Source organism: Rutidosis leptorrhynchoides, chromosome 1 (assembly GCF_046630445.1).
Source record: "Rutidosis leptorrhynchoides isolate AG116_Rl617_1_P2 chromosome 1, CSIRO_AGI_Rlap_v1, whole genome shotgun sequence".
Taxonomy (NCBI): Eukaryota; Viridiplantae; Streptophyta; class Magnoliopsida; order Asterales; family Asteraceae; genus Rutidosis; species Rutidosis leptorrhynchoides.
In genome coordinates this window covers 500,731,064-500,803,152 of record NC_092333.1, presented here as the reverse complement: position 1 = coordinate 500,803,152, position 72,089 = coordinate 500,731,064, and the positions used below count along the sequence as shown (strand labels likewise).

At 34.2% G+C, this 72,089-nt stretch overlaps 2 protein-coding genes across 2 annotated transcripts; one reads left to right on the top strand and one right to left on the bottom strand.

The window, feature by feature from the left end:
- The first annotated feature begins 42,132 nt into the window (after positions 1-42,132).
- On the top strand, positions 42,133-47,075 carry LOC139875852 (RNA demethylase ALKBH10B-like). Its single transcript, XM_071863145.1, has 7 exons — positions 42,133-42,655; positions 45,067-45,200; positions 45,289-45,406; positions 45,596-45,712; positions 45,801-45,916; positions 46,204-46,355; positions 46,438-47,075. The coding sequence occupies exons 1-7, from the start codon at positions 42,250-42,252 to the stop codon at positions 46,883-46,885; spliced, it is 1,491 nt and encodes a 496-aa protein (XP_071719246.1). The 5' UTR covers positions 42,133-42,249; the 3' UTR covers positions 46,886-47,075.
- A 992-nt stretch (positions 47,076-48,067) lies between these two features.
- LOC139875846 (methyl-CpG-binding domain-containing protein 4) lies at positions 48,068-51,256 on the bottom strand. The gene is made up of 2 exons (XM_071863142.1): positions 51,122-51,256; positions 48,068-48,765 (listed from the first exon to the last, which is right to left on the bottom strand). Exons 1-2 carry the CDS (start codon positions 51,179-51,181, stop codon positions 48,268-48,270), a joined length of 558 nt encoding a protein of 185 aa, XP_071719243.1. The 5' UTR covers positions 51,182-51,256; the 3' UTR covers positions 48,068-48,267.
- Positions 51,257-72,089: the final 20,833 nt, after the last annotated feature.

Below are 72,089 nucleotides of genomic sequence, written 5' to 3'. Positions count from 1 at the left end.
AGACACAAACGACAAGTTAGCACCGCTATCAAATAATATCTTTGCCGGATTAGAGTTAACCATGAAAGTACCTGAGACAACTTCGTTCGATAGCTTGGCTTCGTCATTGGTCATCAAATAATTTCGACCCCTAGCCGTACCCGCCGCCTTCTCTAGCCGCTTAACATTATCATTGCGCAACTCGGGACACTCGGGCCTCTTGTGCCCTTCTTTACCACAATTGTAACATGTAACCTTGTTTGGCGCATTTGGACAATCACGAGCCATGTGTCCTTTTTGCCCACAAGTATAACAAGTGACCACATGACCACCGGAAACACCCTTCTTTACGCTATTAACACTTTCGGAGCCCTTCTTGTTCTTTTTGTTGGAAAAATTCGATTGACTCGAATTCTCGAACTTCCTCTTACCGAAAGTAAAGCCACCCTTTCTTAACACGAGCGCCTCAAAACCTTTGGCCATATTGAACAACTCGTCAAAGCTCTTCACCACATTCACGCTAATCTTCTCTTGATAATTATCATTCAAGATTCGATAGAAATTTTCCTTCAACATCTTATCATTCCCGACATACTCCGGGCAAAATTGGGTCTTGGACAAAAACACGGATTTGAGAGTGTTCAAATCCATCGACCCTTGCCTCAAGGAACGTAACTCGTCCTTAAGCCTAGTAAATCGGCCGGAGTTCGGTATGCATCGAAAAACTCTTTCTTGAATTCATCCCAAGTGAATTCCATGCATTGTTCTTCGCCATAAAGTTGGATCTTCGCATCCCACCACAATTTAGCATCGCCCCTCAACATACTACACCCGTACCTTGTCTTCTTATCGAGAGGACATTCACAAGTACGGAAAGCCCCCTCCATATCGGAGATCTATCGGGCACTCTTAAAGGGGTCCCTTTCACCCACAAAGGTGGGAGGTTGAGAATCCTTGAAGTTCTTATAGAAAAAGTCTCGTCTTCCCACATTATCTTCGTGAAGAACGGCCTTAACTTGATCCTTTACTACATTGACTAGTTGCTCGTCGATCGTATCAAGAAACATTTTCTTAACGTCTTCGAGGAATTCTGCTTTTTGACGTTTAAAGATGGCCTCAACTTTGGCCGTGAACTCGGGGTCCTCGCTCGTTCCCCCATTATCGGTGTCGTGTCCATTTCTCATCTTCATTCTATAAAACGAAAGAGGTTAAACAACGAATGAAAAGACATGACACGCATATATACACATATACACCTTACCGCCCCATCTTACTCAACAATCGTCGTACATCGCTCGTTTGACACGATTTGCGCCCGTAACAATGGTAGCTAGTCATTGCTACGCGAGCACGTCGCATTAACTCGCTAGTACAACGTCTATCTCGCTCGATGATTACAACTACAACACAAAACAATTTGTGCAAGGTTAAATCACTTAAACCTAAGCATTAACAATTCCCGATCCGACCCGAAGTCCTACAAGTCCCGCATAAAGCGCACACACAATAATGTCTAAGTCTAGGCACCTATCTCAAGTCGCCTAAATCCCTTAGACCATGCTCTGATACCACTTGAAACAACCCAACCCGTATTCCATAAGATAAATTTTTTTTTAAAATAATACACATTTACGCGCCAACTAAATATGTAAACCATTCCACAAGTTCCATGTAACGACCCGGATTTTTCCGATCATTTTATACTTATAAGATTAATATTTACATAAAATAAACCTTACCAACATGATAAGCAATCTAAATTGTTGAGACTTATGTTTTTGAAAAGAGTTTTACACAACGTTTGACCGTCCAATTTGACCGATGATATCACGAACTATATAACATACGATAATTATACGCTTGTGTATATATATGTATTTATATATATTTAACATGATCTAAGTATGGTTTAACATCTCATTGTGTACTAATAATAATGAGTTATAAGTATACTTTGAAACTACTAACTTAAATTTTTAAAACGATAACTATACGTAACGTTCTTTGACATAAATACTTATAACTTATAATGCTTATACATGTATCGTATAAATATGTATTTAATCACTTTTAAAGGACTTATATACATAAAACAATATAAGTATATTTACAAAAGATAGCTATATTTGAATCCTCGTTCCGTTTCTTCAAGATTTTACAAAGTATATCTAGAGTATATGTACCCGTATCATACCCAGCTTCTATACGTATTTACTATTCGTATATACCAAAAATAAACTCCAATGATCAGCCACTAGACATGATGTTACATGTGGGAACCAACTATTTAACCTCATGTATGACTTATGTGCAAGAAAACAAACTAAATCTCCTATATATCCATCCCATAATCACATCATTTTGCACACACACACATACAATTACATTTCCAATTTTCTTTCAAGTTAATTCACTCCCTAATCTCTCTTCATATACCTACTCAAGAACGTATGAATATAGTCATCCGATTTCAAGGAGATTACTTCCAATCTTTCAATCCCACTCCACCACTCTTTTGATTCCAAGATTTTTCTTATCTTTTCCAGTAGCTTTATCCAAGTAACCCGAGGTAGTAACCTTATTCATAATCTTATTTGATTCATATTTATATAGCTATCTTATTTTGAGTTATAAATTATAACAACAAGAACATAGTTTGAATGATTTCAAACTTGTTCGCAAACTAAATAGATCCTTCTAACTTGACTTTTAAAATACTTCAAGACCTGTAATATATCATAATGATATGCTAACTTAACAAGATACAACTTGTTTTTACAAAGAACACCTTAAAACAAAATCGGGTATCCGAAGCTAGTTTAGCTACGAAATTAATTGGAGTAAAACTAAACTAATCATATTTTTGCTAATTAATATGATATTTTATACATATTTACTTATGATTTGATTTTATATATTTCAGGACCACCCGTAAATAACACGAGAAGATTAATCTTAAGACCTCATGATTGTACGCAACACGTCATTTGACAACACGGTACTTTATGTACGCAACACGTCATTTGACAACATGGTACCATGGGTCAAGGTTAATTCTGATCAATACGAATACGATGGGGTCTTTATTTATTTTATTGAGCAACTAATTGTGGACCATTAACAACAGACTACTAACTACGGACTAAGAAAATATTAAAAGTATTATAAGTATATATATATATATATATATATATATATATATATATATATATATATATATATATATATATATATATATATATATATATATATATATATATAACGATTACTTGAAAAGAAAATATGTTGATATATTATATATATGGTTAGGTTCGTGATATCTATCGGAGACCAAGTCGTGTTAAATACCTTCAAGGCAAAAGTGAGTATATAGTCCCACTTTTAAACTCTAAATATTTCGGGATGAGAATACATGCATTTTATGATTTACGTTATGGACACAAGTGATTAAAAATATATATTCTACGTTGAATTGTACCACTGGCATACTTCCCTGTAACTTGGTAACTACTATTTACATGAGGTATTGTAAACGCGAATCCTGTTGATAGATCTATCGGGCCTGACAACCCCAACCGGACTGGACGACCAGTATTCAACGGTTGCACAGTACTTCGTTTCGGTGACTACACTTGGTACGGTGTAGTAAGATTTCATAATAAAGGGAATATGCGACGTTGATTAAATGTTAAGTATGGTTATCAAGTGCTCAACAACTTAGAATATTTTTATTAAAACGTTTATATATGAAATCTTGTGGTCTATATTTATAACGCTGCCGGCATTAAACCTATATCTCACCAACTTTATGTTGACATTTTAAGCATGTTTATTCTCAGGTGATAACTAAAAGCTTCCGCTGCAACATGTTGAATTTAAGCAAGATCTTGAGTATGCATATTTGTGTCAAAAATAAAACTGCATATCGGAGAAGTTGTAATGTAAAATACGTTGGAAATCGTGTTGTTATCATCACATGTAAAGTTTGTAAGGCTAAGATTATCGCTAATAGATAATCATTATTATGTTGTTTAAACTTTGTATTTTTAATAAAAGTTATGGTTTGTATTGTAAAAACGAATGCAGTTTTCTTTGAAAAATGTCGCATATAGAGGTCAATACCTCGCGATGAAATCATATGTTATTATATTTGTCCTTATGGTTTAGGACGGGTTATGACATGTGGTATCAGAGCGTTGGTCTTAATGAACCAGAAAATTTGCATTAGTGTGTCTTATCGAGTTTGTTAGGATGCATTAGTAAGTCTGGACTTTGACCGTGTTTGATTTAGAAAACTATTGCTTATCCTTGTTGGTTAAAAATTAATATGTAAATATTATGTGGTACTAATGTGCTAGTTGTTATGTGATAGATGTCTGGCTTAGAACTTGTTATCACATTCAGCGACTCCGAACCAGAATCTTCAGATGGTGTTCCAGTCATTAACCTATCCGATGATGAAAACGACACCTTTGGGGAAGACTCACAATTTTCGGATGAATCAATTGAAGAGGAACTGGAAAGTGATCCTGAGAAGGAAGAAATACAAGAAATTACGAAAGACAAGTTCGAAAGGGGAAAGAAACGAAAGGCTACTGAATTGGAAAATCCAAATCCCGAGTTTAGGGAGGATGTTGTGGCACCAACTCCACCAGACACTTCCACCCCTATTCCCACTATTCCTATTAGTTCTATCCCGGCATCCAGTTCTTCAGCCCCTCAGCCAAAACGCAGGGAGACAGTCAAGATAACCTTTAAGCGATTTCTTTGAACACAAATGTTTGGGGTTAAATGATGCGCTGTTGTTTTAAACCATGGGATCATATAACGTTTTGTATAATATTACTAGTATGGTTTGCTTAATGTTTGATGTAAGATAGGCATATGTAAAATAGTAAAGTGTGAAATGCAATAATTTTCCATGGTTGAGTATTATTTGGATGGTAGTAATTAATTTCTGTACTAAGCTATTAAGTATGAACTTTAACGGGTAGGTACTACCCTAAACATAGTTATAAAACGCTAATAAGAAGAAAAGGCTTTTATAATAATAACTGGTTCATATTATTAATAAGCTACGAAGTACTGTAAATACACACTACATCTATAATATTCCATGTGAATAATTATTTTTTTTCATTCTTATTGAAGATTATGGCGCGATTGAACCGAATGACGGAACAAGAAATCGAGGAACTCATCAATCAGCGAGTGAACGACAGAATGTTATGGGTCGAGGCTACGAGAGGTGCTGCAGTTAACCCAAATCCTCGTGTGGGATGCACCTACAAAACTTTTCAAGGTTGCAAGCCCTCATCATTCAGTGGAACAGAAGGACCGGTCGGTTTAACCCGGTGGATCGAAAAGATTGAGTCTGTGTTTAAAATCAGTGGTTGTATTGAGAAGGACATGACCAAGTATGCATCGTGCACCTTACAAGATAGTGCACTCACGTGGTGGAAAAACTATGTGAAGGCCGTAGGAGGAGATGTAGCTTATGATACTCCCTGGGAAGAATTCAAAACAATGCTAATCAACGAGTATTGTCCAAGGAACGAGGTTAGGAAGTTGGAAGCTGAATTACGAAGCCTGAAAGTTGTTGGTACTGAATTCACCAACTACAATCAGCGATTCATGGAATTAGCTTTGCTATGTCCCGAATTGGTACCAACCGAAGAACGGAAGATAGAACTGTACAAAAATGGTTTGCCTAAAAATGTCAAAGCAAATGTTACAGCATCGAAACCCAAGACTATTCACGAAGCCATCACCATAGCAAATGATTTGATGGACCAGATTATTCTGGATAAGAACACCGATGTCAAGACATCAGAAAACAAAAGAAAGTGGGAAGGTAATCAACAATCCAACAAGAAACAAGAAACCACGCAAGGTGTGGGTAGTGGTTCAAGCTCAGGTTACAAAGGACGAAATCCTTTATGTAACAGATGCCACAAACATCACTCTGGTTATTGTAATGTGGTGTGCGATAATTGTAATCGAAGGGGTCATCTTGCTGAAGATTGTAGGATTCTTGTTACAAATACCAATGGCACCAAGACTCCTGCCACCAATGCAAATAGAACTGCCTTGGCCACTGTTACTTGTTATGGGTGTGGGAAACAGGGTCATTATAAGAGCCAGTGCCTGAATCCCGAGAAGAATAACGGATCTGCACGTGGAAGAGCATTTATTATTAATGCTAGAGAGGCGTGTGAAGACCTGGAGCTTGTTACGGGTACGTTTATCATTAATAACTTATCAGCATCTATTATATTTGATACTGGTGCCGATAGAAGTTACGTGTGTAGAGACTTTTACGCTAAATTGAATTGTTTATCATTACCTCTAGATGCTAAGTACATGATTGAGTTAGCTAATGGTAAACTAATTAAAGCCGATAAAACTTGCCGTGATTGTAAAATAAATTTAGTCGGAGAAATATTTAAGATTGATTTGATACCCATAGAATTAGGAAGTTTTGACGTAATTATCGGCATGGACTGGATGTCCAAAGTAGGAGTCGAAGTGGTGTGTGTGCTGAAAAGGCAATTCGTATTCATCGAAAGGATAAATCAATGATAATGATTTACGGAGATAAAGGTAACCCAAACCTAAATCTCATTAGCTGTTTGAAAGCTCGGAAGTGCTTAGAAAAAGGATGTTATGCCATCCTAGCACATGTAAAGAAAGCTGAAGAAAAGGAAAAGAATATCAACGATGTAAATGTAGTAAAAGCCTTTCCCGATGTTTTTCTGGAAGAATTACCGGGACTACCTCCTTTCAGGTCTGTAGAATTTCAAATAGATCTTGTACCAGGAGCTGCACCGGTTGCTCGTGCTCCATATAGACTTGCACCGTCCGAGTTAAAAGAACTTCAGAGTCAGTTAAAAGAATTACTGGACCGATGATTCATACGACCAAGTACTTCACCGTGGGGAGCTTCAATTTTATTTGTTAAAAAGAAAGATGGATCTTTTAGGATGTGTATAGATTATCGTGAATTAAATAAGTTAACTATCAAGAATTGGTATTCACTACCGAGAATTGACGACTTATTTGATCAACTGCAAGGATCATGTGTGTACTCGAAAATCGACTTAAGATCAGGCTATCGTCAACTACGTGTCAAAGAAGAAGATATTCCGAAAACTGCTTTCCGGACATGCTACGGTCATTACGAATTTTTGGTCATGCCGTTTGGATTAACGAATGCACCAGTTGTATTCATGGACCTCATGAATCGAGTTTGTAGTCCGTATCTAGATAAGTTTGTTATCGTTTTTATTGACGATATTCTTATCTATTCCAAAAATGAGCAAGAGCATGAACAGCATTTAAGGTTGGTATTAGAATTGTTAAGAAAAGAACAGTTATACGCCAAATTTTCTAAGTGTGCGTTTTGGTTGAAAGAAGTGCAATTTCTTGGCCACGTTGTTAGTAGCAAAGGAATCCAGGTTGACCCAGCTAAAATTGAGGCCATTGAAAAATGAGAGACTCCTAAGACACCAACGCAGATACGCCAATTTTTGGGTTTAGCCGGTTATTATAGAAGGTTTATTCAAGATTTTTCCCGAATAGCTAAACCATTAACAGCGTTAACGCAAAAAGGGAAGAAGTACGAATGGACTTCTGAGCAGGAGAGTGCATTTCAATTACTGAAGAAGAAGTTGACTACAGCACCTATTTTATCGGTACCTGAAGGGAACGATGATTTTGAGATATATTGTGACGCTTCGTGACAAGGTTTTGGTTACGTCCTTATGCAACGGAAGAAAGTTATAGCATACGCATCCCGAAAATTGAAGATTCACGAGCGGAATTATACGACGCATGATTTAGAATTGGGAGCAGTAGTTTACATTGAATATATGGAGACACTATTTATATGGGGTTAAATGCACTGTGTTTACTGATCATAAAAGCCTTCAACATATTTTTGATCAGAAACAGCTGAACATGAGGCAACGTAGGTGGGTCGAGCTGATAAATGACTATGATTGTGAAATTCGCTATCATCCCGGGAAAGCGAACGTGGTGGCTGACGCTCTAAGAAGAAAGGAACGGGAACCAATTCGAGTACGAGCAATGAACATAAAAATTCGCATGAATCTCAACTCACAAATCAAAGAGGCTCAACGAGAAGCTCTTACTAAAGAGAACATAGGAAATGAAATAATGAAGAAGTATGAGAAGCAACTCGTTATACTGGAAAGACGGAATTCGATATCTAGCAAACCGTATTTGGGTACCGAAGTTGGGTGGATTAAGGAAGTTGATATTGAATGAGGCTCATAAAACACGATACTTGATACATCCTGGAATTGGAAAGATGTACCAAGATCTTAAGACGCATTATTGGTGGCCTAATTTAAAGACAGACGTTGCAACATATATTGGGGAATGTTTAACTTGTTCCAAAGTTAAAGCAGAACACCAGAAGCCGTCAGGGTTACTTAAACAACCAGAAATCCCAGAATGGAAATAGGATGGTATTACCATGGATTTCATCACGAAGTTACCTAAGACTGTCGGGGGTTATGACACCATTTGGGTAATAGTTGATCGTCTTACCAAATCTGCACATTTCTTGCCTATAAATGAAACGAATAGAATGGAGAAACTATTACGATTATACATAAAGGAAATTATTTCAAGGCATGGAATACCTATTTCCATTATATCTGATCGTGATAGTAGATTTACATCAAAGTTCTGGCAATCACTACAGGAAGCCCTGGGAACTCGTTTGGATATGAGCACCACATATCATCCACAAACTGACGGGCAGAGTGAAAGAACAATTTAGACTCTTGAAGACATGCTCAGGGCATGTGTGATCAATTTTGAAAACGGATGGGATAAATATCTACCATTAGCAGAATTCTCGTATAATAATAGTTATCATGCAAGTATTAAGGCTGCACCATTTGAAGCACTGTATGGAAGGAAGTGTAAATCCCCTATCTGTTGGAATGAAGTAGGAGATCGACAATTAACTGGTCCCGAGATCATACAGGAAACTACTGAGAAGATAGTACAAATCAAGGAGAGATTGAAAACAGCCCATAGTCACCAAAAGAGCTACGCCGATGTCCGAAGGAAACCATTAGAGTTTCAGATCGGTGACATGGTTATGCTAAAGGTGTCACCTTGGAAAGGTGTAATACGTTTCGGTAAAAGGGGTAAACTGAACCCAAGGTATGTAGGCCCGTTAAAGATCATTGAACGCATTGGACCGGTAGCTTATCGACTCGAGTTACCACAATAACTCGCCGGAGTACATAATACATTTCACGTTTCAAACCTTAAGAAGTGTCTTGCAAAGGAAGACCTCACCATTCCACTTGAAGAAATCCAAGTTGACGAGAAACTACAATTCATAGAAGAACCAGTTGAAATCATGGACCGTGAAGTTAAACGGCTCAAGCAGAGCAACATACCAATCGTTAAGGTTCGTTGGAATGCTCGAAGGGGTCCTGAGTTTACTTGGGAACGAGAGGATCAGATGAAACAAAAGTACCCACATTTGTTTCCCGAGAACGCAAAATAGGTACAATTTTAAAATTTCGGGAAGAAATTTATTTAACGGGTAGGTACTGTAACGACCCGGATTTTTCCGATCGTTTTATACTTATAAGATTAATATTTACATAAAATAAACCTTACCAACATGATAAGCAATCTAAATTGTTGAGACTTATGTTTTTGAAAAGAGTTTTACACAACGTTTGACCGTCCAATTTGACCGATGATATCACGAACTATATAACATACGATAATTATACGTTTGTGTATATATATGTATTTATATATATTTAACATGATCTAAGGATGGTTTAACATCTCATTGTGTACTAATAACAATGAGTTATAAGTATACTTTGAAACTACTAACTTAAATTTTCAAAACGATAACTATACGTAACGTTCTTTGACATAAATACTTATAACTTATAATGCTTATATATGTATCGTATAAATATGTATTTAATCACTTTTAAAGGACTTATATACATAAAACAATATAAGTATATTTACAAAAGATAGCTATATTTGAATCCTCGTTCCGTTTCTTCAAGATTTTACAAAGTATATCTAGAGTATATGTGTAGTGACCCGAACTTTTCCATGTTTATATATATTAATTGAGATTGATATTTACATGATTAAATGTTTCCAACATGTTAAGCAATTAAACTTGTTAAGACTTGATTAATTGAAATATGTTTCATATAGACAATTGACCACCCAAGTTGACCGGTGATTCACGAACGTTAAAACATGTAAAAACTATACGATGACATATATATGGTTATATATATAGTTAACATGATTTTATTATAAGTATGTATCTCATTAGGTATTTTAACAATGAGTTATATACATAAAAATGAGACTATTAATTTAAGAAACTCGAAAACGATATATATAACGATTATCGTTATAACAACGTCTTACTAGGTACATATGAATCATATTAAGATATTGATACACTTGTTTAATTATGTTAAATGATAAGTAAATATATTATTAAGTGTATTAACAATGAATTACATATGTAAAAATAAGACTACTAACTTAATGATTTCGAAACGAGACATATATGTAACGATTATCGTTGTAACGACATTTAACAGTATATACATCATACTAAGATATATTATATATCATAATATCATGATAATATAACAATTTAACATCTCATTTGTTATAATAAACAATGGGTTAACAACATTCAACAAGATCGTTAACCTAAAGGTTTCAAAACAACATTTACATGTAACGACTAACGATGAGTTAACGACTCGGTTAAAATATATATACATGTAGTGTTTTAATATGTATTTATACAATTTTGAAAGACTTCAATACACTTATCAAAATACTTCTACTTAACAAAAATGCTTACAATTACATCCTCATTCAGTTTCATCAACAATTCTACTCGTATGCACCCGTATTCGTACTCGTACAATACACAGCTTTTAGATGTATGTACTATTGGTATATACACTCCAATGATCAGCTCTTAGCAGCCCATGTGAGTCACCTAACACATGTGGGAACCATCATTTGGCAACTAGCATGAAATATCTCATAAAATTACAAAAATATGAGTAATCATTCATGACTTATTTACATGAAAACAAAATAACATATCCTTTATATCTAATCCATACACCAATGACCAAAAACACCTACAAACACTTTCATTCTTCAATTTTCTTCATCTAATTGATCTCTCTCAAGTTCTATCTTCAAGTTCTAAGTGTTCTTCATAAATTCCAAAAGTTCTAGTTTCATAAAATCAAGAATACTTTCAAGTTTGCTAGCTCACTTCCAATCTTGTAAGGTGATCATCCAACCTCAAGAAATCTTTGTTTCTTACAGTAGGTTATCATTCTAATACAAGGTAATAATCATATTCAAACTTTGGTTCAATTTCTATAACTATAACAATCTTATTTCAAGTGATGATCTTACTTGAACTTGTTTTTGTGTCATGATTCTGCTTCAAGAACTTCGAGCCATCTAAGGATCCGTTGAAGCTAGATCCATTTTTCTCTTTTCCAGTAGGTTTATCCAAGGAACTTAAGGTAGTAATGATGTTCATAACATCATTCGATTCATACATATAAAGCTATCTTATTCGAAGGTTTAAACTTGTAATCACTAGAACATAGTTTAGTTAATTCTAAACTTGTTCGCAAATAAAAGTTAATCCTTCTAACTTGACTTTTAAAATCAACTAAACACATGTTCTATATCTATATGATATGCTAACTTAATGATTTAAAACCTGGAAACACGAAAAACACCGTAAAACCGGATTTACGCCGTCGTAGTAACACCGCGGGCTGTTTTGGGTTAGTTAATTAAAAACTATGATAAACTTTGATTTAAAAGTTGTTATTCTGAGAAAATGATTTTTATTATGAACATGAAACTATATCCAAAAATTATGGTTAAACTCAAAGTGGAAGTATGTTTTCTAAAATGGTCATCTAGACGTCGTTCTTTCGACTGAAATGACTACCTTTACAAAAACGACTTGTAACTTATTTTTCCGACTATAAACCTATACTTTTTCTGTTTAGATTCATAAAATAGAGTTCAATATGAAACCATAGCAATTTGATTCACGCAAAACGGATTTAAAATGAAGAAGTTATGGGTAAAACAAGATTGGATAATTTTTCTCATTTTAGCTACGTGAAAATTGGTAACAAATCTATTCCAACCATAACTTAATCAACTTGTATTGTATATTATGTAATCTTGAGATACCATAGACACGTATACAATGTTTCGACCTATCATGTCGACACATCTATATATATTTCGGAACAACCATAGACACTCTATATGTGAATGTTGGAGTTAGCTATACAGGGTTGAGGTTGATTCCAAAATATATATAGTTTGAGTTGTGATCAATACTGAGATACGTATACACTGGGTCGTGGATTGATTCAAGATAATATTTATCGATTTATTTCTATACATCTAACTGTGGACAACTAGTTGTAGGTTACTAACGAGGACAGCTGACTTAATAAACTTAAAACATCAAAATATATTAAAAGTGTTGTAAATATATTTTGAACATACTTTGATATATATGTATATATTGTTATAGGTTCGTGAATCAACCAGTGGCCAAGTCTTACTTCCCGACGAAGTAAAAAAATCTGTGAAAGTGAGTTATAGTCCCACTTTTAAAATCTAATATTTTTGGGATGAGAATACATGCAGGTTTTATAAATGATTTACAAAATAGACACAAGTAAGTGAAACTACATTCTATGGTTGAATTATCGAAATCGAATATGCCCCTTTTTATTAAGTCTGGTAATCTAAGAATTAGGGAACAGACACCCTAATTGACGCGAATCCTAAAGATAGATCTATTGGGCTTAACAAACCCCATCCAAAGTACCGGATGCTTTAGTACTTCGAAATTTATATCATATCCGAAGGGTGTCCCGGAATGATGGGGATATTCTTATATATGCATCTTGTTAATGTCGGTTACCAGGTGTTCACCATATGAATGATTTTTATCTCTATGTATGGGATGTGTATTGAAATATGAAATCTTGTGGTCTATTATTATGATTTGATATATATAGGTTAAACCTATAACTCACCAACATTTTTGTTGACGTTTTAAGCATGTTTATTCTCAGGTGATTATTAAGAGCTTCCGCTGTCGCATACTTAAATAAGGACGAGATTTGGAGTCCATGCTTGTATGATATTGTGTAAAAACTGCATTCAAGAAACTTATTTTGTTGTAACATATTTGTATTGTAAACCATTATGTAATGGTCGTGTGTAAACAGGATATTTTAGATTATCATTATTTGATAATCTACGTAAAGCTTTTTAAACCTTTATTGATGAAATAAAGGTTATGGTTTGTTTTAAAATGAATGCAATCTTTGAAAAACGTCTCATATAGAGGTCAAAACCTCGCAACGAAATCAATTAATATGGAACGTTTTTAATCAATAAGAACGGGACATTTCAGTTGGTATCCGAGCGTTGGTCTTAGAGAACCAGAATTTTGCATTAGTGTGTCTTATCGAGTTTGTTAGGATGCATTAGTGAGTCTGGACTTCGACCGTGTTTACTTGAAAAATGATTGCTTAACAAATTTTGTTGGAAACTATATATTTTTAACATGTGAATATTATGTGATATATTAATCTCTTAACGCGTTTGATATTATGTGATAGATGTCTACCTCTAGAACAAGTCCCATTGACTCACCTAATAATAATGAAGAGTCAAATGTAAATTGGAATGATTCGTGGACTGATTCACAAGTTCCCGAAGAGGAACCGGAAGAAGAGTCGGAACCGGAAGAAGAATCGGAACCGGAAGAAGAATCGGAACCGGATGAAGAAATAGAACCGGTGGGGGAAATAATAAAACGGTTAAGTAAAAGAAAATCCTCAACCAACCGACCAAGGTTAATTATGGTCAATGGTGTTTCCGCCAAGGAAGCAAAATATTGGGAGGATTACCAATTCTCCGATGAATCGGATTCCGACGAGAATTCCGATGATGTTATAGAAATTACCCCAACTGAATTTAAAAAGGCAAAAGAAAATAATAAGGGAAAGGGCATAAAAATAGAGAAATATAATTCCAACCCCGATGAACTTTATATGTATCGTCAACCCCCGAAGTCCTTAAGTTGTAACAATGACCCGGGAACCTCTAAACCACCAGGTTTTTCTAAACCAATGTGGATCACGACGGCTCGTATTAGGGGAACATCATATATCCCTAGAAACTTGGCAAAACGAACCAAAACCGAAGAAGAAGAAACAAGCGAGTCGAAATAAGATAGTTGTATTCGTGTGGTGTAATATATGTAATATAGTGTGCTTATGCTTTATGATATATGTAAAAATTGCTTGTATTAATAAGTATTTTTTTTATGAATCTAACTCTTGTCTATTTTACAGTATAAAAACACAAAATGGATAGACAACCCAATATTTTAAGAGACCTACCCGGAGACATGATTGATGAAATCTTGTCTAGAGTCGGTCAGAATTCTTCGGCACAACTATTTAAGGCGAGATCAGTTTGTAAGACATTCGAAGAACGTTTCAAGAATGCCTTGGTTTATAAAAGGCTTTCGTTCGAAAGATGGGGGATATCACATTGGGAAATCCATAAGTTACGATGTGTTTACTTTGACGCATATATTGCGGGGAACCCAAATGCTATTTTACGCAATGGGTTAAGAAATTATTTTGACTCAATATATCCGAATATTGGACTTCGTGATTTAGAAAAAGCGGCTAACATGCAACATAAAGAAGCATGTTATGCTTACGGATTAGTAATGTTCGCTTCTCACCAAAGTGAGAACAAGAACATCGGCCTACAAATATTAAACAAAACGTTCCCACAAGTGACGGAGTCGGTAATTGGGGTAAGAAATGAGGTTTTTAGATTGTTACAGGACTGTTGGACATTACGTAACCCTCGTCCCTTTAACGACGTTGCAACACGCTGTCTTATCAACGGCCATAACGGTTATGTTCCACAAGACCAAGGATGGGAAGTAGTCCTAGTAAAACCAGAATGCATGACTTGTTTCTGGACGTATGAATTACGTGTCTTTATTACCTTTGCTGAACGACTTGTGTACTAGCTAGAATTATCTTCACAACTATCTTGTATCAAAGTTATTGTGTGCTATATTTCATGCTTTATGTAAAATAAGCGGTATTGTAAGTTTGTAAAATATTGTATAAAAGTTTGAACGCGAAATATTATTATAATCAGTTTTTCATATAGAATTGTAGTAGTTGAATTGTATATTAGCTACTAAGTATGAACTTAACGGGTAGGTACTACCCGAATTTAAACTTATAAAATGCTAATATGAAGAAAAAGCTTTTATAAATGAGTTCATATTATGCTACGAAATACTATTAACTACTCTTAATATTCTGTATGATTAACTTGTTCCATTTGACTATTTTGAAGGAAATGGCACCGACTACTCGACACACCGTGAATATGAATGAAGAGGAATTCCGTACTTTTCTAGCTTCAAACATAGCCGCAGTACAGGCTGCGCTACATACCAACAATAACATTGGATCTAGCAGTACAGGAAATCGTGTAGGATGCACCTACAAAGAATTCACTGCCTGCAAACCTTTGGAATTTGATGGAACCGAAGGACCGATCGGATTGAAACGGTGGACCGAGAAGGTCGAATCGGTGTTTGCCATAAGTAAGTGTACTGAAGAGGACAAAGTGAAGTACGCTACGCATACCTTCACAGGTTCTGCATTAACATGGTGGAATACCTATCTAGAGCAAGTGGGACAAGACGATGCGTACGCACTACCGTGGTCAGCATTCAAGCACTTGATGAACGAGAAGTACCGTCCCAGAACCGAGGTCAATAAGCTCAAGACAGAACTTAGAGGGTTACGAACCCAAGGATTTGATATTACCACGTACGAAAGACGATTCACAGAATTGTGCCTATTGTGTCCGGGAGTATTCGAAGATGAGGAAGAGAAGATCGACGCGTTTGTGAAAGGATTACCGGAAAGAATCCAAGAAGATATAAGTTCACACGAGCCCGCCTCCATACAACAGGCATGTAGAATGGCTCACAAACTAGTGAACCAGATTGAAGAAAGAATTAAAGAACAGACTGCTGAAGAGGCCAATGTGAAGCAAGTCAAAAGAAAGTGGGAGGAAAACGGTGATAAGAATCACCAATACAACAACAACAATAATCGCAACAATTATCCCAACAATCGCAACATCAATCGCAACTACAACAAACGGCCCAACAACAACAACAACAACAATAACAATAGCAACTACAACAATCATCCAAACAACAATAATAACCGCAACAACAACAACAATCAGAAGCAGCTATGCCAAAGGTGTGAAAAGTATCACTCGGGGTTCTGCACCAAATTTTGCAACAAGTGTAAAAGAAATGGTCATAGCGCGGCGAAGTGTGAGGTCTACGGACCAGGGGTTAATAGAACGAAAGGAACAAATGGTGTCGGAACGAGTAATGGCGGAGCAAGTAGTGTCGGAGCAAGTTATGCCAATGTAGTTTGTTATAAATGTGGAAAACCGGGCCACATTATTAGAAATTGCCCGAACCAGGAGAACACGAATGGACAAGGCCGCGGAAGAGTTTTCAATATTAATGCGGCAGAGGCACAAGAAGACCCGGAGCTTGTTACGGGTACGTTTCTTATTGACAATAAATCTGCTTACGTTTTATTTGATTCGGGTGCGGATAGAAGCTATATGAGTAGAGATTTTTGTGCTAAATTAAGTTGTCCATTGACGCCTTTGGATAGTAAATTTTTACTCGAATTAGCAAATGGTAAATTAATTTCAGCAGATAATATATGTCGGAATCGAGAAATTAAACTGGTTAGCGAAACATTTAAGATTGATTTGATACCAGTAGAGTTAGGGAGTTTTGATGTGATAATCGGTATGGACTGGTTGAAAGAAGTGAAAGCAGAGATCGTTTGTTACAAAAATGCAATTCGCATTATACGAGAAAAAGAAAAACCCTTAATGGTGTACGGAGAAAAGGGCAACACGAAGCTACATCTTATTAGTAATTTGAAGGCACAAAAACTAATAAGAAAAGGTTGCTATGCTGTTCTAGCACACGTCGAGAAAGTACAAACTGAAGAAAAGAGCATCAATGATGTTCCCGTCGCAAAAGAATTTCCCGATGTATTTCCGAAAGAATTACCGGGATTACCCCCACATCGATCCGTTGAATTTCAAATAGATCTTGTACCAGGAGCTGCACCAATAGCTCGTGCTCCTTACAGACTCGCACCCAGCGAGATGAAAGAACTGCAAAGCCAATTACAAGAACTTTTAGAGCGTGGTTTCATTCGACCAAGCACATCACCGTGGGGAGCACCTGTTTTGTTTGTCAAGAAGAAAGATGGTACATTCAGGTTGTGTATCGACTACCGAGAGTTGAACAAACTTACCATCAAGAACCGCTACCCACTACCGAGAATCGACGACTTATTTGATCAACTACAAGGCTCGTCTGTTTATTCAAAGATTGACTTACGTTCCGGGTATCATCAAATGCGGGTGAAAGAAGATGATATTCCAAAGACTGCTTTCAGAACACGTTACTGTCATTACGAGTTTATGGTCATGCCATTTGGTTTAACTAATGCACCAGCTGTGTTCATGGACCTTATGAACCGAGTGTGTGGACCATACCTTGACAAGTTTGTCATTGTTTTCATTGATGACATACTTATTTACTCAAAGAATGACCAAGAACACGGTGAACATTTGAGAAAGGTGTTAGAAGTATTGAGGAAGGAAGAATTGTACGCTAAGTTTTCAAAGTGTGCATTTTGGTTAGAAGAAGTTCAATTCCTCGGTCACATAGTGAACAAAGAAGGTATTAAGGTGGATCCGGCAAAGATAGAAACTGTTGAAAAGTGGGAAACCCCGAAAACTCCTAAACACATACGCCAGTTTTTAGGACTAGCTGGTTACTACAGAAGGTTCATCCAAGACTTTTCCAGAATAGCAAAACCCTTGACTGCATTAACGCATAAAGGGAAGAAATTTGAATGGAAGGATGAACAAGAGAAAGCGTTTCAGTTATTGAAGAAAAAGCTAACTACGGCACCTATATTGTCATTGCCTGAAGGGAATGATGATTTTGTGATTTATTGTGACGCATCAAAGCAAGGTCTCGGTTGTGTATTAATGCAACGAACGAAGGTGATTGCTTATGCGTCTAGACAATTGAAGATTCACGAGCAAAATTATACGACGCATGATTTGGAATTAGGCGCGGTTGTTTTTGCATTAAAGACTTGGAGGCACTACTTATATGGGGTCAAAAGTATTATATATACCGACCACAAAAGTCTTCAACACATATTTAATCAGAAACAACTGAATATGAGGCAGCGTAGGTGGATTGAATTGTTGAATGATTACGACTTTGAGATTCGTTACCACCCGGGGAAGGCAAATGTGGTAGCCGATGCCTTGAGCAGGAAGGACAGAGAACCCATTCGAGTAAAATCTATGAATATAATGATTCATAATAACCTTACTACTCAAATAAAGGAGGCGCAACAAGGAGTTTTAAAAGAGGGAAATTTAAAGGATGAAATACCCAAAGGATCGGAGAAGCATCTTAATATTCGGGAAGACGGAACCCGGTATAGGGCTGAAAGGATTTGGGTACCAAAATTTGGAGATATGAGAGAAATGGTACTTAGAGAAGCTCATAAAACCAGATACTCAATACATCCTGGAACGGGAAAGATGTACAAGGATCTCAAGAAACATTTTTGGTGGCCGGGTATGAAAGCCGATGTTGTTAAATACGTAGGAGAATGTTTGACATGTTCTAAGGTCAAAGCTGAGCATCAGAAACCATCAGGTCTACTTCAACAACCCGAAATCCCAGAATGGAAATGGGAAAACATTACCATGGATTTCATCACTAAATTGCCAAGGACTGCAAGTGGTTTTGATACTATTTGGGTAATAGTTGATCGTCTCACCAAATCAGCACACTTCCTGCCAATAAGAGAAGATGACAAGATGGAGAAGTTAGCACGACTGTATTTGAAGGAAGTCGTCTCCAGACATGGAATACCAATCTCTATTATCTCTGATAGGGATGGCAGATTTATTTCAAGATTCTGGCAGACATTACAGCAAGCATTAGGAACTCGTCTAGACATGAGTACTGCCTATCATCCACAAACTGATGGGCAGAGCGAAAGGACGATACAAACGCTTGAAGACATGCTACGAGCATGTGTTATTGATTTCGGAAACAGTTGGGATCGACATCTACCGTTAGCAGAATTTTCCTACAACAACAGCTACCATTCAAGCATTGAGATGGCGCCGTTTGAAGCACTTTATGGTAGAAAGTGCAGGTCTCCGATTTGTTGGAGTGAAGTGGGGGATAGACAGATTACGGGTCCGGAGATTATACAAGAAACTACCGAGAAGATCATCCAAATTCAACAACGGTTAAAAACCGGCCAAAGTCGACAAAAGAGCTACGCTGACATTAAAAGAAAAGATATAGAATTTGAAATTGGAGAGATGGTCATGCTTAAAGTTGCACCTTGGAAAGGCGTTGTTCGATTTGGTAAACGAGGGAAATTAAATCCAAGGTATATTGGACCATTCAAGATTATTGATCGTGTCGGACCAGTAGCTTACCGACTAGAGTTACCTCAACAACTCGCGGCTGTACATAACACTTTCCACGTCTCGAATTTGAAGAAATGTTTTGCTAAAGAAGATCTCACTATTCCGTTAGATGAAATCCAAATCAACGAAAAACTTCAATTCATCGAAGAACCCGTCGAAATAATGGATCGTGAGGTTAAAAGACTTAAGCAAAACAAGATACCAATTGTTAAGGTTCGATGGAATGCTCGTAGAGGACCCGAGTTCACCTGAGAGCGTGAAGATCAGATGAAGAAGAAATACCCGCATCTATTTCCAGAAGATTCGTCAACACCTTCAACAGCTTAAAATTTCGGGACGAAATTTATTTAACGGGTAGGTACTGTAGTGACCCGAACTTTTCCATGTTTATATATATTAATTGAGATTGATATTTACATGATTAAATGTTTCCAACATGTTAAGCAATTAAACTTGTTAAGACTTGATTAATTGAAATATGTTTCATATAGACAATTGACCACCCAAGTTGACCGGTGATTCACGAACGTTAAAACATGTAAAAACTATACGATGACATATATATGGTTATATATATATTTAACATGATTTTATTATAAGTATGTATCTCATTAGGTATTTTAACAATGAGTTATATACATAAAAATGTGACTATTAATTTAAGAAACTCGAAAACGATATATATAACGATTATCGTTATAACAACGTCTTACTAGGTACATATGAATCATATTAAGATATTGATACACTTGGTTAATTATGTTAAATGATAAGTAAATATATTATTAAGTGTATTAACAATGAATTACATATGTAAAAATAAGACTACTAACTTAATGATTTCGAAACGAGACATATATGTAACGATTATCGTTGTAACGACATTTAACAGTATATACATCATACTAAGATATATTATATATCATAATATCATGATAATATAACAATTTAACATCTCATTTGTTATAATAAACAATGGGTTAACAACATTCAACAAGATCGTTAACCTAAAGGTTTCAAAACAACATTTACATGTAACGACTAACGATGAGTTAACGACTCAGTTAAAATATATATACATGTAGTGTTTTAATATGTATTTATACAATTTTGAAAGACTTCAATACACTTATCAAAATACTTCTACTTAACAAAAATGCTTACAATTACATCCTCGTTCAGTTTCATCAACAATTCTACTCGTATGCACCCGTATTCGTACTCGTACAATACACAGCTTTTAGATGTATGTACTATTGGTATATACACTCCAATGATCAGCTCTTAGCAGCCCATGTGAGTCACCTAACACATGTGGGAACCATCATTTGGCAACTAGCATGAAATATCTCATAAAATTACAAAAATATGAGTAATCATTCATGACTTATTTACATGAAAACAAAATAACATATCCTTTATATCTAATCCATACACCAACGACCAAAAACACCTACAAACACTTTCATTCTTCAATTTTCTTCATCTAATTGATCTCTCTCAAGTTCTATCTTCAAGTTCTAAGTGTTCTTCATAAATTCCAAAAGTTCTAGTTTCATAAAATCAAGAATACTTTCAAGTTTGCTAGCTCACTTCCAATCTTGTAAGGTGATCATCCAACCTCAAGAAATCTTTGTTTCTTACAGTAGGTTATCATTCTAATACAAGGTAATAATCATATTCAAACTTTGGTTCAATTTCTATAACTATAACAATCTTATTTCAAGTGATGATCTTACTTGAACTTGTTTTTGTGTCATGATTCTGCTTCAAGAACTTCGAGCCATCTAAGGATCCGTTGAAGCTAGATCCATTTTTCTCTTTTCCAGTAGGTTTATCCAAGGAACTTAAGGTAGTAATGATGTTCATAACATCATTCGATTCATACATATAAAGCTATCTTATTCGAAGGTTTAAACTTGTAATCACTAGAACATAGTTTAGTTAATTCTAAACTTGTTCGCAAATAAAAGTTAATCCTTCTAACTTGACTTTTAAAATCAACTAAACACATGTTCTATATCTATATGATATGCTAACTTAATGATTTAAAACCTGGAAACACGAAAAACACCGTAAAACCGGATTTACGTCGTCGTAGTAACACCGCGGGCTGTTTTGGGTTAGTTAATTAAAAACTATGATAAACTTTGATTTAAAAGTTGTTATTCTGAGAAAATGATTTTTATTATGAACATGAAACTATATCCAAAAATTATGGTTAAACTCAAAGTGGAAGTATGTTTTCTAAAATGGTCATCTAGACGTCGTTCTTTCGACTGAAATGACTACCTTTACAAAAACGACTTGTAACTTATTTTTCCGACTATAAACCTATACTTTTTCTGTTTAGATTCATAAAATAGAGTTCAATATGAAACCATAGCAATTTGATTCACTCAAAACGGATTTAAAATGAAGAAGTTATGGGTAAAACAAGATTGGATAATTTTTCTCATTTTAGCTACGTGAAAATTGGTAACAAATCTATTCCAACCATAACTTAATCAACTTGTATTGTATATTATGTAATCTTGAGATACCATAGACACGTATACAATGTTTCGACCTATCATGTCGACACATCTATATATATTTCGGAACAACCATAGACACTCTATATGTGAATGTTGGAGTTAGCTATACAGGGTTGAGGTTGATTCCAAAATATATATAGTTTGAGTTGTGATCAATACTGAGATACGTATACACTGGGTCGTGGATTGATTCAAGATAATATTTATTGATTTATTTCTATACATCTAACTGTGGACAACTAGTTGTAGGTTACTAACGAGGACAGCTGACTTAATAAACTTAAAACATCAAAATATATTAAAAGTGTTGTAAATATATTTTGAACATACTTTGATATATATGTATATATTGTTATAGGTTCGTGAATCAACCAGTGGCCAAGTCTTACTTCCCGACGAAGTAAAAAAATCTGTGAAAGTGAGTTATAGTCCCACTTTTAAAATCTAATATTTTTGGGATGAGAATACATGCAGGTTTTATAAATGATTTACAAAATAGACACAAGTAAGTGAAACTACATTCTATGGTTGAATTATCAAAATCGAATATGCCCCTTTTTATTAAGTCTGGTAATCTAAGAATTAGGGAACAGACACCCTAATTGACGCGAATCCTAAAGATAGATCTATTGGGCTTAACAAACCCCATCCAAAGTACCGGATGCTTTAGTACTTCGAAATTTATATCATATCCGAAGGGTGTCCCGGAATGATGGGGATATTCTTATATATGCATCTTGTTAATGTCGGTTACCAGGTGTTCACCATATGAATGATTTTTATCTCTATGTATGGGATGTGTATTGAAATATGAAATCTTGTGGTCTATTATTATGATTTGATATATATAGGTTAAACCTATAACTCACCAACATTTTTGTTGACGTTTTAAGCATGTTTATTCTCAGGTGATTATTAAGAGCTTCCGCTGTCGCATACTTAAATAAGGACGAGATTTGGAGTCCATGCTTGTATGATATTGTGTAAAAACTGCATTCAAGAAACTTATTTTGTTGTAACATATTTGTATTGTAAACCATTATGTAATGGTCGTGTGTAAACAGGATATTTTAGATTATCATTATTTGATAATCTACGTAAAGCTTTTTAAACCTTTATTGATGAAATAAAGGTTATGGTTTGTTTTAAAATGAATGCAGTCTTTGAAAAACGTCTCATATAGAGGTCAAAACCTCGCAACGAAATCAATTAATATGGAACGTTTTTAATCAATAAGAACGGGACATTTCAATATGTACCCATATCATACCCAGCTTCTATACGTATTTACTATTAGTATATACCAACAATAAACTCCAATGATCAGCCACTAGACATGATGTTACATGTGGGAACCAACCATTTAACCTCATGTATGACTTATATGCAAGAAAACAAACTAAATCTCCTATATATCCATCCCATAATCACATCATTTTGCACACACACACATACAATTTCATTTCCAATTTTCTTTCAAGTTAATTCACTCCCTAATCTCTCTTCATGTACCTACTCAAGAACGTATCAATATAGTCATCCGATTTCAAGGAGATTACTTCCAATCTTTCAATCCCACTCCACTACTCTTTTGATTCCAAGATTTTTCTTATCTTTTCCAGTAGCTTTATCCAAGTAACCCGAGGTAGTAACCTTATTCATAATCTTATTCAATTCATATTTATATAGCTATCTTATTTTGAGTTATAAATTATAACAACAAGAACATAGTTTGAATGATTTCAAACTTGTTCGCAAACTAAATAGATCCTTCTAACTTGACTTTTAAAATACTTCAAGACCTGTAATATATCATAATGATATGCTAACTTAACAAGATACAACTTGTTTTTACAAAGAACACCTTAAAACAAAATCGGGTATCCGAAGCTAGTTTAGCTACGAAATTAATTGGAGTAAAACTAAACTAATCATATTTTTGCTAATTAATATGATATTTTATATATATTTACTTATGATTTGATTTTATATATTTCAGGACCACCCGTAAACAACACGAGAAGATTAATCATAAGACCTCATGATTGTACGCAACACGTCATTTGACAACACGGTACTTTATGTACGCAACACGTCATTTGACAACATGGTACCATGGGTCGAGATTAATTCTGATCAATACGAATACGATGGGGTCTTTATTTATTTTATTGAGCAACTAATTGTGGACCATTAACAATAGACTGCTAACTACGGACTAAGAAAATATTAAAAGTATTATAAGTATATATATATATATATATGTAACGATTACTTGAAAAGAAAATATGTTGATATATTATATATATGGTTAGGTTCGTGATATCTATCGGAGACCAAGTCGTGTTAAATACCTTCAAGCCAAAAGTGAGTATATAGTCCCACTTTTAAACTCTAAATATTTCGGGATGAGAATACATGCATTTTATGATTTACGTTATGGACACAAGTGATTAAAAATATATATTCTACGTTGAGTTGTACCACTGGCATACTTCCCTATAACTTGGTAACTACTATCTACATGAGGTATTGTAAACGCGAATCCTGTTGATAGATCTATCGGGCCTAACAACCCCAACCGGACTGGATGACCAGTATTCAACGGTTGCACAGTACTTCGTTTCGGTGACTACACTTGGTACGGTGTAGTAAGATTTCATAATAAAGGGAATATGCGACGTTGATTAAATGTTAAGTATGGTTATCAAGTGCTCAGCAACTTAGAATATTTTTATTAAAACTTTATATATGAAATCTTGTAGTCTATATTTATAACGCTGCCGGCATTAACCCTATATCTCACCAACTTTATGTTGACGTTTTAAGCATGTTTATTCTCAGGTGATAACTAAAAGCTTCCGCTGCAACATGTTGAATTTAAGCAAGATCTTGAGTATGCATATTTGTGTCAAAAATAAAACTGCATATCGGAGAAGTTGTAATGTAAAATACGTTGGAAATCGTGTTGTTATCATCACATGTAAAGTTTGTAAGGCTAAGATTATCGCTAAACGATAATCATTATTATGTTGTTTAAACTTTGTATTTTTAATAAAAGTTATGGTTTGTATTGCAAAAACGAATGCAGTTTTCTTTGAAAAATGTCGCATATAGAGGTCAATACCTCGCGATGAAATCATATGTTATTATATTTGTCCTTATGGTTTAGGACGGGTTATGACATTAAATTTAAAACGTACAACAATTTAAATATTTACAAAAGGCACGAAGGCCATTAATTAAGTTTAATACAAGTTCGACCCACTACAAATGATAGTTTATAATCCAAACGACACTTCGAGCATGGTTTGGGACTAAACTACCCAAAATATTAGGCCAACTTCAAAGTTCCAACAAAACATCATCAAAGGACACCTAATGCCCGATAACCCCTTTGCCCTTATCCATACATGCATCTAAAAAGATAAACAACGAGAGGGGTAAGCTAATGCTTAGTGAATGCAATAATTATACATGTACATATATAACCTACTTATTTGCAACCACTTACGCAACACCGCATACAAGCTAGCAATACGACAACCATGCAAACATCATGCATAAACTACTATCCACAATTTACAAGAAGCTAGCAACACCAATAGCATATAGTTCAATATTAATTATGCTAATACCAAACTCACACAACCATGGTTAACCAATAGTAAAAGGAATGGTACTCGAATTTCCCATCGGTGTTCATAACAACCGTTAGTGTACAACACATATATCACCAACCCTTGGACAACACATATCCGTTCATAAGATCGTTAGTGTACAACACATATATCACCAACTTGGACAACACATATCCGTTCATAAATCGTTAGCGTACAACACATATATCACTAACTAGGACAACACATATCCTTACGTACAAATAAACACATCATATACGTACAAGTATACTTATTCCACTCACCTTGACACAAGGATGATGATTATGCACGTCCGAACTTCAAGGCAATGTACCTAATTCATCAAGTACACATTCAATCACACAACTAGTGGAATTAACCACAATACTTACACTTGAGCATTTAATGATCCAATTTGTATTAAATGACTCAACTACACCACAACCGCCCATAAATGGCCAAGACTCATATTAAATCACTAAGGCTAGTGATATAAAGTCTACTAACATCAATTAACATAACTTAGGGTAATTCATACCCATTTTACCCAATTAGGTCAACTAGTACTCGTTTGACCCATTTTAAATACTTAGGCTCGCAATCGAGTCAAACTCACCCATTAACAATTCTTTCATTAATCTAAAAGTGCATTAGTGACTAACAACACCATTTGACCCTTACAAACTCAAATCACAAGGCTAAAACCCTAGATTGTGGCTATTAGGGTTTTATTACAACAACATAACCCAAATTCACCCATTTTACCACCAAATGGGTCTTACAAATCTCTAGTAACCAAAACCCTAGCCATTACCCAATTAAAACTTAAAACATAAAGTTAGAACTTACCAAGACTATGTAGCTAACAACAAGGAGAACAACTTTAATTCTTGCTCCTAGGTTTGATTCACAAACCTTCACCTTCAAATCCCAAGATTAATCTAAGCGGGTTTTGTGTTTTGGGAGAGAAATTGGAAAGAAAAGAGAAAAGGAAATGAAATAAATGGATAAGTGGCTGTGATTTAATGCTCCAATCTGATCTACACGCAAAAAGACTAAATTACCCCTAAAACCCTTTTAAATTGAGTAGAAATCGGAGTCAGAACAGCAGAGATGCCGCGGCGCGGCCCGTTTGTTGCGGCGCGACGTATCGAAGGAAAAACGACCCCTTTTAACCCACTTTCTGATCTGGAATTGCTTTATATGCCGCGGCGCGGACCCCTTTGTCGCGGTGCGGCTTAAGGCTGCATCTGAACAGCTCGATCACCTTAAACAATTTTCGATGTTATTTAATTTGTACATTCCAAACCCGCTTCCTATATTCACCTAGCCTTCAACAATAGTCTCGCAAGACTTAATGCTAACAAAACCCATGTATAACTTGTATAAGCACACATTATCAAGTATATATCTATATAAAACTACACATATATCTATACATTTACGCAAAAGCTAACGAGTTACAAACGTAGCAATGATTAAGTGTATACCTTTAGACGTGTACGGAAAAACGGGATGTTACAGTTTCCGAGAAAAAAAGGTCTCGCACGCGCGTCATTTAACCCGAAAAGTTCACCCTGAAAACTGCCCAGATTCGAAAAAATAATATCTCAAGATCCAACGGTCAGATCGGCCTTAAATATATACCACCTGTAGATAAGTATGTCTTCTATTATCTTCCAAACAATTAAGTCGATCCAACGGTTAACGAACTGGCTATGATTTTTATTCAACAGCTGCGCATGAACATCGAAATTTAGCTCAATTGTTCCTCCGCACGGGATAGCGAGGAAGTAGAACTCAGATCCGTCACCTGGATTTCCTGAAAATCTCTCCACAACGCAACCATCGACCCGATCACTGACTCCGCAACCCTTCACGAAAAAAGAACCACCATCATCATACAAACGACGCGTATGATTGCATGATAACTTTTAGAAACGTTACCCGATTTTCAATGTGATCAACTCTTCCGGATACATAGACATACTCATGAGTTCATCGCGTCCAACCGAGTCATTTGGTCTCGATACATGTTGCAAGACAAATCTCTAGCTCGTCGTTTAAAACAACTGAAAAATTCTGGAAGGAGCACATATCGCAATCGCGACCAAAGGTCTGGCGATCGCGAGCCCACCACCTTCAACAATATCTTTTTTCTTGCTTTCAATTCGCCATTGTGCCCGATCTTCAAACCTTGAAGCTCTGATACCACTTGTTAGGAATTTAGTAGGCCCAACAAGATAAGTGATTTAAACTAATCACTCACCCACGAACGATAAACGAATAATAAAGTATAAAGCGGTAAATAAAGATAAACGACGCGGGATTTAACGTGATTATATCTCAACTTCAAAACGCGGAGAAGAGTTTACTCGACGGGCGCAAACCATAGACTTTTTTTATAATTTTCGTGCACACAGTTATGACTTACATAGAGTTGTATGTATAGAACAAAACAATAAAAGGAAACAACTTGTTGGCCAAGCTGAACGTCGCGACTGGGAAGCTTCCCTTGCGACTGCCAGATCTTCACAACGAGTTTTGGAACTTTCCTTTTCACGTCTTAATCTTGTCGCCCAAGTTTAGATTTGCCTTTAAGTAGACAACTTTCCATATCTTCAAATACTTGCTCTACAAGTTAAACTTGATTTCTAAAATATTCGATTTTTTTCTTATTTAAATTTTTCATATCTCAACTGTTGTAGCATTAATGGTTAGTTTCCTATATATATTCTAATATTGTTGCTACAACGAATTCGATTTCACAATATGTAGATTGTGCATAGCACGAGGTTGATAATGAGAACCACCGTCGTCCATGTAATTAGTGAAAAGTGAAAACTACGATGACAATCTACTACGCCAAAAAAGTGTTTAAGGCCATGGTCATTCATGTAATCTATTATATACCACAAATACCTTCCACGTAATTTTTGTTTTACATAAATATTGTAAGCGATTAAAATATAAACAGCAAGTGTACGAGTCTACATATTTATCGTGATTATGAATACTTTTTTGGTTAACCTATATATACACTTGGCATTCTTAAATATAAATGTGGGGTTGTGGCTGCATGATCCAAATATTCCCCAAATTCGTTAGCAGCCGTGTCCTATCACCTATGGACCCTCCTACATTTAATTTAATGAGTTTACAAAAGCAGTTCTTTTCAGTCAAGATTGGAGTCGTAAAAGTGATTTTGTACGCGAAGTTCCCTCAACATATATGCCCAAAACTCTACTTGGATTATGAAAAGAGAAAATTGGATAAATGGTCCCTGTGGTTTACATGAAAAGCGGTAAATGGTCCATGAAGTTTATTTTCGTCGTTCGTGATCCTTGTGGTTTACACTGCCGGTATAAATGGTCCCCAATACTGACGGACGTTTATTTCAACCGTCAAGTGTAATCACGTGCCAAACACGTGATGGGCAAAATCGTCCGTTTAATTTATTTGATTCATTTATTACCTCACTCCCTCCCACTATTTAGGGTTTTTTATATCCCCAAATCGTTTTTCACTTTCTTTTTCTCCCTTTTTATTTTGTGTCGATACCTGTAGCTGAATAAGGTCACAAACCCTAAATTACGATGGTGAATTGCTGGTGTGGTCGTCTTGCAACAATAGTTTGTGCATGGACTGATAGTAACCCAGGTCGTAGGTTTTACGGGTGTTCACAACAGGTAAATCTAAAACCCCTTTTGTTTTTGAAATCGATTCAATTGTATGCTAACTTTAAATTCGAACGCAATTGGTTGATCTACTGAACTAATTTTTGTTTTTTCTTTAAATAGAGGTCAAAGTGCAGGTTTATTGGTTGGTTTGATCCTCCAATGTGTGCTCTGACTGTAGAAATTATTCCAGGATTGTTGAGAAAGATCAATTTATTGGAAGCAAAATTCAAAGCTGCAGAAGCAAAAGCCAAAGCTGCAGAAAAAGAAGCTTGGAATTTGAAAGTTTTACTTTTTTTTAGTTGGTTAGGATTTGGCATTGTATTGTATGCATTAGTAAAGTAATTTAGATGGAATTTGGCTAAGTTAGATGGATTTTGGCAATGTTAGATGGTAGTAGTTTAATTTGGTCATGTTACCTTTTGTAATGCACTTTGTGTTCCAATCTTTTGGTGATAAATGAATATGTTTAGTTGATGTTCAATGAACCTGTTCCAGCCATTTTTTGCTTGTTTAGTTGATGTCATTGGTTCTCTTGGTTTATTGAACAAACTGAAAGAAAGTTAATTTGTTCAACCATGTAGTGCAATAAACTTAACAAGTGCAACAAAGTGAATAAAACTAGATCAATAAAGAAATGCAATAAACTGGAACTTGAGTAAACATTCCAAAATAACAACTTAATTATAGTTCTAAGTGCAAAACAAGTGCACAATCAACTAGTGATCCATACATACATAACCATAAACTAAAGTAAACATGACAGTACCAAGACATGTGCAAAACAAGTGCACCAAAAGTACCAAAAGACATTAAAGTACCAAAAGTCATTAAAGTTCCTTAAAAACATTACATCATATTACTAAAAAAAAACACAAAAAACCCACCAAAAGTCATTCTCACCAGCCTTTACTTCTTGTTTTCACCCTTCTTGGTTCCACTTGGTTTAACAGTTTGACTTGTCTTTCCATCAACCTTAGTCTTTTTCTTTATGCCACTTCCACTTGCATTACCTGTCTCACCACCAGTCTCACCAGCCTTCCTTTTGCTTGTTTGACTACTTGTCACAGTTGTACTACTATTTATGCATCCTCTTTTGTTATGTCCTAAGGTTCCACAATTGCCACATTTTACAGTTTTTCCTGACCTTGAAAGCTTACCACCTGAATTCATCTCATCAATGCCTTTCCTTCTATTCTTTTTTGGCCTTCGTGCTTGAGCAACTTTCAATGGAGGTAAAAGAGTTGTTGGTAAATGAGATTTAACCCAGAGTGGTTTACCATTCAATGCATTCACAGGAAACATATATGTCTTCTTCCAATTGTCAACACTGTAAACTTCACTCACCATCTTTCAGGATCTCTAACCTTTTCATCATTAATTCCCATTATATTGATTGCTGCCACTGCATGTTTACATGGCATCCCTGTGATTTCCCATCTTCTACATGCACAAACCTTTAATTCCATGTCAACAACACATTGGTCTTGGTGTGGTCCACTAACTTGGTATTGATGAGCACCATTCCATAAAACTGTGTACTTACTAGCTTCATGTTTAATTTTGTCTAACATTTTGGTGCCATATGGACTTAAAGGGCCTTCACATTTGCTTATCATTTTGTTCACATTTACAATCCTTTTCATTAAGTATTCCCTTATATACTCTAGAGCAGTTATTATAGGTTTATCCCTTGCATCAACCAACCATCTATTAAATATCTCACACATGTTATTTAGCAACATATATGACCCTGCCCTTCCTGCATATGTTACATATAACAATCTCACTAATTTTAACAGAATTAAACAACTTATATAACACTTAAGATTTTCAACATACCTGAGAAATGACTCCTAGACCAATGGTGAGCAGGAATTTTTGACAGCTATGTGTAACAATCTCCATTAAACTCTTTTAGCTCAAGCATTGCTGCTTCAAATTCTGGCACAGTTGTTGAAGTAGCACATTTCCATAAATGGTTCTTGAAAGCAACTCCATTCCTTGACTTTTTCATATTTTTATGGATGTGCCTCAAGCAGAATATATGCTCAGCACAAGGAAACATATCTTCAACAGCTTTTTGTAAACCCTATCACATAATAACACAAATTAATTAACAGCTAATTGCATTCACAAATACTATATGCTTAACTTAAAACAACTTAAGTAATGGTTACCTTTTGTCTGTCACTGATAAATGTAAAATTTGAATTGGATCCTAGCTTAAAATCATCACCCAAATTATTTAGAAACCAAGTCCATGAACTATATGTCTCTTGTTCCACAATAGCATAAGCAACAGGGTAAATACCATTATTAGCATCCAAACTAACTGCTGTTAACAGTTGACCATGAGCATTACCTTTCATAAATGCACCATCTAACCCTAGCATTTCCCTGCCCAGATTCCAGAATCCCCTCTTCAATGGGCCTAGACAGATGTAGATCCTCTTAAATGCTCTAAACTCTGAGTTGGGATTAATTGGAGGTTCTACATGTATTTTAACAGTTGTTTCTGGATTGCATCTAACCAATTCAGCACAATAATCCTTTAACTCTTTGTATTGATTCTTAAAATTACCTTGCAGCTTATCAGTAGCAGCTTTCAAAGCTCTATATGCCTTATCATCTGTAATATGAACTTCTAACTCCTTCTCATATTTAGCTTTGACCGCTTTGGATGGCATCTTTGGATTAGAGGCAAGGTCATCTAACAATCTCTTTGAAATAAAATCAAAGGTAGCAGCTTTGATATACCTAGATGTTAGACACTTGTGATATGGTTTGTATGTTTTTACTTGCCAAGTGTGTCTATCAACCGGTTTTGAAACATGTAACTTCCAATCACAAACTATATTCAACTCTCTTTTTTTCCATGACTTTTTGGGGCTTGTGCTCTTGTCTTTATTGGATACCAAACCACCTTTACTCTTGCCTTTTTTCCCACCTACCCCCAATTCAAGATTCCCTCCATGTGAACTTTGACCATCTTCACCTTTGTCATTATTCCCATTATTTCCTTTACCAATTTTAAAATTAGCACATACACCCTGGCATCTAACTCTTAATCGTTCCTTATCATTTTTCACAATTACAAGTTTTCTTCTTTCTTCAACAGCATGTAACTTTACCAGTTGTTTAATCTCTTCATTTGTACCAAATTCATGACCCACATAAAAGAAAGTCTTACCCACATTTGCATTTGTTTCTTCTTGTTTCTGTAACTCCCTTATTTTTCTCTTCCTCTCAGCTTCTAAACCATCTTCATTTTCATCACCACTATGAAAAGCTTCAGTATCTATCATATCGGTCTCTTGTTCTTCATCAGTACCACCATCATCATCTAGGTCTTTAATTGCACTGCCCATGAACTCACAATCCTTATCAATATTGTTCAAATACTCATTCATGTCCACCTGTACATCGTTTACATAAGTATCCTCATCTACTATATAATCATCATCCAGAGGGTCATCTTCATCATCCAAATAGTCATATTGCTCATTAGTTGGTTGTCTATCAATTTCCTGAGTCACACACTCAATACCATCAACTTCTGGTGTCAAATCAAGTTTTCCTTTAATTATCTTTTTTCTGCTCCATTTTGGACTTTTAAGTTGATGTTCATCAAGTACTATTTTGTTTGGACTTTTGACTGTGTTCAACTGTGTCTCATCATGCTTAACATAAACATGTATTTGCCTATGAATATCTAGAGTTTCTACCTGACGTTTTAGATTTATCACATCTAACCCATTACCTAAAGCTTCTAAACCAACATCTAACAAAGTATCTGCTCTTAGATACTAAAATCACATCCTTTTTGCAACATCGTATCCTAAATCTTGTAAAATATTAAGCATAACATTAAGTGAAAACTTATCCTTGTTTACACAATCAATAAACGATACCTTCCCTCCCAAATACTGCCTATATGGAATGTCAGTGAAACATCCTCCATGATGCAACTTGATTGTGAAATATTCCTTATATTCTTCTGCAATTTTTAAAATTTTCAATTAATCCCCAAATTTCATAAATTTAGGTTAAAATTAGAAATTAAATAACAACACATACCGTAAATTAGCTGCACATCGAAGTCGTTAAGCTTTTTTCGAATCACGTATAACTCTGAATCATTTGTATCCATGGTTCCGATTGTTATTACATGCAATTGATGAAAGCTCGAACGATTTTAGAGAGATTAAAGCACGAACGAGGTTGGTTTTTGAAACCAAAATAGAAAAGTGAGGTAATAAATGAATCAAATAAATTAAACGGACGATTTTGCCCATCACGTGTTTGGCACGTGATTACACTTGACGGTTGAAATAAACGTCCGTCAGTATTGGGGACCATTTACACCGGCAATGTAAACCACAAGGATCACGAACGACGAAAATGAACTTCAGGGACCATTTACCCCCTTTCATGTAAACCACAGGGACCATTTATCCAATTTTCTCGAAAGAAAAATGCTAAAACTATAAATACTTTCTCATAAAGCGAACTTGTTATAATATGAGTACAAAAAGTCATATGGATGATAAATTTTAGTCAACTTTGTATAGCTTGCATAGTAATATTTTACACTATAAATAGGCATGTATGGTAGCCATTTAATGGTGTACCATTTCTCTTGAAATATCAATATACTCTCTCCCTCTCTTTTATCTTCTAATAATTATCAATAGCCTATAGTGATCACTAAAGGTAGTTATAAGCCTACTGAATTATAACACGTTATCAGCACGAAGAGCTTAGTATAATCAAAGGATATCTCAAACGATCACGAGTCACTAATCAAGGTATGAAATTATTAATAATTTTCAGACTCGAATATATCAAATTTTGGACTACTAACATTTTGAACTACTAATTTTTATTAAGTTCTTAGTGCATTTGTATTATTCTTATTATATGGTTGGCTCTGCCACCTAAATTATATATGGTCGACACTGTCGCCTAACTATCATTTATGTAATCTAACTTTTATTAACTTCACTAACATTTATATTTATGTTATTTAAGTTATATATGGTCGGTTATACCGCCTGAATTATATTTATGTAATCTAACTTTTATTAACTTCACTAACATTTATATTTATGTTATTTAAGTTATATATGGTCGGTTATACCGCCTGAATTATATTTATGTAATCTAAATTTTATTAACTTCACTAACATTTATATTTATGTTATTTAAGTTATATATGGTCGGTTATACCGCCTGAATTATATTTAAGTAATCTAACTTTTATTAACTTGTAGCAAAATATACTGTAATACCACTAGATAGAAATATTAGGGAACATTGACAAACTTTGTAACATATAAAAAAAAAATTCATACTCATCAGAAAGTTAATTTGGCACTTCAACTTGGTCTGCCGACACTATGCTCATGCTTTGTAGACTTGTATGCCATGCTCTGCTGTTTGTACCTCTCGCTGGGTTTTCTTTGTAGCTTTAAAAGTCTTATATTTTTACTAGAGCTGTAAACGAGCCGAGCCGAGCCGAGCCCGAGCTTTATAGTGTTCGAGCTCGGCTCGTGATAAGCTCGATATCAATCCGAATATTTTTTGCTCGGCTATATCCCCATGTAGTCCACTTTGGTCGGCCAACATGTAAAGAATCATGCCACAATATTATTTAGTTGTTAACGAATTTGCATGCTATAAATACAAGGTTATAACATCTGCGTGTTTTAGAATTTGACTTCATCATCATATTTATTTTCGTGCACCAAGATGGGCTTCAGTTTTTGGGTTTAATCGAAACAAGGAACTAAAGAAGAAAAGTTTAGTTTATGGTTTAATGTAGTTCGAGTTTTTTTTTTTTTTTTTTTTTTTCAAAGTAAATAAGAGGTATCGGACAACATTGTCTCGGTATACTATCCACTTGCGCGATATTTTTTTTATTCAAGTAAGTAATAATCGGGATTCATGGCCGACAACTTGTGTTTTTTTTTAAAAAAAAATAAAAAATAAAAAGTAAAAAAATGTGGCGTTCATTTATATTTTATTTATTTAATTTTTTTTTTTTGTTAAAGCATTATGGAGAGTGATGGTGACAGTATGAGAATCCCATGTTCAATTTGACAATTTTTATCAAGTATCAAAATTCTTTTTATGAACTGTCAACTACCCAATTGATATTGATTGGCCACATGCACTCCACTAATTCAATTTTTATTAAAAAAAAATGGACTTCATAATGGGACGTGTAATTATATATATTTTTTTTTAAAGTATGATGAATTATGAAAAAAAAAATTAAAAACGCAGATGATAAAAAGCGCATATGATAAAAGGCGCATATGATGAAAAGCGCAGCGCATATGATAAAAGGCGCATATGATGAAAAAACGCATATGATAAAAAGCGCATATGATAAAAATGCGTATATGATAAAAAGCGCAGCGCATATGATAAAAGGCGCATATGATGAAAAGCGCATATGATTAAAAGCGCAACGCATATGGTGAAAATGATATATGATGAAAAGCGCATATGGTGATTAATGAAAAACACATATGTTGATTAATGAAAAGCACATATAGTGATTAATGAAAAGAATATTGAGAAAAATCACCAATGTTTCTTGAAAGAATTCAAGGTTATATATATGAACCAATTCATTCATCATGTGAACTATTTTGATATTTCATGGTTCTAATAGACGCACCTAGCGGATGGTCTCATGTTTGTGTGTTATCAAGCCGTAATATGGTATTTGCAAAGTTTCTTGCACAAATTATTAAATTGAGAACACATTATTCTGATTACACCATTAAAAATGATGAGACTTGATAATGCTGGTGAGTTAACATCTCAAGCATTTAATGATTATTATATGTCTACAGGGATTGTTGTTGAACATCCAGTTGCTCATGTGCATACACAAAATTGGTTTAGCTGAATCAATAGATAAACGCTTGCAGCTAATAACTAGACAAATTGGAAATGAGTACAAAACTCTCAATATTTATATGGGGACATGTAAATTTACATGATGCGACATTAATTCGCATTAAACAAAGTGCACGTCATAAATATTCTCCATTACCAACTTAATTTTGGTCGAGAACCAAATATTTTACATCTTAGAACATTTAGTTGTGCAGTGTATTTTTAATTGCACCACCACAACAACAAATAGTTCCTCAAAGAAGTATGGAAATATATGTTGGATATGAAACATCTTCAATCATAAGATATATTGAACCCATGACGGGTGATTTTTTTTACGGCACGTTTTGCTGATTGTCACTTGAATGAAACATTGTTCCCTATATTAGGAGGAGAAATAAAAAAAATAAAGAAAAAGATGTTTCATGATGTGAACATAAATTAATGTATCTTGATCATCGCACAAAAGAATGCGAAAAGAAAGTTCAAAAATAATACATATGCAAGAACTTGCAAATAAATTACCTGATGTATTTACAGATACAAAAAAGAGTGACTAAATCATATATACTAGCAGTAAATGCTTCAGCTAGAATTGAAATTCTAAAAGCTGGCAATAATGTCACTCATGAGTCTTTGCCACGCTAGAAACGTGAGAGACCAATTGGTTCCAAAGATTAAAAAAATCCTCGAAAAAAAAATCAGCTGATAATGAGGTAAAAGAAAGTGTTCAAGAAGAACCACAAATCAATACTCCTTCTGCAGAGGATATTGATGATGAAAATACAGAAATTGCAATAAAATATGCAATATTATAGAGCCGAAACGAAATGACAAATATTGATGAGAATTTTTCAAATAATGTTAAAATGACATCATGAATAAAGATGATGATCTGGAACCAAAATCTGTCATTGAATGTCAATATAAGACATGACTAAGCTCAATGAAAATGAGCAATATGAGCTGAATTAGAATCGCTCAATAAAGGAAAAGTTTTCGGATCAATCGTTATTCACTTTTAAAGATGTGAAACGTATGATATAAAAAAATGAATTTTTATCCGAAAAAGAAATGAGAAAAATGAAGTTACAAGATAAAGCTAGACTTGTAACTCAAGATTTCTCTCAAAGAACATGAATGGTTTATGAGAAAAACTTATTCATGTTCTTTGAGAGAAATCTTGAGTTACAAGTCTAGCTTTATCTTGTAACTTCATTTTTCTCATTTCTTTTTCGGATAAAAATTCATTTTTTTATATCATACGTTTCACATCTTTAAAAGTGAATAACGATTGATCGATCAATTTAGACTTGTAACTCAAGATTTCTCTCAAAGAACATGAATGGTTTATGAGGAAAACTTATTCTCCTGTTATGGATGCAATTACTTTTAGATACTTAATCAGCCTAACAGTTTCTAAAAATTTAAAAATGCATCTCATGGATGTTATTACTACTTATTTAAATGAATCACTTGATAGTGATATACATGAATATTCATGAAGGGTTTAAGGTATCAGAAACATCTAATGCAAAACCCAAGAAAATGTATTCCATTAAATCATAAAGATCTTTCTATGGGTTGAACAATCAGGCCGCATGTGGTATACCCGACTAAGTGATTATTTGATAAGAAAAAGGGTATACAAATAATCTTATTTGCACGTGTGTTCTTATTAAGAAAACCAAGTATTACATTGGATTGCAAATTAAGTATATGCCTAATGGTTTATTTATACATCGAACAACTTATACAGAAAAGATTTTAAAACATTTTTAAAGACAAAACTATTGGTTGATATATCACTCAATATTGACACTGATCCATTTCATCCCCGTGAAGATCATGAAGATCTTATTGGATCAGAAGTTTCATATCTTAGTGAATTGAGGCTCTTATGTATCTTACAAATTATACAAGAACTGACATTTCTTTTGCAGTTAATTTGTTAACAAGGTTCAGCTCAATTCCTTTCAAAAAGACACTGGAATAGGATCAAACCCATGTTTTGATACCCTTGAAGAACTACTGATTTATGATTATTTTACTCTAATGATTCAAAACAAGATTTGGTTGGTTATATAGATGCAGGTTATTTATCTGATCCACATAATGCTAAATCTCGAACTGGATATGTATTCCTAAATGGATGTACCGCAATATCATGGCGTTCTCAAAAACAAACACTTGTTGCAACATCATCAAATCATGCCGAAGTGATTGCATTACATGAAGCTACTCGGGAATGTTTTTGACTGAGATCAATGACACAACTCATTACTGATTCTTGTGGACTAGAACGCGATAAAAGTCCAACAACTATATATGAAGATAATGCCGCTTGCATAACACAGATGAAAGAAGGGTATATCAAAAGTGACCGAACAAAACACATACCTCCTAGATTCTTCTCATACACTCAAAATCTCATTAAGGACAACCAGATTGAACTGAGATATGTTCAATCCAGCCAAAACTCTGCTGATTTTTTCACCAAAGCACTTCCAACTGCTATTTTCAGAACGCATGTTCACAATATTGGAATGAGACATGTTCGAAAGATGTAACGGCTCAGCAATGTCTACTTGAGGGGGAGTCAACTCTATACTGCACTCTTTTTCCCTTGACTAAAGTTTTTATCCCACTGAGTTTTTCTTTAGCAAGGTTTTTAATGAGACAGTACTAGTTGCACTCTAATAAAATTGATCATCCAAGGGGGAGTGTTATAATATGAGTACAAAAAGTCATATGGATGATAAATTTTAGTCAACTTTGTATAGCTTGCATAGTAATATTTTACACTATAAATAGGCATGTATGGTAGCCATTTAATGGTGTACCATTTCTCTTGAAATATCAATATACTCTCTCCCTCTCTTTTATCTTCTAATAATTATCAATAGCCTATAGTGATCACTAAAGGTAGTTATAAGCCTACTGAATTATAACAGAACTATAGATCTTTTAAGAAAAATACTTTCTCATATTGACTGACACTGAGCCAATAGTATAAAAAAGAGAAAATAAGTGGAGCTATTAACCAAAATGTCTGTATTTCAAAAGACCTATAATGATTCGCTTAAAAGAATTTTTCAAAATGTCTTCACAAGGTTCTCTTGCAACCTTGCGATTTGGGCTAGCAACTTTGCGAACGCCGGATTGTAAGGTGATCTTGCGAATGGATACGACCGGACATAATCAAAAATTTTCTGATTACGATATCTATTGATTCATAGCTTTAAATAGGCACCGTGTTTTTGAAAATATATTTTTTAATAGATCTATATGTTTTATTAAAACCGAAGTCCCAATTCAAAAATCGACAACATATTGCGAATTGCGAACAAATGTGTGATTTTCGAGTTGTGTAATGTAAAACAAGTTCGTTGAGGGGATTCGTTTAGTTTTAGTCAGTTAAGGTGGAGAATTAAACGAATCACTAGTTAGAAATTTCTTTAGCAAGTTGTGAGCAGTTAAAGTACGTTTAAAAATCAAATTCAATGAAAAACGGAAAAATTGAAGCTCTTCGAGGCCGAATTTCGAAAAATTGTTGGGAAAAATCGCCTTTGGCTGCCAACATATAGATATAAAAAACATATTATCTGAAAAATTATGCCTAAATCGGAGCTACGAATCAAATGATATGACGTTTTAAAGTTTAAGTATGCTCGGGTCAAGCAAGTCACAAGTCCTGGTCGCTAGACCTTGCAACTTGCGAGAGCGTTTTGGCAATTTTAATTTTTCAAGACGAATCGTTATAGTGCATTCGAAAAATGAACATGTTGGTTACTAACCAAAATAATAGACATAAACTAATTTAAAATCATGGATCATCATTTGGTGAACGTTGTTTGTAAAAGTTATACTCAAAATGACTTTGTAATTACTCGATCTTCGATTAATAGTTTTTGTAATAAGGAAAATAAATGCCATACTACATCGAGTTTAGTAGTTAAACATGAAAAAAAGAAAATTATTAATGACAGCTTTAAGGGCTGTCATTAAAAATTAAATATATGAATAATTTACTAGTATATGATGTAGTTATTTTTGTGAAGCGGTTAATTATTTTGAATATACAAACGGTTTTATGAGTGTCGAATGTCTTAATGACGGTTCTTATAGTTGTTATTAATAATATCCCTAAAAATAATGTAACAATAAAAAATGTAAAAAATCACGATACTTGAATTTTCAAAATATGAAAATAACAAATATCTAAGGTTAAATAACTTTCTTTCAATCACGTAGCCCTTATTCTTAAACATGATTAATGTAGTCAACATACTTCCACATCATCATTAAATTAAGCTATTCACAATTGACAACTAAGCAGCATGGCCCAGCACGACATGTTATGATTTTTAAACATGTTCACTAAATATTTTTCTTACATGCTAAATGGTACGCTAAATTTTGTGGTTCTATTTGTCAAAAAATCTAAAAAAGACATCTCCACATACTTTCACATCATCATTAAATTAAGCTATTCACAATTTGACAACTAAGCAACATGGGCCACCACGATATGTTATGATTTTTAAGCATGTTCACTAAATATTTACAAACAAATTATGAAGTATATTGTTATTTTAAACATATCTATTTACTTTTTATTTAATATTTTTTATTAATAGATTATTTCTGTACAGTTCTTAATTCAATTAGTAAAAATATTATTTCTTTATCACTTAGTGTATATCTTAGAAAATTGTTCTTAATTCTAGGGGTGTTTATCGGTTCAGTTTTTGATTTTTCGGATTATTTGGTTCGACTTTTTTGATTTTGAAACTGTTAAAATCAAAACCGAAAATCAAACTCAAACTGAAACCGAATTCAAATATAAAAATCGAAACCAAACAGAAAAACGAATTTGAATTTGGTTCGATTTCGGTTAAAACCAAATTCAATTTTCAAAATCAATATTTTACTTTTTCCCTATGAGATGAACAAACATTATCGTATGAACTTTGTAATACATCATATAAACTAATATATATATATATATATATATATATATATATATATATATATATATATATATATATATATATATATATATATATATATATATATATATATATATATATATAATCGAACGTATATATACAAATTTACAAAATACAATAAGCTAATATAAGATTATAAAATATCATAATACGATACATAGTATATCAAGAAAATAAACAAAATAAATAATCAAGAGAAAGTCGATTTGAATTGGTTACATGTATAAGAATATATAGTGAAAGAAATTAGAACAAATATGAGTTAATAATTTAAATAGGATTTTAAATCCGGATAAATACAATTTAACTTGAAAAGATAAATTGTCTACTCAAATAATATATTTAACATATGTATACAATAATATTAATAACATGCTATGTATATTTAATAAAGTCGAAATTGAATTCGCTTTTATATTCGGTTTTAAATTTAGAAATTTCAAAACCAAAAATCGAATCGAAAACCTTTTTATAAATTCAGTTTGGATTTTTTAGTTTGGTTTCGATTTAGTGTTTGGTTTAAAGGGTTTCAATCAAACCTATTCTAACTATTTCTCTTTCTTATGTGTAGTATTTAACTATTTTCTCATTTTAATGTTACCTTAATTCACTCCCTATATATATAAAGACATTTGCTACACAAATCCCTCTATATACATTTCCTCCCCTCTCTTTCTCTTCAAATCTTAGGGAGTATTTTAATTCATTCAGGAGAACAAAGGGAGGCATGGCACCTTTAACGATGCCAAATTCGCTCGCGAAAGACGCTATTATCTCGTGGTTTCGAGGCGAATTTGCCGCAGCCAACGCGATAATTGACGCCTTGTGTGGTCACCTTTCGCAATCAGAAAACGGAAAATGCGAATACGAGTCGGTCTTCGGTGCAATACATCAACGTAGAATGAATTGGATCCCAATTCTTCAGATGCAAAAATATTATTCCATTGCTGACGTCACTCTTGAGCTTCAAAAGGTGGTTGATCAGAAGATGAGATTAGTAGACGCGAAAAAAATCGAGGAAATTGTCGTTTCATTGCCTGAAAATGAGAATTACAGCGAGAATTTGATTCAAGATGTTGATGCGGAGGTGGTTGACGTTGACGATTCACCGAACAGTGAGATCACTGATTCAGGTATGTTTTTCACGTTTAAATTATAAGAACAAATTATAATAATTATTTTGAAATGAGCTGTTAGAATATGAATATATTTGCATATAATTCGAAGTCTAAATTTGACATATTCAGTCACTGAAATTAACCATTATACATCTGTACGTGTTATCAAGTATGTGCCATTTAAATTTAAAAATAACTTTAAAGCCAATTAAGTTCGTATATTGTTTTATATAATCGGTCCGACTGAAAAACGAAAAGATAAAAGATAAAAGATAACATAAATTTAAATTCTAATATTGTAGTTTTTGTGTCATCTTATATTTTTTTCGATGAACTATATCCTGTGCAACCACATATATGAAACTACATACGAATTTAGGTGATCAATAAAATCATCATCGAATACAATATAAAAACCTACAAAATAAAATATAATGATATAATTAAATAACCCCATATCATTAATCTATTAAATTATGCATACATAATATTAAAATAACAATGTTAATATTAATATTAATATTAAGAAATTAATATTTTCACTTTTGTGATTACTAAATTTAATAATACTGCGTATTACATACTTAAAAATGTACAAATATCGAATTCGAATGCATAATTATACTGAATCTATAACTTTTTTTTATTAGGAAACTAATGTTAATATGGAGTATATGTGAGCATATAGATGATATATCATACAGATATTGATTTATTAGTAGTATTTATTTTTGTTATAACTATTCCTGTTAAGATTACTGTACTTATAATGGAGTACTTTGTATATGTTCCCAAAAAATTATTTGTTAATGATTGTTTAATTGTACGTGGATCCAGAGATGAATTTGTGCACGGAAAGTTAAGTGCAAAAAGCATATAACACGGGCGGCATGTTAATTAATTTATTGATTTTGCCAGTTTAATAAGTTGTCTACAGTGAATAATAAATACAAACGGAAGAAAATTATATCTATTTGAGTTTGAATGAGTTTTTCAAAAAAAATTCAAGTTTATTAAATGGAGTACACTTTAATAAAGTCCCTTTTATTTTTAATTTATTTTCGTAGGACAAAAAATTTAATTGGTAGAAATGAGTTAGTAAAGCGCTAACAAAATCATTACTGGGCTGATTACCTGTTGGTCTCAGATATATTAGGCCCAGTAAAAACAAAAACTAATTTATCAGTGTATTTAGTCTTCATAAAATAATTAATATTCTTTTGATCAAAAATATGCTTGTGAAATATTTGGCTGTATTTTTAGTTTAATTGAATTAAATCATAAATACAGATCATCGTGGAGATATATTTTTCTAATATTAAATACCAAATGCTTATTAACATATTTTGAACATATATTCTGTTTCTAATGACCAAAATCTTCACTTATTTAATCTGTTAATTAAGTCGAGGGCAATAATTGTAGATCCGGTATAACGGACGTCACCACATGCTACATGTTTTTGGGGGATACTGTTTCAATTTTATCATTGGATGCTATTTTTCTAGGTGATGTAATATAGTACAGTAGTAGATTTTATACGGGCCAACTAGCCCATTCACTGGTCACTATTTATTTTTATTTTTTTGAAAGACAAGTTGTTGTCATCGAATACTCTCATTTGCTACACACGCACGCGCTTTTGAGCAGAAAATCCGAACCGCATTACAGGGATCCGAATCTTATACAATCCCGAGGGGCATTCACTGGTCACTATATTATATAGAATAAAAAAATTGTACTTTAACTGCAAAAATCTCCATTAACTCTAAGATTCGACTACCGCAAAAATATTTCCTTTGTGGTTACCTGCCTATTTTATGAGCTTCGAAGGTTTCCGACGTCTATGCGTTTGAGACTAAGTAACTTGTAACCGGTGTTCAAGGAAAAAGAAAACTGTGCTTTATAGAAGAATAGTATCATATACTTTGCTTTTAACTCTGCTTTTTTTTTTTTACTTTTTTTTTTTTTTTTTTATAAAGCCTGCAGCTAAAGAAAGTTATTAATTCATATTGATATAAGCCTAGATAATACTTTACAAACTGCATATATTAGGATTAAATGCTTCGAAATTAAACTATCTGGTTTGCACTGTGTGTAATTAACAAAATTGATATTCAATTGTAACTATCCGACTTTCGATTATTACTATTTGTAAGTAGTAATTTTGACAAGGACTTTTGTATACACACCAGTTGGTGGTTTAGATAGATTACATGTCGGTCAAATTACATTAAACGGTAATAATAAAAGTTACGTCCATACAATGAAAGTCAGATTATATATAATTATATTAATAAAGCTCTAGTTTAGTGTAGTAATGTTTAAATGTTTGGTTTCTTATATGTATATGTATTATGTATATCTCTATTTGCAGTGTTCTTTGTGGATAACAATTCTGAAAATCATTCTGTATTCGAATGCAGGATCTCAAGAAGTTCAATTGTCAGCCGAAAACAACGAGACATGTTCAAACGAAGAGATAGATTGGGAAACTCGGCGTGCTCAAATCAAGTTGACAAAAGGGTTCGTAGCCAAGGAGTCTGTAAAAGGACATATGGCGAGTTCTTTTTTTTTTTCTTCCAAACTTTTAACATAATTCGTGACCCATAAGACCAATCGTAACGATACTTTATTTTGACTAACAGGTGAATGTTGTAAGAGGTTTGAAACTTTATGAAGACATACTTAATGATACCGAGCTTGTTACATTAACTGATTATGTGAACGAACTACGAATAGCTGGCCAGAATGGTGAACTCTCAGGTGGATCCTGTTGTTCGTGATGCTTTTATAGAAAAGGTTACTAAAACAGAACAACTGATACAAACGACCAAATTAAATAAATAAACTAACCAAAAATATATTGTAACACTACGTTATTTGTTTATTGAAATTAGATTTAGAGTGATGTTTGCAAGGACTAAATTTTTATAACGTTTTAACTGTGTGCAGATGAGACGTTTATCAAGTACAACCAGCAGTCGAAAGCGATTAAGAGAGAAGTTATTCAGTTTGGAGTTCCTATATTTGGACAAATAAAAGATGATGCTTCAACTAAATCCCAAGATGGTAAGTATTCTCAGTAAACAACTACTTAGAATTATTAAAATACTAAAAAGGTAAATTTTAAGACTAATAAATATTTATGTGTTTATAGGCTATATAGAGCCAATTCCTGCTCCTCTTGAAGATGTAATTGAGCATCTGATTCAGTATCATTTGATTTCTGAAAACAGACGACCAAACAGCTGCATCATAAGCTTCTTCGATGAGGTATTAATCTTGTTTTCTGATTCAGTATCATTTTGTATGTGGGTTTATACAGTTTAAGATTCACATGTTTTCAAGCAGAGATAGAGTTGAGTCGTTCTAGTTGGGTAACATGTCAAAATGGGTAACTAATTGGTATCAATCAGCCCATTTGGACCCAACACAATTTTGAAATAATATCCCTAGTCAAACATATACAAAAACTAAAAAAATATTCAGTAATAATTTGTTTGTGTTATCTGATGTGATAAATTGACGTCACCAATACCTTTTTTTTTTTTGTTATGCAGGGGGAATTTTCACAGCCTTTCTTGAAACCGCCTCATCTCGAACAACCGATCTCGACTCTGCTTCTCTCTGAATCAACAATGGCTTTTGGGCGTACTTTAGTTTGTAACGATGGAAACTACAAAGGACCCCTCATGCTTTCTCTAAATAAAGGGTAAGCATGTTTACTTATTTAAAATTTTAAACAATTCAATCTCACAGTTCAATCAATATCAATAACTTTTGTTATCTCACAGATCACTTTTAGTAATGAGGGGAAACAGCGCTGACATGGCACGCCACGTCATGTGTCAATCACCAACTAAAAGAATCAGCATCACATTTTTTAAAGTCAAGATAGAAACATCTGAAAACAACTCGTCTCCAATGACACAAGCCATGACTGTTTGGCAACCGAACCATGTTCCGGTCCTTAAAGGCACTGATACAACAAGTGTGGGTCCCAAATGGGGCATGCTTCGAGCACCCCAACTACTTATGTTAGCCCCTGTTCAACCAATGGCAATGAGCCCAAGAAGGTTACCTCGTGGGGGCACTGGGGGCACCGGTGTTTTCTTGCCATGGGTGGGTGGGTCAAGAAAAACGGTAAAGCATTTACCGCCTCGAGCCCAACGAGGACGTCTTCTTGTAGCCGAAACACAGAGAGTCAAACCCACTTCAGATTTGGGCATCAGTGTTTCTTGAAATGATCTAAATCTGTTCGTGTCTTACAATTTGTTTTACGTTTTCAGTTACTTGCTTCCTTGCAGTTGAAGCAAGATATTAGAGGCCTCATTTGTTATCAGTTAGCCTTCAGTTTTTAGATGTCAGTGTTAATTAATCAATTACTATAGAATTTTGTACTTAGTTAAGTTAAACAAGAGTGAACCTATATTAGTCCTTAAATAGTTTTCGCTATGCATTGTTTTCTACATTATATAATCTACATACACAGTAGCTGTATCACTAACTTAACTAAAAAAAAAAAAGCGGTTAAAACATAATTATAAGTGTATCATGCTTGATCTTGTATAATTGTTTGTGTATGAGAGTAGGGTTCCATGACTATACAACATAATTAAGTAGTTAAAAATTTATAAATCTAAGGTGTCAATGAGATTTTCATATAGTAATCTTAATTAAGTGATTTTGTTGTCAAACCTAGGAGTTCAACTAGGTAATTACCACACCTTAATTTTCGATCCAACTTTTAATCAAACACCCAATACTAAAGGCAAGATAGAGGTGTTCAATACTTGGTTCCAAGCCGTTTAAATCAAAAATCAAACCAAATTCAAGTTGAAAAAGCCCGAACCGAAATTGGATTTGTTTTCGGTTCGATATTCAAATCTGAATTGTCTTTCGGTTTTAGTGTTATGAATTCGATTAAACCGAAAAACGAATTCAAAACCGATTTTGACTAACATAACAGAAATTAATTATTATATTATGCATACGAAAAAACAATTTAAAAACAGAAAACTGAACCAAATTCAGGCTTTATGTTTATTTTGTTTAAATTGATTTTTCGATTTTGACCAAAACATAACCGAATTCAAATTCAATTTTCGGTTCGGTTTCGGTTTCGGTTTTGAAATTGAATTCGATATTCGGTTCTGTTTTCAATTTTAATCCCAAAATTTTCAAAACTGAAGAAACCGAACTGAATAAACCGAGGAAATTGAACCGAATAAACCGAAGAACCCGAAACCGAACCGATGAACACCTATATAGACCTATAGGGCAAAATGTCTATACAAATAAAACGTCTTTAATGACCGATTTCCATTGTTATTTTACCATTATGATTTATGAACTTGTACTGTATCGATTTCTGTTTTTTGACTCAGTAATCAACAGCTGCTTAATCAGTGCAGGAAATAAAACTGTATGACAACAAACAAGATCATCATAACAACTAAATCCGAATAGCTAATAGGTCACGGCCACAACAACAGCCACTTTACAAAAGATTCCCATTCAAAATAAGTAGCTCCATAATAAAAGGTTAAACACAAAACCTGACATAAACTACCGAATCCCTGTTTTACTTCATAGTAATAAAAAGTCAAATAAAAAACCTGGCCTTAAGTTGTTGGTGTTTTCTTCTGTTTCTTTGCACTGTTACTCTGACTCTTCTTCTCAACATAATCAGGAATCGTGTCACTCATTACCTTCGGAGACGTAAAACAGAAATCAGTCGGTGACACGTCACTATATTCCGGATGCTCTTTAAGATACGCGATAATTCCTGGGGCAGCTCGAACCCTAGATCCATCCGGAGTGATATACTGTACGTCCATTTTAGAGTAGTCTCTTCGAAGAACGATTACTCTTTGAAACCCTTTTGGGGTTTTTGGGATGTTGGGTTTATCCATGACCCATGTACGAGTTGAGTCGTACTCGATGTCAGCGGGTTTATCGCACGTGATTCCTTCGAGTTTGGTGCAAACGAATGGATCGTCAGTTTGCTTGCTTCGGAACTCTTCGAATTCGTCTTCGGTTGCTAATGTCCTCCACTTGAAACACTCGTTACATTGGACAGCAAATGTGTCGACGGAACTTTGAGGTGGCGGCCTCGATTTCTACAACAATTTGGTTAGTAATGTATTAAATAAAATAAAAAACTAAAAAAAAAGGTAAAGGAAGTTCCAAACAAGCTCGATATAGGGCATGTAACTTTGTGATTTTACTGCTTTTCGTGAGCAAAATTGAAACTTTAGTCCTTTTAACGTGCGAATGAACTTGTATTCTCTATATCAAGCTTTTTCGGGACTAGAAAGTACAGAAAACTATCAATATAGTTAGTTTTACATGTCCTTGATGTCTACATACTTAAATTCTAAAAGTTGGACAACTTTGTTACATGTACATCCTCACAACTATCATTTACTTCACCCCTTAAAGCAGTGTTGTAAACGGCGGCCGTCTCAGCTGACTAGTCGGTTTGGTGACTAGCCCGTCCCGTTTCACTCAAAAACGTCTAATTAGTCGGTCAACACTAAAAAGTCAGGTCAAAGTCACAGTCTGAACCGACTATACATACATTTGAAATATTTATGTTTGATATATATGTGTTTAATATATACTTGTATGTTATTAAGAGTCAATGTTAGTCAACGTCCTCCGACTAGTCCCGACTTGACCGACTAGTCATTTCAAAGTCCCGACCGACTTGTCTCCGTCTCGCAACTATTCCACAACCCTGTCTTAGAGCTCTTCATATGTATAACTAATATGTACTTTCACTTATTTTCCTATCTAGTTAGGAACAATAAAGTACTTTATTCGTAAGTAGATAACCAAAACTAGTCAGCCTTTCAACCTAAAAAAAATACCCTAATTTTACACTAATCATTTAACCTAGATGTTGAAACTCATACATACACTTTCTACAAACCCATTACAAAAGATAAACATACAAATACAAATAACTATAATAGATACACTTCAATATGTACAGTCTTGCTACAAGTTTACTTAGAACAAAGTATGAGAGAGAATCAGTTTTTGATACATGTTTACTAGCAAAAAAGAATGTGTAGTTTTTGGCTATAGACACTTCATACAACAGATTCAGGTGGAGTTTGGGTTTGATAAATTTTTAGAGCTTATAGCCTTAAGTTTAAGCTTAACCTATTAGAGTCAATAAAGTGTGACTTGGTAAAGTTATTTTCGAGGGCTTATGAGTTATTACCGAAGGGATAAGCGAACAAAGATGAGCTTTAATTTGGGGCGTATTTAGGCTTACAAGCTGAAGCCATTTGTTCTCTAAATAAGCTAATCCAAACACTCCCACAATATATAAAAAACCTTTAGATAACCCCAAGCTACTAACTTGTTAAACACGATTAAAATACAAAATTTGCTTTTAACACCCCTACCACGCCCACATCACCTATTTAAATTTAAATTGTTATGAAGAAATCAAAAATGTCTAAACCACCAGGTTTGTGGTCTAGGATACAATACGAGTTCGCAAGTTCGAGTTCTAGGAGAACAAAATATACTTCGCCATCCCAAATTAATAATTCACTTCCATTAGTAGCTAACAATATATATCGAGGTAAAAAATTTTATACCCTGCCTTTCAAAAAAAAAAAAAAAAAAATAATTTATACCCTTACTTTTTACATGTAAAACAAAAATGTAGATAATAATAAGGGGTAAAACTATAAGACTAACAAAAAAATACAGTAAAATTACAATGAAATAATGACTTTTCTTAAACTGTATATATATATTTTTTGTCTGGAGCTACTAAATTGGGAGGGAGTGAGTACCATTTTTGTTCACTAATGACGATCCGAGCTATTCAGTTATGTGGGTGGTTACCCGCTGTTCGCAAAGCGGGTCGAAAACCCGGGATACACAAAAAACAACATGTTTAACATGTGTAGAAATTTTTTTGGGTAAGCGAGGAAACACTCCTATGAACGACTACATCGGCTCCCCATAAAAGGTAAAACCTCGGGTAATCAAGCCCCCCGAGCGCGAGACCTGATACCGGGTGAATTGCACATTATGTGCACCCTCTAGTCACACTCCCTTTTTGAACAATTTGGCATAGCCAGGAATTGAGGAATTGAACCCGACTGGTGTGCTTCATTGGGCAACTCATCATGTGAAGAAATTGATATAGGCTAAATACAAACTCAACACCAACTAATTTATTAACAGCACTTAATAAACTAGAAATTCAAACACTCAAACATAAAACAACAAAAATACCCTTTAAGCAAATTATAAAAGCTGTTTTAGGATTATAATTTATACATGCAGGAACAAAACAAAATACTTAAGAAAATGATAGATCGGATATAAAAACATGTATACATCTGGTTAACATAAAACACTAAATTCAAAATGAAACCCTAAGGAAAAAAAAATTAACTAAATTAGGCGTTTGTTGTTTTCTTGAAATTGAGTTTTAGGACTTACCTTAGCTGATGATTTTGTGGCCGCCGGTGAGCCATTTGCAGACTCTGTAGCTTTCTCCATGCCTCAGTGACTATCGCTCACGTGCTCGACGCGTGATCTGTGTATGTCGTGAAGTGAATTAACCTCAGATTTTATGTTTTAATAACATAACATTTCAATTCCAGACAATATTTGTTGGGAGTACTTATGTAGAGTAATATTTTGCTAATTACTGAGAAAAAAATTAGATTATGTAATTAAATATTTTGAAAATTTATGCACTCGTTGTCCTACAGTTAATTGGGCGTTAAATTCTATACTTTTTAGACCATTTTTAATGCGGCGTCAGAGGGGTCCCGTCAGACGCACTGGCAGTGGGTGACGCCTCCTGACGCTCCTAGTGGGGCGTTACGGCTGACGCGGGAGGGGCGTCAGTCAACTTTTTCACGAAAAAAAAAATGCGTCAGGGTTTCTGATTGGTCCACGTATTTTAATAATTTTAATTTTGTTTTTATTTTTTTTTATTTAAATTATTTATATTCTTTTCTATATAAACACATCAAAACCCATCATTTTTAACCCATCAAACTCAATATTTTCTCTCATTTTAACACTTTCATTCAAATATTTTTTTTGTTTTTTTATTTATTTAAATTATTTATTTTCTTTTATATATAACCATCAAAACCTATCATTTTTAACACATCAAACTCAATTTTTTCTCTCATTTTAACACTTTCATTCAAATGATTTTTGTTTTGTTTTGTTTTGTTTTGTTTTTTTTATTTGAATTATTTATATTCTTTTCTATATAAACCCATCAAAACCTATCATTTTTAACACATCAAACTCAATAATTTATGTAATAGTTAAATTTTATGTAATGGTTAATTTTTATATGTTTTTTAATTATATGTAATATAATTTGTATGCATAATAAAATAAAAAAGAAAAAGAAAAAATAAAACTGGTGGGACCTATTTGACACTGGAGGGGCGTCAGGGTTATTTTGGTGTCAGAGGGTGACACTGCCACGTCAGAGGCAGATTGCACTTTTTGGCCAAAAAGTGGCCAATCTGCATGTGACGTCACATGCAGGGTTATATATGGTCTTAGGCTATTTCTAATGCAGCGTCAGCCGTCAGCTGCTATTCGTTTCTTGAGATGGCACCGATTGATGAATTGTGACGGCAATAGTGCAGCGTCAAAATTTAATGGCACCCGACGTTAGTTATAAATTTGACAAAAACAATAGAAGGCGTGAGATGCTTCAGCAACCAAGAATTATTTAAGTTTTTTAATATTAATAGGGAGGTGCGCTACGAGAGGCGGAAGTAGCTTATACTCACTGGGGGCATGTGCCACCACTGAGAATGAGGTGACAAATGACTCAGTAGTGTATATTTTGTTAACTTTTAATTATGTGACCCCATCATTTTACCATTGTGACACCACTCATTTACTTATTTTTGTGTCATTGGCCCAATAACAACTAATTTTATGATAAGAATCCAGCCCATTGTGTAATATTACGCCAATAACAAGTAAATTGTATAAAAATATTTGTATTCAGGAATCAGAATCTCAATTTTTAATAATATAATTATACAACTTGGGTTTTACTGACTAATATATGAAGAACAATTTTATAGATATATTGTGACGACTAAGTTGTTGAAGGGAGAAAGTTCCGTTTGTTAATCGTACATATGTTTATAGATATACTTACTGTATTATTCGTTTTTATTTTTAAATAGGTATGATTTTGAAGTAAGTTAAATAATTTGTGCCACCAATGAAAAGTATTTCTGGCTCCGCCCCTGTGCGCTACCATGGACTTAAGAAAGGGTGACATGGGATGTGTGCGACCATGAACTTAAGAAAGGGTGCAATGGGCTGTGTGTAATGACCCGGACTTTTTCGATCAATTTATACTTAAAAGATTAATATTTACCTAAATTAAACCTTACCAACATGATAAGCAATCCAAATTGTTGAGATTTATGTTTTTGAAATGAGTTTTACACAACGTTTGACCGTCTAGTTTGACCGATGATATCACGAACTATATAATATATGATAATTATACGTTTGTGTATATATATGTATATATACATATTTAACATGATCTAAGGATGTTTTAATATCTTATTTTGTATTAATAACAATAAGTTATAAGTATATTTTGAAACTACTAACTTAAGTTTTCAAAACGATAACCATACGTAACGTTATTTGACATAAATACTTATAACCTATAATGTTTATACATATATCGTATATGTAATGTATTTAATCACTTTTTAAGGACTTAAATACATAAAACAATATAAGTATATTCACAAAAGATAGCTATATTTGAATTCTCATTCCATTTTTCACAAAATTTCTATACGTATATCTAGAGTACATGTACTCGTATCATACCTAGCTTCTATACGTATTTACTATTGGTATATACACATCAAATCACCACCAACCAGCCCTTGTTCAATGCCTTATGTATAAGGTAACTACTTTTGTTATCTAGTATGACAATTTCACATGATTAAAAGATTTTTTCACAAAATTACAAACTTATACACCTTTTACATCACCATTTATACTCCATCCATTTTCAATTTTTGATTCATTTTTACCTCAAACCTCTAGCTAAAAACACACAAACTTTTAAGAGTCTTAAACTCCATAACCATTCAGCTAATATCCATGAAGATCTAGCCATAAAAACATCACTTAATCACCATAAGAAAACTCTTACAAAAACACTTCAAGAATCCTTCCAAGAACACAAACTTACTTCCAATCTTTCATCCAATTCCATCACCCTTTTGGTTCTAGGTTCTTACTCCTCTTTTACAGCAATCTTGTCCAAGTAACTTGAGGTAGTAACTTTGTTCATAACCTTATTCGATTCATATATATATAGCTATCTTATTTTGTGGTATAAAATTTTAACAACAAGAACATAGTTTGAATGTTTTCAAACTTGTTTGCAAACTAAATAGATCCTTCTAACTTAACTTTTAAAATACTTCAAGACCTGTAATATAACTTAAATATATGCTAATTTAACAAGGTATAATTTGGTTTTTCAAAGAACACCTTAAAAACTGTTTTTACGACGTCGGAGTGTAACCGGGGGCTGTTTTGGGTTGGATAATTAAAAACCATCTTGAACTTTGAATTGGAGGTTTATATTCTGGAAAAATGATATTTCTTATGAATATGATGACACATAAAAATTTTATGATTTAATTCAAAGTATAAGTATTTTTAGAAAAATGGTCATTAAATGATATTTTTGTAACAAAAATGATTAACTTCATAAGTTTCACTAAAGTTTGACCTATGACCTGTGATTTCGAATACAAACTAAGGTATTTACAGTTCATAGTCTTAAAGAGGGACTCGATCCAAGGAAGTGGCAAGTTGAATCAACGAAAACGGAGTTGTAACGAAGAAACTATGACCAAAACGAGATCGGATATCTAAGACTAGTTTAGCTACGAAAATAATTGGAGAAAATTAAATAAATCACATCTTTTTAAAATAACATGATATTTTATATATATGTACTCATAATTTAATTTTATATGGTTCAGGATCACCCGTAAACAATACGAGAAGATTAATCATAAGATCCCATGATTGTACGCAACACGTCATTTGACAACACCGGTACTTTATGTACGCAACACGTCATTTGACAACACCGGTACCGTGTGTCAAGATTAATCTCGACCAATACATATACGATGGGGGTTTTATTTATTTCATTGGGGGTTTATTAAACACCTAAAAATGAACCATTAAAATTGAATTACTAACATCGGACTGCTAACTACGGACTAAGAAATTATTAAAAGTATTAAAAGTATAATAAGTATATATATGTGACGATTGTTTTAAAAAGAAAAGGTATTGATATATTATATATGGATAGGTTCGTGATATCAATCGGAGACCAAGTCAAAATTACATATCTTCAAGACGAAAGTGAGTATATAGTCCCACTTTTAAACTCTAAATATTTCGGGATGAGAATACATGTATTTTATGTTTTACGTTATGGACACAAGTAACTGAAAAATATATTCTACGTTGAGTTGTACCACTGGCATACTTCCCTGTAGCTTGGTAACTGTTATTTACAGCGGTATTGTAAACGTGAATCCTGTTGATAGATCTATCGGGCCTGACAACCCCAACCGGACTGGACGACCAGTATTCAACGGTTGCACAGTACTTCGTTTCGTGACTACACTTGGTACGGTGTAGTAAGATTTCATAATAAAGGGAATATGCGACGTGATTAAATGTTAAGTATGGTTACCAAGTGCTCAACCACTTAGAATATTTTTATTAAAATGTTTATATATGAAATCTTGTGGTCTATATATATATATATATATATATATATTGCTGCCGGCATTAAACCTATATCTCACCAACTTTATGTTGACGTTTTAAGCATGTTTATTCTCAGGTGATAACTAAAAGCTTCCGCTGCAACATGTTGAATTTAAGCAAGATCTTGAGTATGCATATTTGTGTCAAAAATAAAACTGCATATCCGAGGAATTGTAATGTAAAATATGCTAGAAATCGTATTGTTATCATCACATGTAAAGTTTGTAAGTCTAAGATTATCGCTAAACGATAATCATCTTTTTATTGTCTAAAGCTTGTATTAAAATAAGAGTTATGGTTTGTAATGTAAAATAAATGCAGTTGTTCTTTTAAAAAAATGTCGCATATAGAGGTCAATACCTCGCAATGAAATCATACGTTATCTAACTCGTTCTTATGGTTAAGGACGGGTTATGACATGTGGTATCAGAGCGGTGGTCTTAGCGAACCAGGTTTGCATTAGTGTGTCTAACTGATAAGTCGTTAGGATACATTAGTAAGTCTGGACTTTGACCGGGTCTGATTTAAAAACCATTGCTTATCATTGTTGGTTAAAATTTATATGTAAATATTATGTAGTACTAATGGGTTAGTTGTTGTGTGATAGATGTCGGGCTCAAAACTTGTTATCACATTCAGTGACTCCGAACCAGAATCTTCAGATGGTGTTCCAGTCATTAACCTATTCGATGACGAAAATAATATCTTTGGGGAAGACTCACAAATTCCGGATGAACCGACTATAGAGAACCCGGAAAGTGAACCCGAGGAGGAAAGTGAACCCGAGGAAGAAATACAGGAAATTACAAAAGACAAGTTCGAACTAGGAAAGAAACGAAAGGCTAATGAATTAGAAAATTCAAATCCCGAGTTTAGTAAGGATGATGTGGCACCAACTCCACTAGACACTACCACCCCTATTCCCGCTATTCCTATTCGTTCTATCCCGGCATCCAGTTCTTCAGTCCCACAGCCAAAATATAGGCAGACAGCCAGGATAAGCGTTAAGCGATTCTTTGAACCTAAACGTCCTAGAAAATAGACCAAACGATGCGCTGCCGTATTAAACCATGGGATCATATAAGGTTTTGTATAATATTATTAGTGTGGTTTGCTTAATGTTCGATGTAAGATAAGCATATGTAAAATAGTGAAGTGTGAAATGCAATAATTTTCCATGGTTAAGTATTATTTAGATGGTAGTAATTGATTCTGTACTAAGCTATTAAGTATGGACATTAACGGGTAGGTACTACCCTAGATATAATTATAAAACGCTAATAAGAAGAAAAGGCTTTTATAATAATACCTGGTTCATATTATTAATAAGCTATAATGTACTGTAAATATACACTACATCTATAATATTCCATGTGAATAATTATTTTCTTTTCATTCTTATAGAAGAATATGGCGCGATTGAACCGAATGACGGAACAAGAAATCCAGGAACTCATCAATCAGCGAGTGAACGACAGAATGTTATGGGTCGAGGCTGCAAGAGGTGTTGCAGTTAACCCAAATCCTCGTGTGGGGTGCACTTACAAAACTTTTCAAGCTTGCAAGCCCTCATCATTCAGTGGAACAGAAGGACCGATCGGTTTAACCCGGTGGATAGAAAAGATGGAGACTGTGTTTAAAATAAGTGGTTGTGTTGAAAAGGACATGACCAAGTATGCATCGTGCACTTTACAAGATAGTGCACTCACGTGGTGGAAAAATTATGTGAAGGCTGTAGGAGGAGATGTAGCTTATGATACTCCTTGGGAAGAATTCAAAACAATGTTAATCAACGAGTATTGTCCAAGGAACGAGGTTAGGAAGTTGGAAGATGAATTACGAAGCCTGAAGGTTGTTGGTACTGAAATCACCAACTACAATCAGCGATTCATGGAATTAGTTTTGCTATGTCCTGAATTGGTTCCAACCGAAGAACGGAAGATTGAAATGTACAAAGATGGTTTGCCCAAAAAGGTCAAGGCAAATGTTACAGCATCGAAACCTAAGACAATTCATGAAGCTATAACCATGGCAAACGAGCTAATGGATCAGGTCATCATGGATAAGAAAGTATCCAATACTGATGTGAAGGTATCAGGTAACAAAAGAAAGTGGAATGGAAATTATGATCGAGGTAACCAACAACAATCTTTTAAGAAACAAGAAATCACGCAAGGTGCGGGTAGTGGTTTAAGCTTTGGTTATAAAGGACAAAATCCTTTATGCAACCGATGCCACAAACATCACTCTGGTTACTGTAATGTGGTATGCAACAAATGTAATCGAAAGGGTCATCTTGCTGAAGATTGTAGGGCTCTCGTTACAAATACAAATGGTACCAAGACTCCTGCCATTAATGCAAATAGAACTGCTTTGGCTACTGTTACTTGTTATGGATGTGGGAAACATGGTCATTATAAGAGCCAGTGCCCGAATCCAGAGAATAATATCGGACCTGCACGAGGGAGAGCATTTGTTATTAATGCTAGAGAGGCGTGTGAAGACCCGGAGCTTGTTACGGGTACGTTTACCATTAATAACTTATCCGCATCTATTATATTTGATACTGGTGCTGATAGAAGTTACGTGTGTAGAGACTTTCACACTAAATTGAATTGTTCATCATTACCTCTAGATGCTAAGTACATGATTGAGTTAGCTAATGGTAAACTAATTAAAGCCGATAAAATTTGCCGTGATTGTAAAATAAATTTAGCCGGAGAAACATTTAAGATTGATTTGATACCCGTAGAATTAGGAAGTTTTGATGTAATAGTCGGCATGGACTGGATGTCCAAAATAGGAGCTGAAGTTGTGTGCGCCAAGAGGGCAATTCGCATTCCTCGTAAGGATAAAACGCCAGTAATGATTTATGGAGAGAAGGGTAACTCAAAGCTAAAACTCATTAGTTATTTGAAAGCTCAAAAGTGCTTGAAGAAAGTGTGCTATGCTATCTTAGCACATGTTAATAAAGTCAAAAAGAAAGAAAAAGAGAAGTGCATCAATGACGTGCCTGTGGCAAGAGATTTTCCTGAAGTATTTCCGGAAGAGTTGCCGGGATTACCTCCATTTAGATCTGTAGAATTTCAAATAGATCTTGTACCAGGAGCTGCACCAGTTGCCCGTGCTCCATATAGACTTGCACCGTCCGAGTTAAAAGAACTTCAGAGTCAGTTAAAAGAATTACTGGATCGTGGATTCATACGACCAAGTACTTCACCGTGGGGAGCTCCAACTTTATTCGTCAAGAAGAAAGACGGATCTTTCCGAATGTGTATAGATTATCGTGAATTAAATAAGTTAACTATCAAAAATCGGTATCCACTACCGAGAATTGACGACTTATTTGATCAACTCCAAGGATCATGTGTGTACTCGAAAATTGACCTAAGATCGGGCTATCATCAATTACGCGTCAAAGAAGAAGATATACCGAAAACTGCTTTTCGGACACGTTACGGTCATTACGAATTTTTGGTCATGCCGTTTGGATTGACGAATGCGCCAGCTGTATTCATGGACCTCATGAATCGAGTTTGTAGTCCATATTTAGATAAGTTTGTTATTGTTTTCATTGATGACATTCTTATCTATTCCAAGAGTGAGCAAGAGCATGAGCAGCATTTAATTTTAATATTAGAGTTGTTGAGAAAAGAACAGCTATACGCTAAATTTTCTAAGTGTGCTTTCTGGTTGAAAGAAGTGCAATTTCTTGGCCATGTTGTTAGTAGCAAAGGAATTCAGGTTGACCCAGCTAAAATTGAGGCCATTGAAAAATGGGAGACTCCTAAGACACCAATGCAGATACGCCAATTTTTGGGTTTAGCCGGTTATTATAGAAGGTTTATTCAAGATTTTTCCCGAATAGCTAAGCCGTTGACAGCGTTAACGCAAAAAGGGAAGAAATATGAATGGACTTCTGAGTAGGAGAGTGCATTTCAATTACTGAAAAAGAAGTTGACTACGGCACCTATTTTATCGTTACCAGAAGGGAACGATGATTTTGAAATATATTGTGACGCTTCGCGACAAGGTTTTGGTTGCGTTCTTATGCAACGGAAGAAAGTTATTGCATACGCATCCCGACAATTAAAGATTCACGAGCGGAATTATACGACGCATGATTTAGAACTGGGAGCAGTCGTGTTTGCATTGAAGATATGGAGACACTACTTGTATGGAGTTAAATGCACTGTGTTTACCGATCATAAAAGCCTTCAACATATTTTTGATCAGAAACAGCTGAACATGAGGCAACGTAGGTGGGTCGAGTTAATAAACGACTATGATTGTGAAATTCGTTATCATCTCGAGAAAGCGAATGTGGTGGCTGACGCATTAAGCAGAAAGGAACGAGAACCAATTCGAGTACGAGCAATGAACATAAAAATTCGCATGAATCTCAACACACAAATCAAAGAAGTTCAACGAGAAGCACTTACTAAAGAAAACATAAGAAATGAAATAATGAAGAAGTATGAGAAGCAACTCGTTATGCGGGAAGATGGAATTCGATATTTTGCAAACCGTATTTGGGTACCAAAGTTGGGTGGATTAAGGAAGTTAATATTGAATGAGGCACATAAGACAAGATACTCGATACATCCTGGAGTTGGAAAGATGTATCAAGATCTTAAGACGCATTATTGGTGGCCTAATTTGAAGACAGACGTTGCAACATATGTTGGGGAATGTTTAACTTGTTCCAAAGTTAAAGCAGAACACCAGAAGCCGTCAGGATTACTTCAACAACCAGAAATCCCAGAATGGAAATGGGACGGTATTACCATGGATTTCATCACGAAGTTACCAAAGACTGCCTGGGGATACGACACTATTTGGGTAATTGTTGATCGTCTTACCAAATCTGCACATTTCTTGCCTATAAAGGAAACGGATAGAATGGAGAAATTATTACGATTATATATAAAGGAAATAGTTTCAAGGCATGGAATACCTATTTCCATTATATCTGATCGTGATAGTAGATTTACCTCAAAGTTCTGGCAATCACTACAGGAGGCACTAGGAACTCGTTTGGATATGAGTACCGCATATCACCCGCAAACCGACGGGCAGAGTGAAAGAACAATTCAGACTCTTGAAGACATGCTCAGGGCATGTGTGATCGATTTTGGAAACGGATGGGATAAATATCTACCATTAGCAGAATTCTCGTATAATAATAGTTATCATGCGAGCATTAAAGCTGCGCCATTCGAAGCATTGTACGGAAGGAAGTGTAGATCTCCTATTTGTTGGAATGAAGTAGGAGATCGACAATTAACTGGTCCCGAGATCATACACGAAACGACTGAGAAGATAGTACAAATCAAGGAGAGATTGAAAACAGCCCGTAGTCGCCAAAAGAGCTACGCCGATGTCCGAAGGAAACCATTAGAGTTTCAGATCGGTGACATGGTTATGCTAAAGGTGTCACCTTGGAAAGGTGTAATACGTTTTGGAAAAAGGGGTAAACTAAACCCAAGATATGTAGGCCCGTTCAAGATCATCGAACGCATTGGACCGGTAGTTTATCGACTTGAGTTACCACAACAACTCGCCGGAGTACATAATACATTTCATGTCTCGAACCTTAAGAAGTGTCTTGCAAAGGAAGATCTCACCATTCCTCTTGAAGAAATCCATGTCGATGAGAAACTACAATTCATCGAAGAACCAATCGAAATCATGGACCGTGAAGTTAAACAGCTCAAGCAGAGCAACATACCGATCGTTAAGGTTCGTTGGAATGCACGAAGAGGTCCCGAGTTTACTTGGGAGCGAGAGGATCAAATGAAACAAAAATACCCGCATTTGTTTCCCGATGACGCAAAATAGGTACGATTTTAAAATTTCGGGACTAAATTTATTTAACGGGTAGGTACTGTAATGACCCGGACTTTTTCGATCAATTTATACTTATAAGATTAATATTTACCTAAATTAAACCTTACCAACATGATAAGCAATCCAAATTGTTGAGATTTATGTTTTTGAAATGAGTTTTACACAACGTTTGACCGATGATATCACGAACTATATAATATATGATAATTATACGTTTGTGTATATATATGTATATATACATATTTAACATGATCTAAGGATGTTTTAATATCTTATTTTGTATTAATAACAATAAGTTATAAGTATATTTTGAAACTACTAACTTAAGTTTTCAAAACGATAACCATACGTAACGTTATTTGACATAAATACTTATAACCTATAATGTTTATACATATATCGTATATATAATGTATTTAATCACTTTTTAAGGACTTAAATACATAAAACAATATAAGTATATTCACAAAAGATAGCTATATTTGAATTCTCATTCCATTTTTCACAAAATTTCTATACGTATATCTAGAGTACATGTACTCGTATCATACCTAGCTTCTATACGTATTTACTATTGGTATATACACATCAAATCACCACCAACCAGCCCTTGTTCAATGCCTTATGTATAAGGTAACTACTTTTGTTATCTAGTATGACAATTTCACATGATTAAAAGATTTTTTCACAAAATTACAAACTTATACACCTTTTACATCACCATTTATACTCCATCCATTTTCAATTTTTGATTCATTTTTACCTCAAACCTCTAGCTAAAAACACACAAACTTTTAAGAGTCTTAAACTCCATAACCATTCAGCTAATATCCATGAAGATCTAGCCATAAAAACATCACTTAATCACCATAAGAAAACTCTTACAAAAACACTTCAAGAATCCTTCCAAGAACACAAACTTACTTCCAATATTTCATCCAATTCCATCACCCTTTTGGTTCTAGGTTCTTACTCCTCTTTTACAGCAATCTTGTCCAAGTAACTTGAGGTAGTAACTTTGTTCATAACCTTATTCGATTCATATATATATATAGCTATCTTATTTTGTGGTATAAAATTTTAACAACAAGAACATAGTTTGAATGTTTTCAAACTTGTTTGCAAACTAAATAGATCCTTCTAACTTAACTTTTAAAATACTTCAAGACCTGTAATATAACTTAAATATATGCTAATTTAACAAGGTATAATTTGGTTTTTCAAAGAACACCTTAAAAACTGTTTTTACGACGTCGGAGTGTAACCGGGGGCTGTTTTGGGTTGGATAATTAAAAACCATCTTGAACTTTGAATTGGAGGTTTATATTCTGGAAAAATGATATTTCTTATGAATATGATGACACATAAAAATTTTATGATTTAATTCAAAGTATAAGTATTTTTAGAAAAATGGTCATTAAATGATATTTTTGTAACAAAAATGATTAACTTCATAAGTTTCACTAAAGTTTGACCTATGACCTGTGATTTCGAATACAAACTAAGGTATTTACATTTCATAGTCTTAAAGAGGGACTCGATCCAAGGAAGTGGCAAGTTGAATCAACGAAAACGGAGTTGTAACGAAGAAACTATGACCAAAACGAGATCGGATATCTAAGACTAGTTTAGCTACGAAAATAATTGGAGAAAATTAAATAAATCACATCTTTTTAAAATAACATGATATTTTATATATATGTACTCATAATTTAATTTTATATGGTTCAGGATCACCCGTAAACAATACGAGAAGATTAATCATAAGATCCCATGATTGTACGCAACACGTCATTTGACAACACCGGTACTTTATGTACGCAACACGTCATTTGACAACACCGGTACCGTGGGTCAAGATTAATCTCGACCAATACATATACGATGGGGGTTTTATTTATTTCATTGGGGGTTTATTAAACACCTAAAAATGAACCATTAAAATCGAATTACTAACATCGGACTGCTAACTACGGACTAAGAAATTATTAAAAGTATTAAAAGTATAATAAGTATATATATGTGACGATTGTTTTAAAAAGAAAAGGTATTGATATATTATATATGGATAGGTTCGTGATATCAATCGGAGACCAAGTCAAAATTACATATCTTCAAGACGAAAGTGAGTATATAGTCCCACTTTTAAACTCTAAATATTTCGGGATGAGAATACATGTATTTTATGTTTTACGTTATGGACACAAGTAACTGAAAAATATATTCTACGTTGAGTTGTACCACTGGCATACTTCCCTGTAGCTTGGTAACTGTTATTTACAGCGGTATTGTAAACGCGAATCCTGTTGATAGATCTATCGGGCCTGACAACCCCAACCGGACTGGACGACCAGTATTCAACGGTTGCACAGTACTTCGTTTTGTGACTACACTTGGTACGGTGTAGTAAGATTTCATAATAAAGGGAATATGCGACGTGATTAAATGTTAAGTATGGTTACCAAGTGCTCAACCACTTAGAATATTTTTATTAAAATGTTTATATATGAAATCTTGTGGTCTATATATATATATATTGCTGCCGGCATTAAACCTATATCTCACCAACTTTATGTTGACGTTTTAAGCATGTTTATTCTCAGGTGATAACTAAAAGCTTCCGCTGCAACATGTTGAATTTAAGCAAGATCTTGAGTATGCATATTTGTGTCAAAAATAAAACTGCATATCCGAGGAATTGTAATGTAAAATATGCTAGAAATCGTATTGTTATCATCACATGTAAAGTTTGTAAGTCTAAGATTATCGCTAAACGATAATCATCTTTTTATTGTCTAAAGCTTGTATTAAAATAAGAGTTATGGTTTGCAATGTAAAATAAATGCAGTTGTTCTTTTAAAAAATGTCGCATATAGAAGTCAATACCTCGCAATGAAATCATACGTTATCTAACTCGTTCTTATGGTTAAGGACGGGTTATGACACTGTGCGCGGCCATGGATTTAAGAAAGGGTGCGATGGGTTGTGCGCCACCATGGACTTATGAAAAGGGTGCCATGGGCTGTGTGCAACCATAGATTTATAGTTGTTAGAGTATCTCATTAATACAACGTATACCAGATGACAGTTATATGCCACCTTGCCATTATATGTGACAACCCGGAAATTTTTGACCAAATTTAAACTTTATCTTTAAATGATTTAATGTTTTCGACGCGATAAGCAAAGTCTGTAATGTTGAGTCACGAAAGTTTTGGAACTATATTCATGTAATCAATTATTCTTTGACTGTTCTCGAAGATTCACGAACAATATATATATAACTTAATGTGCATATATATATATATATATATATATATATATATATATATATATATATATATATATATATATATATATATATATATATATATGATTTCAAGTTATTTAGTAAACGATAGTAACATTCGATTATTGATTCGATTGATATTTAGATAAGTTAACTAAAACGTTTAAGATGAACCAGTAAAACACTAATTTGCTACAGTATTTTCGAATTGCTACAGTACCCGAAAAGCTACAGTGTTTTCGAAAATCACTATTTGCTACAGTAAAAAAACTTTGCTGCAGTGACTTTGCTACAGTAAAACACTATTTCAAAATGAAAATGTATATATGTATATACTACGAGACGATAATTTATAGAAGTAAATGACCAAAACACTCGAAAGTTTAAGATACACTTTGAGTTATATAGTTTATTGATAATTTAAGACTATATTTTAATAAAGGTACAAGTCACGAAACGTAAAGAGCCAGTTTTTTCAGCGTACGAATGGACATTTGAAAAACCGGAACCGGGACATAAGTCGAGTGATGAAGTACGACTTATCGGAACAAAAATTACAGGTTAACTATGCATGAGAATTTAATATAATATATAAATAATTATATAAATTAAATATATTATATATATTATATAATAATATGTCGACAAGGTACACGTTAAACAAATGTGAGCTGTAAAACATCCCCATGCAATCGCATGGGAAAAGGCCTTGGGAGCCATGCGATCGCATGGCAGACCTGGCCTGACCACATCTATAAATTTGATCGAATGCTGTTTTGTAAAACACATATCTCTCTCAATCTATATTACTTCCTCTGTATTTATTTTATTTATATTATTATTATTATTATTATTATTATTATTATTATTATTATTATTATTATTATTATTATTATTATTATTATTATTATTATTATTATTATTATAAATCTTATTATTATTAGTAGTATTATACATAAAATACTACAACGAGGCCATGAGCGGGTCACTTTTGAAATAGGTTTTCGAGCGGGATAGAGCTAAGGAAACTATGGGTTATAGCTATGAAGGTTATGGGTATTGCTTGGGGGTTATGACCAGAGTCAAAGGTCAAACCTAGTGTTTATCATCTCTGTTGCGTCTACGTACTTTCCTACAATATTGAATCACAATATTGATACGTGAGCATTCATATCTTATCTTTTATATATCAATAGTGTATACATGTCTAGTGCTCGAGTATATATGTTTATGCATGCTAGTATGCTAAATTTCGTCGTTAAACAGTTTATGATGAATCACGAATTAAATACATATATTACTAATAAAAGGTATATGATATGCATGTTTTTGGAAAGCTGGCGAAAAATCAATAACTTTTCATTTAGATATCGTATGATTTCGATGAACGAATTAAAAGATATGATCAACTGAATTATGATTGACGTTAATTGAAATTGCTTTTGAATCTGCAATTAATATTTAAACAACTTGTTTATAAGATTGATAAATTGAATTTTTAAATATTACTAATCGAGTAAGTGAATTTTTATATAAGTCACGTCTCGTCGTGTTGAGCAATTGTCAAAACTGATTGTTTTATCATATTTTAAAGCCTTATAAAAACTATAGTTTAATTTTACAAGAATTGAGAAACTATGTGAAATGTTAAAATGTTTCGATTGACATGATCATTCAACTATAGTATTGAGTCAAATTCACTTTTTGAAATGACTTTTGATAACTTTTGTATGTCGATCTCGAGCATTAGGATTGTGATACACTATGACCTGACCTAGCTTGATAGACAATTATTGACCAACATATGTTCTCTAGGTTGAGATCTACAGTTATTTGGTATTCTAATTTTCGGTCACATTTCGGTGAACGACTTTATGTACTGCTAAGGTGAAGGTGAGTTTCATTTGCTCCCTTTTTAAATGCTTTTGCAATATATATTTTTGGGCTGAGAATACATGCACTTTATTTTAAACGCAATGGATACAAGTACATACTAAATTCTACACCGAGTTTGAACCGAAAATCCCTTAGCTTTGGTAACTAGTAACTGCCGGTTATAAGAACTGGTGGGCGCGAGTAGTTATATATGGATCCATAGTGCTTGACATCCCCGTCTGTTCCAGGTATAGAAACCCTAGCCTGAACTATAAAACAGACGTATGCTATTTGAGGTTAGTACACGTTGGATTGCGTGCATTGTACATGTTGGTTGCATGTATGTTAAAACAGGGGTACTTATCATAACGTTAAAGCTTAGTTACCAAGGTGCTCAATCTTGTAGAATATTTTGATAAACGTTTCTGGATGAAACAACTGAAATCTTGTGATCCACCTTTATGTACAGATTATGCAAAACATTAAAACTATGAACTCACCAACCTTTGTGTTGACACTTGTTAGCATGTTTATTCTCAGGTACCCTAGAAGTCTTCCGCTGTTTGCTTATATGTTAGACAAGCTATGTGCATGGAGTCTTACATGGCATATTTTTTAAGGAAACGTTGCATTCACCAAATCATCACCATGTATCTTATTTTGACTGCATTGTCAATGGAAGTACTATTGTAAACTATTATATTATGGTGATTGTCTATATGTAGAAATCATCAGATGTCGAAAACCTTTGATTTAAATATTCATTTATGGTGTGCCTTTTCAAAAGAATGCAATATTTACAAAACGTATCATATAGAGGTCAAATACCTCGCAATGAAATCGATGAATGACGTGTTCGTCCATATGGATTTGAAGCGATCGTCACATTATACATATTAACTATATTGACAAAAATTCTCACATCAAGTCTTATTGCGTGTTGAAGCACTTTGTTTGCCACGTATAGTAACTGTGATAATCAAACGCATAAGATCAATAAACATGTTTTTATGTTTGGTGTTAATTAATTTGAAATTAATCGTATCTATACTCGAGGCATGCCATCACAAAATCTTAATGTATACTGTCGTGCACATTGTAACATTTTGATTTTTACGCCCATATGTGTGTATAAGAGTCTTCTAAGTTGCCAACACTTAGGTCTTGAGGTCAGGCGCGACCAACACCATCTTTTATAGTCATGACTTACAGATCTCTAGTTCTGCATGGGTGGGGCTAGGACAACCCAATTTCCGTTGCCTTCCGGTAAAAAAGTTTATCATGTGGCCAAACAGGCTTCTGCCGCGCGGGAGCTAAAGAAGACATCCCTTACGTAGGCAGGATCGATGCTAGCATATTTTTGTGCGCGGATAGTTCAAGTCAAATAGCTACTCTGCTTTATACAGACAGAAGAGATTGAAGACTGAAAATGACTTTATGTATAAGTAGAGTTTTACAATGTGTTGTTCGATCAATGTAACATTCCGGATTCTAAATAGCGTGTAAATTAGTAACTGTGTAATGTAAACTAAGACAAAATAGCCGAATGATACGTTCTTCCGCTTCCTAATTTACATATAACATCTTTTGAGCGCGTTTTTGTTCCAGGTGCACTTTAGCAATTTTCCTGTAAGGCCCGGTAGTTTATAGGATCCGATGTTACTAACTCCAACAACTTTGGAACAACCCTCCCAAATGGGGCCCAGTTTACCAGCGTCCTCTCAAGACGGTGATTCGGGCATCTTCGAAGCAAGTGTTTGAATCTTTCCCATGCAGTGTAGAGTGATTCTTCGCATACTTGTTGAAAGTTTACGATGTCATTCATAAGTCTGATTTGTTTTGATGGAGGAAAGTACTTGATTAAGAAAGTTGTTGCCATTTCCTCCCATGAGGTGATAGAATTGGGTTCTAACCCCTCAAACTAGGCTTTTGCATGAAGTGTTAAGGAATAGGGGAACAGATACAGATGAACTACATCTTGTTCAACCCCGTTTTGCTTATATGAGTTGGATAAGGAGAGGAATCTATTTAAGTGAGAGTTGGGATCGTCAATTGGTAAGCCATGGAATAGACAGTGATTCTGAATGAGTTGTATGATGCTATGCTTAAGCACAAAAGACACTCCGTTAACCTCTGGATAGAGTATCGGTCCTCCTCGTCCTTCTAACGAGGGCTTGGTGATGTCAGTGAGAGTGATGCATGCGACCATCGTCGAACTATCGGCAGGTAAGTGTGGATCTCGTCGGATAGGTACAATGTATGATATCGGATAGAAGAAAGGATGTGTCGAAAGAATTCTTAGCGGTCTAAGTAGGTTAAACCATCCTAAAGGTTCACTAATAAGGAAGTCCATTTTAAATGTTTTAATTAATCTAAATTAAGCTAATATTATCTAACCTAACTACGTTAAACTAGTAACTTTTGACAAAGCTAGTCTCAATCAAAAGGGTCTCTTAAAAACTAACTAATCTAAACATGCTCCAAATAGTACTACCGCTCCCCGGCAGCGGCACCAAAAATTTAACTACTCTCCTGATATGCCCGAATCGGACGGTTTTATTTATGCGGTGTCGTTAGGTCGCAAAACGTCAATTCAGGATACCAAGAGAGAAGTTGATTGTTTAATTTATATATGCTGGGCCTAAATCTATTATTCCTTCCTATGAGTTAGCAAGGGCAAATATGACCTAGGGTCGTTCCTTGAGCGGTCGAATTTGAAACAGAGCTTATCTAGATAATTTAGTAATTAAGATGGATTTGTACACGATTTAGTATCCAAGACTAGTGGCCAGGTACACCTTGTGTAGAGAGGCAGGATCCTTTTGGTCCCAATAAATTGGCGACTGTTCGGAAAATCCAACAACCAAGTCCAACCGGTTTATTCTAGACACCACTTTATCCGGAATATCAAATTGTGTAAAGGAAATAGTTGGGTTGATTTGATTTATAATTGTAATTAAGATATTGAAGCAATATAATTAAAATAAGCTAGCTAGCATGCAACAGCTAAGGACAGAGAAGACGTGGTTCACCATGATTTAAGATAACGTAGTATCGGGATGATTATGAGACATTCCTTGGATAGATATACCTTGGTGTGAACACTAGATTCTCTACTAAGCGGTTTCCCGGTTAGCATGTCACGAGGAACTAGGCTTTAAAGATTCTAATTGGATGGACTATGCTCAACTCCCGACGCTTTATCCTGGTTAAGGATATAAGCGGCCCATCTTGGATGCAGTTCATACCTTGAGCGCACGAATAAAGTAGCATAGCCATATATATATATATATATATATATATATATATATATATATATATATATATATATATATATATATATATATATATATATATATATATAGAATATCCAACCTTTCTTAACACCTTAGTGTATCACCCAAGTGAGTGGTTATGATTGTATTTCGAATTCTTTTCTGTCAATGGTTTGGTAAAATCTAAGGGTTTGTAGACATATTAGAACATCTGATAGTTCTCAGTCATCCTTGAAGATTCATAAGCTTAGTTTGTATTGTAGTGCGTTAAACTCCCATTTATGGCTTAAACCAGCTCTTACTTAAATCTACCCAATAAATCCCTTAGTTATCCACCATGTACTAGCCTTATAGTGGTTCCATAGCTTCTAACCTTGACCATGCTCAAGTGGTCCTATAGTATATCGACATGAGTCTTATACTCTTGACAAATGTCTTGATCTGGTCCTACGGTAATTCCCCATGTACTTTATAGTATTTCCAATAGGTTCATACCTTGACCAATGTATAAACACAGATAATTAATTACCCTTATAATGTCGACTTTATAAAAGGTTTTAATCACGTTTATTGGTGGAAGGATGATAATAACGAGGTTTAATATCATAGACAGAAAGCGAGTACGAAACGATAATCATCCCTAACTAACATTAATAAATCATGACAAACAATCAAGCACATCATGGCAACAAGCATTTCTAATATTAATAAATCACAAACATCCAATAAGAATATTATAATAAATTAATAAAAAAAAGGATAAATATTACCGAATAATGTCGGCAGAATAACACTTGTATTTCTTCATAATATCTATAGCGTTACAATGCTTGATAGCTTCTACTACTAACTACATACTAATCTCCTATTGATCACTAGAGAGCGACAATAGAGAGATAATTACATTTTCTAATCTCTGTACTTTTCTCTCTCTAGAAAGAGAAAGTAGAGAGAGAGCTAATCTCCTATAGATCACTAGAGAGCGACTATAGAGAGATATTTAGAGAGAGAAGTGAAGAATGGTGTTGTAAAGGTGTGTTGAAATGAGAAATGAAGCCCTTCTTTTATAAGCAAAGCTTGAGGGAAAAATTGTAATTTTTGGTCAAAAAACGCCTGGCAAGGGGTACTGACAGGGGGTTTTTCTAAAAAACGCCTGGCAGGCCGTTTGGCAAGGGGTACTGGCAGGCCGTTTTTTCTGAAAAATGCCTGGCAAGCCGTTTGACAAGGGGTACTGGCAAGGGGCACTGGCAAGCCGTTTGCAAGCCAGGCAGGCCGTTTGGCAAGGGGTACTGGCAGGCCGTTTTTTCAGGACAGAACTTTATTTCTGGTCTTTCACCGTTTTCGCTCTAGAATCTTCGTTTTAGCTCCGTTTTTGACGATTCTTGCGCCCACGGGTTCGTAATTGAATATCCTACAACATGAGATTAAGTAATTAAACTTTTACAAAAATTATAAAATAAGTTATTTAAACGCGAGTTAATCGTCTTAGCCGGTTTTGCTCTTTTTCCTCGTTTCTCATCCGTTTTTAGTGATTCTTGAAACATAGCCTTCGTAATGACTAAATCTACCAAATTAACAAATAAAGTGACTATTTTGGCGGTAAAGTTTGGAACTTTATGATTTTAAGGCTCAATGTCGGGGGTAAAAATGTGACTTTTTGGCCGATATCAAATATCCCACACTTAGACTTTGCTTTTTCTCAAGCAAACCTCTCTTTTATTTTGAGTTCAAGGATGCTTCTGAGGTTTCCATTCTATTATTCAAGTGTCTTGTTATTTATTATAAGAGCAAAATCAGACAAACCGTCTTCTAAAAGGGTAGAAACTATCTCTGCAAGCATGAGGGGAGGTTACATGACATTGGCTTCCTTACACGGGTCACTCAAATCACTCAAGTGTTTGGGGTTCTCTATCAATCTATGAAATGAATTTGCTCATATCCAGTCATGCTGCAAGTATTGTCATAGGCTTGACCAAGAATCAAATCTCCACCGGTTAGATAAGGACGGCACTGATCTTCTCCCTAATCATTATTTCAAGAGGAAGAGCGGGCTTAAAGGTTGGTTTGCGGAGAAAGGCGAAGATTTTGATATGGCGAAAAGGGTGATTTTTGAACCATTGAAATTTAGAGAGATTCGATAGATTTCGTTTTCATGAGGATATATTTTTTCTAGGAAAGATGATACTCAATTTTTGTTGAAGAGTTCCTTTAGAGGATGCTGATTTTCAGCGAAGACTTTGCTTCTTTTCTGCAATCCTCCTGCGTCACAATCTTCATTTTTTTGGGG

Coding starts and splice junctions, on each gene's coding strand:
- LOC139875846 (XM_071863142.1), bottom strand. CDS start 51,181: ATGGAGAAAGCTACAGAGTCTGCAAATGGCTCACCGGCGGCCACAAAA. Junction 48,766..51,121: donor CCACAAAATCATCAGCTAAG/GTAAGTCCTAAA, acceptor AAATTGTTGTAG/AAATCGAGGCCGCCACCTCA.
- LOC139875852 (XM_071863145.1), top strand. CDS start 42,250: ATGGCACCTTTAACGATGCCAAATTCGCTCGCGAAAGACGCTATTATC. Junction 45,201..45,288: donor AGTCTGTAAAAGGACATATG/GCGAGTTCTTTT, acceptor TTTGACTAACAG/GTGAATGTTGTAAGAGGTTT. Junction 45,407..45,595: donor CCAGAATGGTGAACTCTCAG/GTGGATCCTGTT, acceptor AACTGTGTGCAG/ATGAGACGTTTATCAAGTAC.